Source organism: Nomascus leucogenys, chromosome 18 (genome assembly GCF_006542625.1).
Source record: "Nomascus leucogenys isolate Asia chromosome 18, Asia_NLE_v1, whole genome shotgun sequence".
In the NCBI taxonomy this organism is placed as follows: Eukaryota; Metazoa; Chordata; class Mammalia; order Primates; family Hylobatidae; genus Nomascus; species Nomascus leucogenys.
In genome coordinates, this window is record NC_044398.1 from 39,269,369 (window position 1) to 39,341,457 (window position 72,089).

At 43.9% G+C, this 72,089-nt stretch overlaps 2 protein-coding genes and 2 pseudogenes across 2 annotated transcripts; 2 read left to right on the forward strand and 2 right to left on the reverse strand.

The window, feature by feature from the left end:
- Positions 1-11,353: 11,353 nt before the first annotated feature.
- LOC100579557 lies at positions 11,354-12,389 on the reverse strand (annotated as a pseudogene).
- Positions 12,390-37,965: 25,576 nt separating this feature from the next.
- On the forward strand, positions 37,966-38,532 carry LOC115831150 (heterogeneous nuclear ribonucleoprotein A1-like). Its single transcript, XM_030797758.1, has one exon. It carries the CDS (start codon positions 37,966-37,968, stop codon positions 38,530-38,532), a length of 567 nt encoding a protein of 188 aa, XP_030653618.1.
- Positions 38,533-49,805: 11,273 nt separating this feature from the next.
- LOC115831151 lies at positions 49,806-56,097 on the reverse strand. The gene is made up of 3 exons (XM_030797760.1): positions 55,753-56,097; positions 55,506-55,721; positions 49,806-49,922 (listed from the first exon to the last, which is right to left on the reverse strand). Exons 1-3 carry the CDS (start codon positions 56,095-56,097, stop codon positions 49,806-49,808), a joined length of 678 nt encoding a protein of 225 aa, XP_030653620.1.
- Positions 56,098-63,846: 7,749 nt separating this feature from the next.
- Positions 63,847-64,659, forward strand: LOC100584447 (annotated as a pseudogene).
- Positions 64,660-72,089: the final 7,430 nt, after the last annotated feature.

The following is a 72,089-nucleotide window of genomic DNA, read 5'->3' on the forward strand; positions in this document are numbered from 1 at the left end:
ATATGTATGTGGGGGTGTGAGTGTGTGTAGGGGAGCATATATGCGTGTGTGTGTGGTGTATGTGCAGTGTGTGTGTGTGGCATGAGCGGGGGTCTTGTGGGAGTGTGTGGGAAGGTTGCCTGGTGTGTGGAAGGCTGCTGATGTGTGGGAAGGGTGTCTGGTATGCAGGTATGTGGTGTCCAGTGTGTGTTTGTGTCATACGGGGAGTTGGGAGTGTGTTGCTGATGTGTGTGGTGTGTGTATGGGATGCGTGGTGTGTCTTTGGTATTTTTGGTGTATGTGTGTTTGCTATTTATGTGTGTGTGTGGTATGTGGGTGTGTGTGCTTCAGGTGTGTGGTGTGTGGTGTGATGTGTGTGGTATGGGGTGGGTTGAGTGTGTTTGTGGTGCAGTGTGCATGGGTGGGTGGGTGTGGAGGTGTGGCCCACGTGGTTGTGAATGTGAGTGTCTATTGGTGTGGGGGTAATATGGGGGGGTGGTGGTGTGAGTACCTGTGTACAATTAGTGTGTTTTTACCTCACAACAGTAAGTTTAACTCTAAAGCAAGAAAAGACATGTGTGAGAAGCTCTCAGTAAAACACTAGTAAATGGCATGGAGCAGCAGCTAACCCAGACCATGGGCCAGAAGCAGCCAGGGCTCCTCCCAGGAAGGCCAGGCAGGTGCAGGAGCTGAAATATCTGTGTAATTTACCACATCAACAAAACAGGAAACAGGAACCAAGCGGTTATCTCAGGGGATAAAGAACAAGAAGTGGGGGCGTCAACATCCCACATCGCCCTGTGAGCAGAAGGAAACCTCCACAGCCCGACAAAGGCGTCCACACAAACACCCTCGGCTCACCTCAGTCCCACAGGATCAATCCCAGTGCCTGTCCATGCTGTCTGGGACGTAACGAGGATGCCTTCTTGTCAGCCGGGGTCCCAGCATGGGTGGTGACAGCCCTGTGTGGGGCTCTGTGATGCCTCTGTCTGTCCTGAGCTCCTCCTGAGCAAGCTGGGGGTCTGCATGGCCAGCAGTTGCACGACTGCAGCTGCTGGAGATGAAGGGAGCCCTGGGTGTTCTCCCTTCATCACAAGGGGACATCACGAGGCCCTTAGCAAGACCACGAGGCCTGCAGCAGCTGGGCTCTGGCCTCCCTGTTCCTCACTGCAGGGTGCCCTGGCAGTAGGCTGTGGGGACAGACACACCGTCCATGTCTGAGCTCTGCTTTCTGTGGGCACACAACAAGGAGCAAATTGTCCAATTCCAGCAAGCTCCATCGATGCCTTCCATGAACAGAAAGAATGCTGTCAGGCCTGTCGTGAGTCCCAGGGCACTGGGCTGTGCAGGGAATGGCACAGGGCTGGGAGCTGGTAGGTCCCCAAAACAGGAGCTGTGCTGACACTTCCATGATTGGTCCTGGGCTCTGTCCCCGACCGGGCCTCTCCCCCATGCAGAGCTGAGGGTAGGGGTGGAGTAGAGAGAGCTCCACTCTGTGCAGCGCTGTGCTGCAAGGAGAGAGAGAGTCTGTCTGGAGAAAGAGAAAGAGATTCGGCTCTAGTGCTCTGGGGCTTTGGGACCAGGGTGCTCCCCTTCAAGGAAGGCAGCTTATCAGAGGCAGCACCAGCACTGAGGCTGAGGCTCAGGATGGCTGGGCTTGGGCGTGCAACATGGAGAGGTGAGGAGCACAGCCCTCAAGGCAGAGGAGCGAGGGAGGATGCCAGGGCACAGCCAGCTCTTCTAGTAGCTGGGATGTGACTGCCTGAATCACAGGGTGTGGAGACCCCAGGAGCCTGGCAGGGGACGGTCTGGTGTGCAGGCTGGGTGGAGGGACTGGATCCTGCCAGCAGTGCAGAGCATCTCTGGAGGGTGTGAGCTGGGAGGGAAGATGTTCCTGGGAGGACTAGATTTGGAGATGGGAGGAGCCAGGGAGAGCAGGCTAACACACTTGGGTTGTACTAAGAAGGAAGCCTGAATCCCTGAACAGGTAGCAGGAGCCCAATCAGACATGGAGGATGGTGGACAGGCAGCTGCAGACGCAGGTGGCTCAGGACAGGGTTTGAGGGGGCACAAGGGGAAAGTAAGCATCATCCTGGATGGGGACTAGCAGGGCAGGGGCAGGAGAGGGCAGGTCCCAGGATGGAGTCTAGAAGGGAGAAGGGCCCCTCTCACTAAGAGAGAGACTGTTTCTGTAAGGGAATCCAGCATTTGAGGCATTTGCTACTCACATGCCCAAGGGGAGGCTTTATGCATGAATGACAGGTTCAAGCAAGCTCAAAGTCTGCACACTCTGGGGAACACCTGTGAGGAATGGAGGGCTTCTTTGGGACCATCAGGCTGAGACTGGCCTGGCAGGGGACCCCTGGGATTCCAGGCAGCCTGGGAAGGGTGGCCTTGAGTAGAGAAGGAGCTGAACAGTCCCCACGCCAGGGAAACCACAAGCATTGATGGGCTGCTGCTCCTGCCGTGGTATGTGGGCATCATCAGTGCCACATCACAGATGGGGAGGTTGAAGCAAAGTGGCATATGCCCACTGGCATTCTGGGAGCCTGCTGTAGCCCTCCAGCCACAGATGCTGAAGGGGATGCAGTTACAGTCCTCATGCTTGCAGAGCAGGGACAGGCACATCTAGAAGGACAGGGCAATTCCCACAGCGGGCTCAGCCTTCTGCCAGGACATGACCAGAAAGACCAAGCAGGGTGGTCATCTTAGCTGGGAGCAAGGATAATGGGCTTCCTGGAGGAGGCCACTCTGGAGCTGGGTCTGAAAAGGTGAACGGCAGTTCACTGGGCAGACAACATTAGGAAAAACATTCCAGAAACAGAGGACAGCCTATACAAATTGAGAAATGGGAGAGCTGAGGGGCTCTGAGAAAGATTGTTATCTAATTCACTGCCTGCTAAGCCCCAAGAGAACAGCCTTGGGGAAACCTAACAATTCTCCTTGAAAAGGCCAGGCTTTCAATTTGCTTCATGCCTACAAGATGGCTTCTGGAGCTCCAACCATCACACTCATACTCCAGGCAGGAAGAAGAAGGAAAAAGGGAAAGCAGCCTTCTTTAAAGCAATGCCCAACAATTCCTATTTATACTCCATTGCCAGAATGCATTCACATGGCCATGTTGCTCAGCAAGGGAGACTGGGAAAAGGTCATTTTACAACTGAGCACATTGCCCCTCTCTCTTTTTTTTTTTAATTTTAAGTTCCGGGATGCATGTGCAGGATGTGCGGGTTTGTTACATAGGTAAATATGTGCCATGGTGGTTTGTTGCACCACATTCCCTCTCTTAACAAAAGCAGGCCTCGTTAGTAAGGAAGACAGGAAGAATGGACTTGGGGTGACCAATCCGTGTTTGGTATTGCTGGGCCCATTTGAGAGATGGGAAAGCTAGTCCCAAGAGGTTGAGTGACTTGCCTGAGGTCAGAGGCTAGCTTGAACCCCAGTCCCTTCGACCTTACTTAGAGTGACCCTGAGGGCCTTTTTGAAAGGCCCTGATCAAGTCCTCAGACAAGCTTGCCCCGATCATGAGCGTAAGAAGCCAGCAGAGAGAAAGGCATCGCAGACGAACACGAAGACAATCTCTGTGTGGCTTGCAGCTGTGTGGGTGGTGGGTTGGCTACACTGGTGTGTGCCCAAAATGAAAACAAAGCAGCTGCTTCTGCAAGACAGAGTTTGCTCTTCCTACGGGTCTGGATCATCCTCTCCCCAAACCAAGGGAACTGTGGAGCTGCTGCCTTCTCAGCTCATCACCCACCCAAGGGTCCCTGGAGCCAGCCTTGAGGGCTGTGGTGAGCGCTCATCCCTTCCACATGCTCACTAGAGCCTTCTGGGCCATGCTGGGGCACAGAGGTAATTGGGGCCTCCCCCTAGCTACCAGGGAGAAGCAAACAATTTCGACCAGAGGGCTGAGGGAGTCCAGAGTCAGAGACTCAGGGCTGCCTGGAGAGGCAGAGGGGACTTTAACGCTAGAACTGAGTCTGGAAGGAGGAGTCCAGGCTGGAGGCAGCACCGAGGGGAGAGAGGAGGAGCACAGCAAGGCCCACCCTGTGTGTCCCGATGGGTCCTGGCCCCATCCCTTGAGCCAGGCAACCACAGCCTTCTGAGCCCAATTCCAATGCCAACACGACGACCTTCTCTCTCTTCTCTTCCCTACAGGGGAGGTACCTCAGCTTAGCCCTTGCACAGTCCCAATTCGCACAGGGTCCCTGCTGCCCAAGGATCTGCTTTCCACACAGCCAGGAGTGCCTTTCCCTACCACAGGCTCCCTGCAGCCCAAGGATGTGCCTGAGACACAGCCGGGAGTGCCTCGCCCTCAAACAGGCTCGCTGCAGCCCAAGGATCTGCCTGAGACACAGCCCGGAGTACTTTTCCCAAGTACAGACTCTGTGCAACCCAAAGAGCTGCCTTCAACCCAGCCAGGAGTGCCTCCCCCTCACCTGCTCCTCCAGGAGCCGCCTCCCCCCTGCTAGGTGCTTGAGGCCTCCCTCCAGGATGCTGCCGCTGCTGTCCCCACTGCTCAGGCACACTGCAGAACCCCCTTTGTCACTAACCCTCTCAGAGCCCAACTTCTAAGGCACCAAACACCCAAGATTAACAGGCTTTTGTTGCTGAACTGGACATATACATTGAATCTTTTCTTATGGTCAAAGGAGTTGAATTCTTGCTGATCAACCAAAGTTGACTGTGTTTGTCACCAAGGAGCTTGTTCTTTGAGTGAGCTGGATTTATAATGCACCTGCCATGACACAGCGCCCTGGTGCCGTTGGGATGCCAGGCATGGATGCATTCCAGTCCCAACAGCCCCGACTTCATCTGTCATCAAGGGCTGGGACACACGAGGCCTTAGGCCAAATTCTCCATTCAAAAAGCCCAAAAAGTCTTTGAAATATGAATTCAATGCTGTGACTCCCTCTCTAGCTTTTTGTTTGTTTGTTTGTTTTTCTTTGTTATTGTTGTTTGAGACAGAGTCTCTCTCTGTCGCCCAGGCTGAGTGCAATGGTGTGATCTCAACTCACTGCAACCTCTGCCTCCTGGGTTCAAGCGATTCTCCTGCCTCAGCCTCCCGAGTAGTTGGGATTACAGGAACCTGCCACCATGCCTGGGTAATTTTTGTATTTTTAGTAGAAATGAGGTTTCACCATGTTGGTCAGGCTGGTCTCAAACTCCTGACCTCAGGTGATCCACCCACCTCGGCTTCCGGAAGTGTAGGGATTACAGGCGTGAGCCACAGCACCCAACCCCTCCCTAGCTTTTTGAAAGGAAAAATACTTGCATATCTCACTTCCTGTACTCCTCATCTTCTTGTCCCTGGTTTCCATTTTTTGGCTACTCAAATTCTGAATGTGTCCCAGAAGGCAGTGAGGCCCTTCTGGAAATGCTAATTATCTTCCCAGATACCCCACACCGTCCCCAAGACCAGGCAAATTTCAGGGAATCCTCCTCATTTCACGAGAAAAGATAAACTTCCCTCCTTAATCATTTGTCCCCATAGAAGAAACCACAGCCCCAACAGAGATGAGTGTCAACAGGCAGTGTCCCAGCGCCCACCGTGTGCACATGGTGGCTGCATGACTGCCCAAGGTGCCACCCACACAGGCCATAGGCACCCCACATGGGGCTCATGAGCACGTCAGGAGGGGGGAGCTATGGCCGAGGTTGTCCAGTCATCCCTAATCCATCTTTGAGAGTAAATAAACAGCTCTCCACCTCCCCCATCTACTGGAATGCAATATTGATGCTTTTCCATAGAAATTCTGAAAGACAAGTACAAGTTAAAAATATACCAGGTTTGGATTTTAAACAGTATTGACTAATTTGACAGTGATAACCACACTGTCCCCCCTCCCATGTTTGTTTGTTTTAAGGCTGCAACGCAATGGCTTGCCTCTGTGTGTAGGGCTTTGGGGGCTTTCTCTAGGTTGCATGACTTTGACCTTCAATGCCGTCATCCCGAGGAGTTACTCTTTCTTGTCCCCCTTCTCTGTCTTGCACCCTCCTGTCCTGCTGCAGCCTGGACTCCGCATCTGGGTCCTGCCAGCTGCCATGATGGGAAGCGGGCCTCTCCCACCCTTCCCCAGCCTCTCCCCTCTGTGTCTGCACATCTGTCTCTCAAGCTGGTTATGAGAGGCTTTTCCAGGCACACAATGCCCTGCATAAGGCGTCCAGAGAAATGAGCCAGGTCAATGTTGAGGAAATGGAAGAGGGCGCTGGAGCCCCTGGGGGTGGATGAGACCCAGTCATTTGGTTTTTCTCCATTTGGAAGCTCATTCCCTGAGCAACTGTGGGTACTTGAGAGCATGCTGCCCCTCCACACTTCACTTCTCAACGTTCTTCCATAGAGAGTTTTTGTTTCACAAAACAAAACACCTCTGGTCCTGTAAATACAGAGATTTTCACAAAGAATTGAGCATTCCCACCTCATTGCTAGACAGGTGGAGGTATTTATGCAAGGGCACCTGGTGCCTGGTGAGCAGGTGCATGGCCTGTGTGCAGCGCAATGAGACAGGGTTCAGAGAGGTAGGATGCATGCCCTTGCAGGTGTGGGAAGGGACAGCCAGACAGACAGTGCACCCTCTGGCTCTAGGCCGCCTGACCCAGCTGCCTAATGCCTACAGCCACATACAAATGTGCCCAGAGCAGCCAAGGCAACTTTACAAGGTGCCTGGGACTGTGTATCTGTCAAGACTAAGGGAGAAAATGTTCACTGTACTCATGACACCAGGAAAAGTGTGGGAAAGCTTTCATTAGGCAGAAAGGGAGTTGAAATAACATGAAAGTGTAGAAAGACTTTATTTCTTCTGTGTTACCCACATGGAAACATGAAGATGTTGCTTCCCATCCCTGCAACTCTGAGACCCCATACGAAGAAATGTATGTGCAATTTCATGAAGAGCTTTATGTGATCCTGGTGAAATCAACATACTTGTTTGTTAATGGGGATTGAGAGCCTTCGGAGTTTAGCCAATATGAACTCAAGCTAGGGCCTGTCATCCTTCCTCATTCCTCAAGGGAGGAAGTCATATATTAAGAAGGTGAGCTCAGAAGACATCAGAGGGGAGGACCCCTCCGCCCTGACCACCCACAGGGACCCTCCCAGGCTTTCTGTGTTGAACAGTGATAGCAGGGGCAGGCAGAGGGAACTTTGCCAGCCATGCTTCCATGGGCCACTCCTGCCCTGCCTCCTCCTCTCCAGCTGAGTTGATCCCCCAGGTTTGGCATCAGTCAGGGGCTCCTCACCCTAGTGAAGGGAGAAAAGGGACACAGCCCTTGATCATGCAGGTGGGCTGAGTTGCAGGTAGGCTGCCTTTTTAAATTTTAGATTCAGGGGGTACATGTGCATGATCGTTACGTGGGTATATTGTATACTGGTGGAGACTGGGCTTCTAGTGTACCCATCACCCAGATACCAAACATTGTTTCCAATAGGTAGTTTTTCAACCCTCATCCCCCTCCCACCCTCTCCCATTTTGGAGTCCCTAGCATCTCTTATTTCCATCCATATGTCCATGCGTACCCATTGTTTAGTTCCCACTCATAAGTGAGAACATGTAGTGTTTGATTTTCTGTTTCTGAGTTAGTTCACTTAGGATAATGGCCTCCACCTCCATCACATTGCTGCAAAGAACATGATTTCATTTTTTACGGATGCATAGTATTTCATAGTGTATATATACTACATTTTATTTATCTGGTCAACCATTGGTTCCATGACTTTGTTATTGTGAATATTGCTGAGATAAACATACTAGTACAGGTGTCTTCTTTATATAAGGGTTTCTTTTCCTTTGGATAGACACCCAGTAGTTGGAATACTGAGTCATATGGTAGTTCTATTTTTAGTTCTTTGAGAAATCTGCATTCTGATTTTCATAGATGTTGAACCAACTTACATTCCAACCATCAGTATATGAACATTTCCTTTTGTCTACATCCACAACAACATCTATTGTTTTTTGGCTTTTTAAAAATAGCCATTCTGACTGGTGTAAAATATTTCAGGGTGGTGCTAATTTGCATTTATCTGATAATTAGCAATGTTGAGAATTTTTTCATGTGTTTGCTGCTTATATTTCTTCTTTTGAGAAATGTCTTCATATCCTTTGCTCAATTTTTAATACGGTTGCTTGTTTTTTTCTGTTTAGTTGTTTGATTTCCTTATGTATTCTAGATATTAGTTCTTTGTTGGAAGCATAATTTGCAAATATTTTCTCCCGTTCTGTAAATTGTCTGTTTACTCTGTTGATCATTTCTTTTACTGTGCAGAAGCTTTCCAGTTTAATTAAGTTCCATTTGCCTATTTTTGTTTTTGTTGCATTTGCTTTTGGGGTCTTTGTCATAAATTATTTGCCTAGGCTGATATCCACATTTTTCCTAGGTTTTTTTCTAGGATTTTTATAGTTTCAGGTCTTGTTTGGGTCTTTAATCCATCTTGAATTAATTTTTGTTTATAATGAGATGGGATCCAGTTCCATTCTTCTGCATGTGCCTAGCCAATTTTTCCAGCACCACTTATTTTTTGGGGCTCTCTATTCTGTTTCATTGATCTACATGTCCATTTTTTGTACTAGTACCATGCTTATACTGCAGCATTGTAGTATAGTTTGAAGTCAGGCAATATGATGCCTCTGGATTTTTTTTTTCTTACAATTACTTTGGCTAGTTAGGCTTTATTTTGTTTCATATAAACTTTAGAATTTTTTTCTAGTTCTGGAAACAATAATGTTGAAAATTTGACAGGAATTTTGTCGTATCTGTAGATTGCTTTAGGGAATATGGTCATTTTAACAATATCGATTATTCCAATCCATGAGCATGAGATGTTTTTCCGTTTGCATCATCTGTGGTTTCTTTCATCAGTGTTTCATAGTTACCCTTATAGAGATCTTTCACCTCCTTGGTTAAATGTATTCCTAGCTAGATTTTTTTTTTTTTTTTTTTTTTTTTTTTTTTTTTTTTTTAGCGTGGCTATTGTAAAGGAGATTGAGTTCTTGATTTGGTTCTCAGCTTCCATGTTATTGGTGTATACAAATGCTACTGATCTTTGTACATTGATTTTTTTTTTTTTTTTTTTTTTTTTGAGACGGAGTCTCGCTCTGTCGCCCAGGATGGAGTGCAGTGGCACAATCTCGGCTCACTGCAAGCTCTGCCTCCCGGTTCACACCATTCTCCTGCCTCAGCCTCTCTGAGTAGCTGGGACTACAGGTGCCCGCCACCATGCCCGGCTAATTTTTTTGTATTTTTAGTACAGATGGGGTTTCACTGTGGTCTCGATCTCCTGACCTCATGATCCGCCTGCCTTGGCCTCCCAAAGTGCTGGGATTACAAGCGTGAGTCACCGCGCCCGGCCTGATTTTTATCTCATGAAACTTTACCAAAGTTGTTTATCAAGTCTAGGAGTCTATTGGAAGAGTCTTTAGGGTTTTCTAGGTATACAATCATGTCATCAGCAAACAGAGATAATTTGACTACCTCTTTTCCAGTTTGTATACCTTCTATTTCTTTCTCTTGCCTGATTGCTCCAGCTAGGACTTTCAGTACTATGTCAAACAGGAGTAGCAAGAGTGGGCACTCTTTTTTTTTTTTTTTTTTTTTTTTTTTTGAGACGGAGTCTCGCTCTCTCACCCAGGCTGGAGTGCTGGAGTGCAGTGGCGCGATCTCGGCTCACTGCAAGCTCCGCCTCCCGGGTTCACGCCATTCTGCCTCAGCCTCTCCGAGTAGCTGGGACTACAGGCGCCAGCCACCACGCCCGGCTAATTTTTTGTATTTTTAGTAGAGACGGGGTTTCACCGTGGTCTCGATCTCCTGACCTCGTGATCCACCCGCCTCGGCCTCCCAAAGTGCTGGGATTACAAGCGTGAGCCACCGCGCCCGGCCAAGAGTGGGCACTCTTGTCTGGTTTCAGATCTTAAGGAGAATGCTTTTAACTTTTCCCCATTCAGTATGATGTTGGCTATGGGTTTGTCTTATATGGCTCTTATTATTTTGAGGTATGTTCTTTCAATGTCTAGTTTATTGAGGGTTTTCATCTATTGATCATATGATTTTTGTTTTAGTTCTGTTTATGTGGTGAATCATGTTTATTAATTTGCTGTCTTTAACCATCTTTGCATCCCTGGAATAAAGCCCACTTGACTGTGATGAATTATCTTTTTGATGCACTGCTGGATTTGTTTTACTAGTATTTTTTTGATGATTTTTGCATGTACGTTCATAAAGGATATTGGCCTGTGGTTTTATTTTTTGTTGTGTCCTTGCCTGATTTTGGTATCAGGATGGTACTGGATCTTCATCGATATTTTGGAATAGTTTCAGTAAGATTGATACTAGCTCTTCTTTGTACATTTAGTAGATGTACAAAGCTGTGAATTTATCTGGTCCTGGGAAATTTTTGTGTGTGTTTTTTTTGGAAAGTTTGTTATTACTAATTCGACTTTCTTACCCATTATTGGTCCGTTCAGGATTTCTATTTCTTCCTGGCTCAATCTTGGGAGATTTTGTGTTTCCAGGAATCTATCAATTTCCTCTGGGTCTTCTGGTTTGTGTGCATAGAGGTGTTCATAGTAGTCTCTAATGATCTTTAGTATTTCTGTAGCAGCCCAGAGTTCAGGTGCTGGCTGTGATAGGGAGGGGTGGGCTGGTCCCCTGGAGCCTGAGAACAGATCACAGGACTGAGGGGGCTGGGCTTTCCAAAGGGCTCCAGGCTACAGCTGCAACGTCCAGGCATTGCAGGGTGGCTGTGCTGTGCACCTCTCACCCAGAAGGGCAGGACCCTTCACCTGGGGCAATGAGCAATGGCAGTTTTTGGGCTCATGGCCCACTCGCATTTCTCTCCTAAAGCTGGATTTTGCTGTTAGGAGCTCAGGAAGGTTCCTGCTCCCTCCCTGGCCTGGGGCAGCAGAGGCAGGCCAGTGGCGGAACGGGCTAATGGGCAGCCTCTGGGGGTTGGGCTGTCAGAGGAACACTGAGCTGTGGCTGTCATGCTCAGGCAGGGGTGGGCAGTCGCACTGGCAGCCTGTCACCAAAGCAGGCAAGTCCCGTTTGGCAGAGAGGAGCAGCAGAGGGAAGCCATGCACAGCATCGTCTACCCACTCCTCCTCACCACAGCTGCAGTATGTGTCTTTGGGGTACACGAAAGTGCCCAGTTCCCTTCCATGGCAGGCAGCAGTGGCTGCACCAGGCAGATCAGGGATGAAAAGCCTGTGGGATCCATGTAGACTTGAGCAGTGCCTCTGCACCGTCTCCAGCAGGCTCCCTGTGTTCACCTGAAGGCCTGGGGGCGAAGAGGGGTCTCCCTGTGACTAGGATTGCAAAGGTCCATGGCGGAGTTGTGAAATTTCAGAGTTCTCTCACTTGCTCACTTCTTCCCTGTGTTAGGTTGGCCCATGGCACAACCCAGGCTGACCAGCCGACCCTCAGCCAGCAGGATGGTGTGGCGCCTATTCTTCAGCCAGTACCTGGCCACCTGGGACTTGATGGTCACCTTCTCCAAGTGTTCTCACTGAGCCACTTGACATTGACCTCCACATCAAAGTGTCCAGTGTTACACATGATGGCATCATCCTTCACCTGTTCAAAGTGCCAGCCAAGGACGATGTTGACACAGCCTGTGGTGGTGATAAAGATATTACCCTCCTGACAGGCTTTGTCCGTGGTGGTCGGCTTATAGCCCTCCACGGCAGCCTACAGTGCATTGATGGGGTCAATCTTAGTGATGATGACGTGGGCCCCGAAACCCCACAGAGCCTGAGCACAGCCCTTGCCCATGTTGCCACAGCCTGCTACCACCGCTACCTTGCCAGCAATCATCACCTCTGTGGCCTGCTTGATGCATCTGTGAGGGACTCCCAGCAGCCACAGAGCTTGTCGAACTCGTTCTTGGTGATGGAGTCATTGACATTGATGGCAGACACCTTCAGGATCCCATTGACCTTCATCCTTTGTGGGTTGTGGACCCCAGTCATGGTCTCCTCGGAAGTGCCTCAGATGGTCAGCAAGAGCTGTGAGTACTTGGTGTGGAAGAGGTTGGTGAGGTCACCCCCATCCTCCAGAATAATGTTGAGGGTCCATCCTTGAATTACAGTGACTGCTCGATGCACCACGGGTACTCCTCGTCCTTTCGCCCTTCCATGTGTATACTGGAATGCCGGCCTTGGCAATGGCAGCCAACACATGGTCCTGAGTGAGGAAGATGTTGCTGCTGGGGCACCCAGGGTGATGAGGGTCTCAATGTGAATGGCTGTCTCCATGGTCGTGTGCAGGCAGCTGGCAATGCGGGTGCCCTCTAGTAGCTTGAAGGTCAAGTACAGCTCCTGCATGTACATCAGGCCCAGCATCTCATTCTCCACAATGTTCAGGGCCTTGCGTCCCCAGGCGGCCAGGCCAATGTCAATAACTTTGCAGGGCAGTTTGTCAGACAGGCTGGTGGCGCTTGTGATGGAGACAGGCAAAGGGGACTGGGCCTTGGTCTGGGGACAGGCACTGGGTGGGTGGCTCTGGGCAGGGTCTCTCTCTCTCTGTGTGTGTGTGTGTGTGTTTTCTATTTTCGATTTCAAGCAGATGGCCAGGCCCTTGGTGTTGCACAGGTGCTAGCAGTGTGTATTAGCCAGGGTTATCCAGAGAAATAGAACCAACAGGCTATATACAGGGATATGTAAGAGCAGATTTATTATAGGAATTGCGTCATGTGGTTATGGAGACCGAGAAGTCCCACGGCTTGCTATCTGCAAACTAGAGAAACAAGAATGTCAGTGGTGTGACTCAGTCTAAGTCTGAAGGCCCAAGAATTAGAGGAGTGGGAGTGAGGCAATGGTGTAAGTCCAAATGCTATGAAATGAAAGTTAGTGTCCCCTAAAGGTTCATATGTTGAAATCTTAAACCCCAAGGGATGATAATGAGGAAGTGGGAGTATGGGGAGGTGATTAGGTCACCAGGGTGGAGCCTCATGGATTGAATAAGTGTCTTTATAAAAGAGGCCCCAGAGGGCTGCCTCGCCCCTTCCACCATGGGAGGACACAGGAGACATTGTTGGCCAAAAGATGCTAACAATGAACCAGAAAGCTAACTCTCACCAGAAACCTAATCTGCCTTGATATGGACTTCCCAACCTCCAGAACTGTTTAAAATAAATTCCTGTTGTTTAAAAATTACACAGTTCACAGTAGTTTCTTTAGAGCAGCCCAAATGGACTAAGACACAGTGGGAACAGTGGCCTGAAGTGAAACTCTCTTCCATCATGTGTTAAGATGGAAACTCCTGCGAGGTGACGCTCAGTGTCTCTGAATGAGGGAGTGCACAGGGAGGTAGAGAAGGCAGAGGTCGGGGGTTAGAGATGTAGCTTGCACATCACTGGACCCCCAAGTGGTGTCTAGATGGTGCCAGGCCCAGGGACCCAGCCTCACCATGGCCCCTGGGACTGAAGGGCCCATGCAGGCTGGACACTGGGTGATCAGGGAAGCCAAGAGGACTGCTGACCAGGGAGCTTCTGGACACAGGACTTTGACCCAACCCTGGAGAAAGAGGAGCCCTTCGGGGTATGTGAAAAATCTCCCTAACTATCAAGAATTCCATTTTGAAATTATGAACCTTTTAGATGAACCACAAACCTTGCAAAAATTTCACAGACCACTTGAGAATGTGGCCCCAGCTTGGGGTGTTCACTTCTTCCATCAGCTGGAGAATTTCCATGGGAAGTATAGGAAAGCCTGCCTTAGATTCCATATGGGAGATCCCAGCCTGAGTCTGGCTACAGGCTGTGCAGAGGCAGGACCCAAAAGGAGACCAGCAGGACGGGGCTGTAGCGACTGTAGGTTGCCGGCTCATGATCACAAGGGCAGCCAGGCCTCAGCGGGACCAGACATTGGAAAGCCCACAGGACCTCTGCTTGGGGTCTCCTTCAGGTTTCCCTGCTCCTTGGGCTATGTGGCCTCAGTTCTGCCCCTTCCCTCCCTCTGCACCTGCTCCCTTCTCCCCACCTCTGCCTCTCTGTGTATTTGGCTGCTAGTAGCCCTGCAGTCTGCGGTTGCTCATTCTCTGTTCACATGACCCCATGGCCACGTTGCTGGGGAGAGATTCTGATCCCATAGTCTGGGTCAAGCTGTCCATGCCTGATCTGACCACCAAAGTCATACCATACAATCAGGGCTGCTGCTGGACCCAGCACAGGGTATGGGGAAGTCTGAGGGTGTGGCAGTGGGTGGAGCAGGTGCCTCCAAAATTGTCTGCAGCATGTGGAGGAGCCTGCCCATCTGTGTCTCCATGAGTGGCCCCTGTCACCTGCTTCCTTCACTCGTGCTCCTGATGCTTCCACGAAGCTGAGCCACATGAGCCAGTGAGCATTCCTCTGCTGCCCTCACTGCCTCAGCACCACCCTTTCCATCAGGCCCCACTTCTGCCTGCTGCCTGCAGCCTACCCAGTGAGCTCGTGCCAATTCGGAGACCAGGGCTGGGCCTGGGCAGAGGGGATGAGGGAGTCCCATGCCTTATGTGCAGGAAACGTGGGTCTGGGCTGTTAACAGCAAAGCCATTATATTTGTCCACTAGGCTGTTAACAGCAAAGCCATTGTATTTGTCCACTAGGTGGCCAGAACAAAGTTCCACACACTGAGTGACAAAAAAAACACCACATTTTTTTCCCTCAGAATTCTGCAGGCTGCAAGTCCAAAGTCAAGGTGTGGTGAGGGTCGTTTTCTCTGAGTCTCATGGAGCAAGGTTTTGCTGATGGCCGCCTTCCTCCTGTGTCTTCCCATGCTTTTCCCTTTGTGCATGTCTGTTTCCTAAATTGTTCCTGTAATGACAACAGTCCTACTGGATTAGGGCCCACCCTAATGACCTTGTTTAATTTAACCTTTACAAATCCTCTCCAACCACAGTACAGCTGCATTCTGAGGAACCAGGGGTTGGGACTTTAATATATAAATTTGGGGAGGATACAGTTCAGTGCATGCCAAGCTTTGTCAGCAGCACTGCCCTCTCTAAGTGGTAATTTCTAAAAGACTATGGGGCTCTGGGGAAAGACTCCAGCATGTTTTGAAGCCAAAAGGCCCCAGTTCTGGCTGGACTGCATCGTTATGGGTAGTTTGGGGGCCACAGCTGTCCAGAGTGAATGAGATTCCACACATCCCTCCTGTCCAGCACCCTCGCGGGCTTCTCTGTGGCTGCTCCTACAGGATGAGCTCCAGGCATTTGATGCCAGGGTGGGTCAGGACCCTATGGCTCAGGCCAGCCTGCAATACCGGAGGGGACCTTGGAATCTCGTCATTTCCTCTGACGAGTGAGGAGCCAGGGTAGACCAGGTGCCCTCATTGTTCTGGGGCAGTGACCCACTGCTCATGATCCCTGTGGAGGTTCTGGGCTCCAGGGACATCCAGGCCAGAATGCCCAGCAGTTCAGCTCGTGAGTCCAAAGGTAACCTGGGGGTCTCAAACACGGATACAATTATTGCAAGCAGAAATCCTGGTCCTTCCTTCCCTATATCCCTGCTTCTGTGGGTGGGCGGGGGCATCCCAGGAGGAAAACTCTTGCTCAGAGAGCAGATGGTCCTGGAGGTGTTTGTTTGACAGCTGGGACTCCATGAAGGGGAGGGTGGCCTGAGCTCAGGCTGTCTCAGAAATGGGAAGGAACAAAGTCTGCAGAAGCTCTACCCTGGGGCCCAGGGGACAGCAGGCACAGGGGCTGAGAGGCATCTCCCATTTACCCTCCCCCCAGGGTCTTCCTGTCTTGGTGGCCTCAGACATCAGTGGCGCAGGGGCCTCCCTGAGGACTGGGATGAAGATGAGAAGGGGGTGGTGTGCCAGTCCATTGTTCTAGGAGACACATGTGTTACATTTGTTTACTAGGCCGATGTTACAAACTGATTTTATTTTATTTTATTTTATTTTTATTTTTATTTTTTATTTATTTATTTTTATTATTATACTTTAGGTTTTAGGGTACGTGTGCACAATGTGCGGGTTTGTTACATATGTATCCATGTGCCATGTTGGTTTGCTGCACCCATTAACTCGTCATTTAGCATTAGGTATATCTCCTAATGCTGTTCCTCCCCACTACAAACTGATTTTAAAACAATGTTTGCAGAGTCATGGAACAAATACCACGGAGCAGCACCTAGCACAGAGGAAGGCCGCCTGCCCTGGACATCTGTGGGAAACCAGGGCCCCAAGTCTGCGGTGAGCTGGTGCAGAAACTCTGAGCTGAGGAGCTAACGTTATACCCATCTGCAACTGAGAGAACCTGCCAGGCTCCAGCAAAAACCAAACAGGAACCTCTCCCCGGAAGACACTGTCCTCATCCAGGGAAACCAGGATTCTCATGGAAAATCATTTCCTACCGAAGAGGAGCTCAGAGGAAAAACTCCCAGGTATCCCAAAGAGAGGCAGCAGACGCAAGAAACAAGGAGATTCAAGGCCCAGAAAGTAAAGAGAATACAGTGATCTAAAAGGAACATTGAAATAAGGGTGTATAAAATGTTCAAAAAAGATAAAGGAATAAAACTATATGATAAGAACAGGTAATTATGACAAATGCAGAGTTTTAAAAGGACCAAAGTTCTAAAATGCATTAATGAAAAATGAAACACAACCAGAAAGTTTAAGACAAAAGGTGGAATAACTCCAAAGACAGACCTGAGCAGCATCTGCTCTGCAGCACCGCTGACCAAGACGGAAACCAGAAACAGGACATTGTGTGCTTGGAGCAGATAAGGAGTGTTTAGCAGGGCAGGTCACTCCAGCATCCTCAGCTCACTCCAGCATCCTCAGCTTACTCCAGCATCCTCAGCTCACCCACCATCCTCAGCCCACTCCACCATCCTCAGCTCACTCCACCATCCTCAGCTCACTCCACCATCCTCAGCTCACTCCACCAGCCTCAGCTCATTCCACCATGCTCAGCTCACTCCACCATGCCCAGCTCGCTCCACAATTCTCAGCTCACTCCACCATCCTCAGCTCACTCCACCATCCTCAGCTCACTCTAGCATCCTCAGCTCACTCCACCATCTGCAGCAGGCAGAGGCTGAAGGAAAGACGGCAGAGGTGACACGTGCATGTTCACACACACACACACACATACAAACACACGCAAACACAAACACACACACACATCGGCAAACACACACACACATAATACGCACACACATGCACATTGACACACAGGCAAACATACACTCCCTAGCACATGCACATAAACACACACACACACACACGCAAACACACACACGCACATATATGGTTTAAATTGGCTGACTTGCCTGGCCACAGAGCGAATACCAGTGGAGGAATCTGATAGCTGTCTGTTGTGGGGCACATTCAGGGGGCTGAGGCTTCAGGAGGGCTGGGGGACATTTCTGCCAGGCAGGCTGAGCAGGGTGGAGGCCTTCCCCCGTGGACAAGGCAGGACACGTTCCTGGGCCTGTACAAGGGGAGTCAGAACAAGTTCATGTCAGAGACCAGGGAAGCCTTCACTGTACTTGCTGTAGAGCACTGGGTTGCTCAAAGCCTCTGACTGATACTCATGCTGGACAGCTTCTGTAGGTTAATTTCCCTTTTGCACCACAATGACTAATTCTAATCTCCCAGCCTCCACCCTCACCACCTCCCCTACACCCGACCTAGAATCTCACCTCCAGCTAACAGACACCTTCCCCACAACAGTGGGAGGATACGCACTCTTCTCCCACGCGCCCTGGTTCCCTGAGCTTTCCTCTGAGTACCCTGACAGAGAGGGCCTTCACCTTTGTTTCCCTTCCTAAGGGAAGTCAGAAGTCGAGTCTCCAGTCAGGCCCTGGCTCCCACGCCCCTCCCTCTTCTTTCCTGCCTGATCTCCTTTCCCTCTTTCTCCTGTGTCTTCACACTCTCCTCTCCAGGACTCCCAAAGCGCTCCCTCCTTGTCCCCTGGCCCTCACCCCTTCCAGTACAGCCACCACCCCTGCCCCTCGCCCCACTCTTGTTGCCCACAGGAGCTGTTTGCCTCCCTGCTACCCTCCAGGGTCACCCGCTGACCCCCAGCAACCTCCACATCCTGCAGTGGCCTGAAGTGGCCCCTGTCTGTGAATCTCATCAGCCACTGGTTGGACATAGCCTGTGCTCTGCTGTCTCCTGCAAACCCCTGGCCCTGCCTTTCCCAGTGGGGCGCTCCCCTGGTTCTCTGAGTGTCTGCTCTCTGCCTTGGATGGCCTTGGCTTCTCTCTGGGCAGCTCTCAGGCATATCTGTGGCTTCACTATTACCCCTGGGATGGTGCCTGAGGCCATGGCTCCACCCCCATCCTCCTCTTGAGTTCCAGAAGTTTCTCTCCAATTGCCTACTCAACAGCTCCCTGAGATGTCTGAGGTCCAGTGGTCCAGATGCAGAGATGAGGATGCTTGCCATTATCCCCTCAGGAAATGCTCTTAGGAGGCCAGGGAGGATCAAGGGAAGGAGGACAGGGAGCCAGCGGGGCCCGGGAAACCACACAGTGAGGCCCCGGCATCTGCTCAGCCAAGGTAGGGGCAGTGAGCACCACGGGGGCACTCTCCAGTCATTAAGCTGGGCAGTGGGGTATGTAGTCTCCAGGCACTGCCTGGGCTCCTGGATCTCCAGGGCGTTCCTCAGAGAAAGGTCACAGAGCCCACCCTTTATGAGCAGAGCTCAGACACTGGGAAGGAAGGGTGGGACCCTGGCAGAGTCCTGCCAGCAACCAGCACAGAGAAAAGACTCAGCATGCCAGCACTGGCCCGCTGTCCCTTTCTGAGGAGAGCATCTCTCCATCCATACCGTTGCTGAGCAGAAGCCAAAAGCCCCAGATCCCTCCTGGCCCCTCCTACTCCACCCTGTCATCCCTCTGCCTTTTCCACCTCTCCTGTGCTAGGCTGGCCTCTCTGCATCCTTTCTGCTCCCCACAGGCCACGACAGTCCCATCCCCTCCTCATTCTTCCCCTAGTCTCCCACGTCCATTCCAGCTGTGCACAGCTGTGGGCTTCTAGGATCTGCATTGCATCATGCCTTTCTCCGCACACCTGTCGACACCTCCTCAACGTGCTTGGGCTGACCTCAGACCCTTTGGGCTCACTCACCAGAACGCAGCCTGGCTAGGTACCCAGCACCCCACCCACATGCCTCTTCCGCCACCCTCCTTGTCCCCTGTGGAAACACGCTCACGAATGCACTATGCTTCTCCTGCCATGAGCCTGTAGGTGCATCTCCTGTCCTTCTGGCTGACATTTATTCATTGAGGAATCAGCTGGTGCCCACTACTTAGGAGGAACAGGCTGGACACCATGCTCAGTCCCCAGGTACACACACCCCATGCACATATGCCCTGGCCCTGCGTGCACATGCTTCATCCTTCTGCACATACTCCATCCTCATGTACACACACAGCATCCCTGTGCACACACTCCATCCTCATGCACACATGCTCCCTCCTGTGCACACATGCCTTGCTCCTTGCACCCACGCTCCATTCCAGTGCACACTTACTCTGTCCTGTGCACTCACCCTGTCAGTGCAGAAGGACCCTCAAGTTCTCCCTTACCTCACTTTCACTTCCCGCCATGCCCACCCCCATGCCCCCACCCCCAACCTCCACCTGGCTAACTCTTATGATGCTTGTGATTCTCCAGGGCCCAGCGGAAGGTTCCATCTTCACAGCAGCCTCCTCCAACACCCAGGTCCCAGACTAGACTACACCACACCCTTTGTGCTCCAAACAGCATCCTCCTGTACTATTCTCTCTGTGTTCACAGGACTGTGTTGATAGTCTGTGCTCCCCACAAAGCCAGGGTCTCCATGGTCAGCATCTGACACTCAGCTCAGGGTCCAGAACAGGGAGTGCCTGTCACTTTGTGAGGCAGGAGTGCGACATGTGGCTGGGGATCTTGGGAACCCACAGAAATGAATCCTGGCTAGGTGCCAAACACCCAGGCACATGCCTCTTCTGCCACCCTCCTTGTGCCCTCTGTCCCCCCAGGGCCCTCAAGAGTGGGAGGAAGGGAAGGTTACGATGATTTCTCCATGGGGACCCAGCACTCAGTGCTCAGTCTCCCAGGCTCTCTCCGGCTCCAAAGTTGGTGCAGCTCAGTGGGGCTCAGGGGACTGCATGGCTTCAATACCCTCTTCTGGTCTGTCTCGGTGACACCATGGGGTCAAGCTTGACTGGGTAATCTGGAGGGGAGGATCCTTCTGGATGGGACAGAGGCTCACAGCCAGGTCTGCCAGCTGCCCCGGTGCCCACATGGAGTGAGGAAATACCACTCAGGAGGGGAAACAGGCTCAAGGCAAGACGTGGGCACAGGTTGGTGGGTGAGGGGTGCCAGGATGGGCATGGGGACAACAGAACATGCCAGAGGCCCTTGGGGACAGGGGACGTGATGGATGATAAAATGGTAGGCTGATCCTACCGCTGCTCCCCACAGGAGAAGGCGGGGGTGACTTGGGCCTCAGGGCTCTGGGCTGGAAGGATTTAAAGTGCACCCAGCTGATCCCAAACGCATCCAGGGTTCAGAATCACTGATGTGGAGGGGCAGGAAGGGCTGGCCCAGGAGAGAATCCTGGGGAACAGTTCCAGGAGGCAGAGGAGAGACCAGAAGGAATGGTGAGGGGCACTGGGGATCCCAGAAGCCTGGAGAGGAAGGAGATTTGGAAAGATTGTGGGTCATGGGCTGCAAGAGCTGGTGCGACAGGCCTGAGGAGGGGATGTGAGCACAGGCAGGGAAATGGCCACAGAGGGGCCACCCTCTCCCACAGCCTCACTGTGCCCTGTGGGCCTCAGCGGCTGTGTCTACTGCTCTTGGCAGCACTCCCTGAATCGTGTCTTGGTCTCGGGGCTGGCATTTCTCTCTGGGCTCTGCCCGGGGCTCCCCACACTATGGCTCCTTCGAGGGAGCCCATCTCAGTTCACCTTCATAACTGGACTTTGGCCAGACCCTTCTGGAAGGGACCCATCCCCTCCCCCCAAGACTCATTGTCCCCAGACACCCACACGTGGCTTGGTGTGGGCATGCCTCTATGTGCACGTGTGGGGAGCGGCTGAGCTTCTGAGAATGCCATCAGTGAGGGCACCTTTGTCCTGGCCCACAGGACAGGGCTCCCAGAAGGGTAGCAAGCCTGGGTGCCCAAAGGCCTGGAATGGGCCCTTCATCAGTTCCGGGGCACGGAGACAGCTTCCATCTTCCTCTCTGGAGGGCATCTCACAGCACCATATGCAGGACGGCTCCCAGCTCTGGGGGCAGCTCTGAGCAGTGGCTATGTGCCCCGGGCATGGCTGCCTCCCCTGGCCCAGCTGGCCCAGCTAGTCCCTACCAACCCCAGCCCACACCTCCAGGAACAGCCTGGGGATGCTATGTGCTTAGAGCGAAGGGCACTGGACCGGAGGTCAGGACAATAAGTGCTTCTCATCACAGGACATTCTTGTCTGTTACCTCCAAGGTTGCACTGGATGAGAAAACAAATCACTCCCCACCCAAGGTGTTATTCCCTCAGGGCTCCAGGAGCCATGGGGGTTCTGGGAGTCACATGGCAGCCTTCCTGAGATGAAGGGGCTGGTCCTGGAGGTAGGATGTGTTTGATGGATGGTGGGAAGGAGACAACTGGTTAGGAGGTGACATGGGGAGGGTGGTGCTGGGGAAACATTCCTGGCAGGGAACCCAGGGTGGGCAAATCCTGGAGTGGCAAAAGTTAACCTCTGCCCAGGAAGATTCCTCCTTCTCTTGGCAGCCAACGTCTCCTGGGGGCCCACGGGAGAGCAGGAACCTGCAAGCCCAAGAGACCTGGGGGATCGCAACTGTGCTTCCCACAAGAGGTGTGTTTTGGGCAAATTTTCTCAACCCCGGAGGCTCCGTTTCTTATTCTCATACACCGAACCCATCCCTACTTCTTGGGAGTGATTAAGAGGTGTCTAGTGAAGGGAGGATGCTGTCACTCTGCCTCCTTTGCTGAGCTCCCCATTGTGTCAATTGTGTACAAGCTGCACAATAAAGGGAAGAGGCACAATCTTTGTGATGTGATCAAGGTCTAGTAAAAACAGTGAAGAAACCTGTGTCCTCTAAAAATACAAAATTAGCTGGGTGTGGTGGCTCATGCCTGTAATCTTAGCTACTCAGGAGGCTGAGGCAGGAGAGTCACTTGAACCTGGGAGGCGGATGTTGCAGTGAGCCGGGATCGTGACATTGCACTCCAGCCTGGGCAACAAGAGCAAAACTCTGTCTCAAAAAAAAAGGATGATGAAAATTTCTGGGCATGGTGGCTCACACCTGTAATCCCAACATTTTGGGAACCCAGATGGGAGGATTGCTTGAGTCCAGGAGTTCAAAACCAGCCTGGGCAACATAGTGAGACCTGTCTCTCCAAATATATATATATATATATACTTAAATATTTATTTATTTATTTATTTATTTATTTATTTATTTATTTTTGAGACAGGGTCTTGCTCTGTTACCCAGGCTAGAGTGCAGTGGTGTGATCTTGACTCACTGCACCCTCCACCTCCTGGGCTCAAGCGATTCTCCTGCCTCAGCCTCTCGAGTAACTGGGATTACAGGCACCTGCCACCACACCCAGCTAATTTTTGTATTTTTAGTAGAGACGGTGTTTCACCATGTTGGCTAGGATGGTCTCAGACTCCTGACCCCAAGTGATCTGCCCGCCTTGGCCTCCCAAAGTGCTGAGATTACGGGCATGAGCCACCATGCCAGGCCAAAAAAAAATTTTTTTTAAACTTAGCTGGGCTACTCAGAAGGCCGAGATGGGAGGATCCCTTGAACCCAGGAGTTCGAGGCTGCATTGACCTGTGATTAGGCCACTGCACTCCAGCCTGGGCAACAGAGCAAGATGCTGTCTCACAAAAAAATATTTTAAAAAAGAATGATGAAAATGTGATATGTCATTTGGGTCATTTGGGAACATGTCCTAATAATGTAATAACATATATATGTAGAATAAGTTCATTTTTATAAAGCAAGCATATAATTGCATAAGAGTACAAAAAAATGGCCAGGCATGGTGGCTCATGCTTGTAATCCCAGCATTTTGGGAGCCGAGGTGGGTGGATCACCAGAGGTCAGGAGTTCGAGACCAACTTGGTCAACTTAGTGAAACCTCGTCTCTACTAAAAATATAAAAAAATTAGCTGGGTGGGCATGGTGGCAGGTGCCTGTAATTCCGGCCACTTGGGAGGCTGAGGTGGGAGGACTGCTTGAACCCGGGAGGCAGAGGATGCAGTGAGTCGAGATCGTAGCACTGGACTTTAGCCTGGGTGACAGAGTGAGACTCTGTCTCAAAAAAAAAAAAAAAAAAAAGAGTAGAATAAACCTGGTATCGTATCATATATGTAGCACGCATATTACCAGTGATCATCTTTGTGATTCTATGGGAATATGGGAAATCCTCATTTTCTACATTACATATTTACATGACGCTTGAATTGAAGAGAAAACCAATACGAATATATTTTTAATTGTGGTTGTGGAGGGCAGTACTAGCTTATTCAAGATTATTCCTAGTAAAGGGCTACTCAAAATTTACTGGTTTGAAAACTTTGTTATCACATGATAATTGAGAGCATTTGGGAACTCTTACAGCAAGTTGACATTGCCCAGACTTCCAGAAGTGTCATCAGTAGATGGTTCTTGTTGAACAGGGTATAGATCACCTTGGGTTACTGAACTTGCATGGCTAGTTGCATGTAAACTAGTCACATGCAGTAAAATCACATACCACGCCAGGTGCAGTGGCTCAGACCTGTAATCCGAGCACTTTAGGAGGCTGAGGCGGGCAGATCATCTGAGGTCAGGAGTTGGAGACCAGCCTGGCCAACACAATGAAACCCTGTCTCTACTAAAAATCTGAAAAAAAAAAAAAAAAAAAAAAAAAAAAAAAAAAAAAAAAAATTAGCAGGTGTTGTGGTATGTGCCTGTAGTCCCAGCTACTCGGGAGTCTGAGGCAGGAGAATTGCTTGAACCTGGGAGGAGGAGGCTGCAGTGAGGTGAGATTGTGCCACTGCACTCCAACCTGGTTGACAGAGTGAGACTCTGTCTCAAAAAAATATCCTTGCGAAGTAGTGTAACAGTATCTCATCGTGATTTTGATTTTTATTTCCTGAATGACTAATGATGTTAACTCTCTTTTTATCTACTTGCTGGCTATTTGTACATTTTCTTTGAAAATATCTATACCAGTTCTTTGTCCATTTTTAAAATAGGTTCTTTAGTTTAATTAATTCTTAACAATTTATCTTTATATTGCATTTGCTTTTAGGTTCTTGGTCATGAAATCCTTGCTTAAGCCAATGTCTAGAAGGGTTTTTCCAATGTTATCTTCTAGAATTTTTATGATTTCAGGTCTTAACTTTAAATCTTTAATCCATCTTGAGTTGATTTTTGTATAAGGTGAGAGATGAGCATCCAGTTTCATTCTCCTACATGTGGCTAGCCAATTATCCCAGCATCATTTGTTGAAACAGGTGTCCTTTCCCTACTTTGTTTTTGTTTACTTTGTTGAAGATCAGTTGGCTGTAAGTATTTGGATTTATTTCTGGGTTCTTTATTCTATTCCATTGGTTTATGCTCCTATTTTTATACCAGAGCTTTTGCACTGCAAAAGGAACAGTCAGCAGAGTAAATAGACAACCTAAAGAGCGGGAAAAAATATTCACACTCTATACATCTGAGAAAGGACTGATATCCAGAATCTACAATGAACCCAAACAAATCAACAAGAAAAAAACAAACAATCCCATCAAAAAGTGGACTAAGGACATGAATAGACAATTCTCAAAAGAAGATACACAAATGGCCACCAAACATATGAAACAATGCTCAACATCACAATGATCAAGGATGGGTGCACCAGAATCTCACAAATCACCACTACAGAACTTACTCATGTAAGCAAACACCACCTGTTCCCCAATAAACTATGGAAATTAAAAAAATAGGTTCTTTGTCTTCTGTTATTGAGTTTTAAAGATTCTTTATATATTTTGGATATTAAATCCTTATGAGATATATGATTTGCAAATATTTTTTCCATTCTGTAAGCTATCTCTCACTTTCTTCATAATAATATCCTTTGATGAACCGATGTTTCCAACTTTGATAAAGTTCAACTTATCTAGTTTTTTGTTGCTGTGGTATTTTTGGTGTCATATTTAAAAATCCATTGCCAAATCCCAGTTCATATTTATCCCTAAGAGTATCATGGTTTTGGCTCTCATATTTGAGTCATCAATTCATTCTGAATAAATTTTTGTATATAGTATGAGTAAATTTTTTACATATGGTGTGAGTTAATTTTTGTATATGGGATGAAGCTTAACCTTAATTTGCCTTTAGAAATTCAGTTGTCCTAACATCATTTGCCAAAGATTTTTCTTTGCCCATTGAATAGACTTGGCAGGCTTGTTGAAAATAAATTTTATAAATTTATGTCTGGATTCAATTCTATTCCATTTATCTATATACCTATCCTAGGCCAATTCCATGCTGTTTTAATTACTGTAGGTTTTTGATAAGTTTTGAAATGGTAGAGTTTGAGTCCTCCAACTTTGTCTTTGTTTTTTAGGATTTCCATGTACAATTCTAGGAATTTGAGAATTGGTATTTCTGTTTCAGTAAAATGACTGTTGGAATTTTACTAAATATTGTATTGAATCTTTAGACAGCTTTGATAGTTCTGCTATTTTAGCACTATTAATTTGTCTTCAAATCCATCAACATAGGGTTGCTTTCAATTTGTTTGGAACTTCTTTAATTTCTTTCGGTGATGCTTTGCTCTTTTCAGTGTACAAGTGTTCACATTTTTCATTAAATTTATTCTTAGGTGTTTTGTTCTTTTAGATACTATCATAAATGGAATTTGTTTCCTAATTTTGTTTTTGGATTATTTATTTCTAGCATATAGAGACAGGAATGGATCTTGTGTGTTGACCTTGTAATATGCAGTTTTGCTGAATTTTTTATTAGCTCTACTAGCTTTCTGATGGATTTTCTTCAGATTTTTTTTTATATGTAGAATTATGTAATCTGAAAAGAGAAATAATTTATTCCTTTCCAGTTTGGATGCCTCTTATTTGTCTTTCTTGCTAATTGCTCTGCTAGAAGTTGCAATGTTCACTAGTGATTAAAGCAGACATCCTTGTCTTCTTCCTGATTTTAAAGAAAAGTGTTCAGTCTTTCACCATTGAATATGTTGTTAGCTGGGGGTATTTTTAAAATGTCCTTTATTAGGTTGAGGAAATTCCCTTCTTTATGCTCAGTGACTTTTATCATGAAGGTGTGTTGAATTTTGTCAAATGCCATTTCTGTGTCAATGAATTGATCTCTTTTTTTTTCTTCTTCTTCTTTGCTGTATTACATCGGTAATTTCAATGTGCTGCTTTACATTGATTGGTTTTCTAATGTTGAACTACACTTGCATTTATAAGATAAATCCTTCTTGGTCATAGGGCACAATCCTGTTTAGGAATTTGGTTTCCTAGTATTTGGTAAAGATTTTTGCATTTATATGTGTAAAGAATATTCTCCTGTAATTTTCTTTACTTGTGATCTCTTCATCTGAACTTACACTAGGGGAAATGCTTGCCTCATAGAATGAATTAATAAGTAATATCTCCATTTCTGTTTTTGGGAAAGTTTGCCAAGCAATTTCTTCCAGTTCGTCGCTAAATGTATCCTAGAAGTTACTATTAAAACCATCTGGTATTCGCGGTAGCTCATGCCTGTAATCCCAGCACTTTGGGAGGCCGAGGCAGGCGGATCACGAGGTCAGGAGATCGAGACCATCCTGGCTAACATGGTGAAACCCCGTCTCTACTAAAAATACAAAAAATTAGCCGGGCGAGATGGCGGGCGCCTATAGTCCCAGCTACTTGGGAGGCTAAGGCAGAAGAATGGCGAGAACCCAGGAGGCAGAGCTTGCAGTGAGTGGAGATCGCGCCACTGCACTCCAGCCTGGGTGACAGATCAAGACTCCGTCTCAAAAAAAAAAAAAAAAAAAAAAAAAGCCATCTGGTAGGTATGATAATTTTCTTGATTGGGTGGTTTTTTACTACAACGTCTATTTCTTTACCTGTTATTGGTCTGTTGACATATATTTTTTATTTCTTCTTGAGTGAGCTTAGGTAATTTGTGTGCTTCTAGAAAATTCAACAATTTCATCTAGGTTATCCAGTTTATGGCCTAATTTGGTCATATTATTCTCACAATCATTTTTATTTCTATAAGGTCAGTAGTAATAGCTCCAGTTTTATTTCTGATTTCAGTTATTTATTATCTCTTTTCTTCTTTATCAGTATAGATTTGTCAATTTTGTCGATTTTTTCATAGAATCAGCTTTTGGTTTTATTATTTCTTTCTCTATAATTCCTGCCCTGTATTTTGTTTATTTCCATTTTAATTATCATTATTTCCTCTCTTCTACTTGTGTTTAATTTGCTCTTCTTTTCTGGTTCATAAAAGTCTGAAGTTATGTTATTGATTTGAGATCTTTTGTACATTTTTTAATGTAGGCTGTTGCAACTATAAATTTTCATCTGAGCACTGATTTTGCTTCATCTTAGAAGTTTAGTATGTTGTGTTGTTATTACATATCTTCAGATATTAGTAATTTCTCTTCTTTGATCCATTGCTTGAAAAGTCACTCATGGTTTAATTGCCATATATTTGTATATTTTCCAGTTTTTCTCCTGTTGTTGATTTAAAGTTCCATTCCACTGTGTTCTGAGAAGATGCTTTGTATAACTTTAATGTTTTTAAAATTTATTGAAGAATTCTTTGTTGCCTAACACATGGGCTATCACAGAGAACATGTATTCTGCTGTTGTTGGGTGGAATGTCCTGTGTATGTCTATTAGGTATAGTTGATTTATATAAAGACTATACTTTAATTCCTCTATTTCCTTGTTGCAGATTTTCTATCAATAATTTGAAGTGGCCCATTGATGTCTCCAACTATTATTGCAGAACTACGTATTCTTTCCCTAAATTTTGCCAATGTTTGCTTCGTATATTTTAGGGGGCTCTGTTGTTTAGTGTGTGCATATTTATAATTGTTATATCTTCTTGATAAATTGATCCTTTTATTAGTGTTTAATGCCCTTGTTCCAATTGTAACAGTGGTTAAATTAAAGTCAATTCATGTCATATTAGTAGAGCCACACCACCTCTCTTCTGGTTACCATTTGTATGGAATATATTTTTCTGTTTTTCACTTTCAATTTATTTGTGGCTTGCATCTAAATTGAGTCTCTTATAGAAAATATGTAGTTGTATGATTTTTAAAATCCATTACACTAACTTTTTCCTCTCAATTGGAAAGCTTACTTCATTTACTTTTATAGAAATTATTGATGAGAATTACTACTGCCATTTTGCTTTTTGTTTTCTATAATTTTTTGTTCATTTCTTCCCTTAATACTTTTTTGTGATTAGTTGATTTTTATAGTGAAATGTTTTAAAAATCTTTGTCATTTTCTTATGTGTGTATTTTTAAAAAATTGTCTCTAACTGCCATAAGGATTCTGTTTAATATCTTAAATTTATGATCATCTATGTTTTAATTAATGCCAACATAATTTCAATAGCATGAAACACTCCATATCTGTGCAGTCCCCTTACCCATTTCATGTTGTTTCACAAATTACATTTATATACATTCTGTGCTGAATAACATAAATTTATAATTATTTTTATAAATTTTTTTCAACATGTATAGAAAATAAAAATGGAGTTATAAACTAAAAATAAAATAATGCTAAGTTTTATAATTGCCCATGGACTTACTTGTTCCAGGAAACCTTTATTTCTTCATTCATCTTTAAGTTATTGTCTAGTGTCTTTTCATTTCAACCTGAAAGAATCTCTTTAGCATTTTTCACAGGACAGGTCTGCAAGTTATAAACTCCCTCATCTTTTGTTTCTCTGTAAATGTCTTAATTTTTTACTCATTTATGATAGAATGTTTTGCTAGATAAAGAATTCTCAGTAAGCAGTTGTTATTGTTTTTGGTCTTTCTTTCAGGACTAAAACATGTTATTCCACTATTTTCTCACCTGCATCATTTATAATGAGAAATCAGCTATTAATCTTATTGAAAATCCCTTGTACATAATAAATTGATTTTCTCTAGCTACTTGCAAAATTGTCTGTTTGTCTTTAGCTTTCAATAATTTGACAACTGTATGTCTCAGTGTGGACCTCTTTATCTTACTTGATGTTTATTCATGTTTCTTGAATTTGTATATTTATGTCTTTCATCAAATATGGAAAGTTTTCAGCCATTATTTCTTCAAATATTTGTCCTGCCTTTTCTCTCTGTCGTCTTTTTCTGGGATTCTCCTTCATATGTTGGTCCCCTTGATGGCATCTCACAAGCCCCTTAGGTGCCATTTACTTTTCTATATATTTTTTTCTACTTCTCAGACTTGATAGATAGAATAGATAATTTCTATCACCCTATTATGAATTTCCTGATTTTGCCTTTTGGCTGGTAAAATTTGTGTTGAATTTCTCTATTTAATTTTTTTATTTCAGTTTTTATACTTTAAAGCTCCAGAATTTTTGGCTCCTTTTATAGTTTTTCTTTATCGATATTTTTATTTTGTTCACTTATTATTTTTCTGATTTTTCTTATTTGGTTGTTCAGGTTTTCCTTCAATTATCTGAGCATGTTTAAGATAATTTTTTAAAATAATCTTTTTGCCAGTAATTACAATATCTAGACATTTTTAGGGATGATAGTTGTTAATTTGTTTTGTTCTATTAAAGAAGACTTATTTCCTGTTTCTTTGTATGCCTTGTGATTTTTTTGTTAAAAAAATGGACACTTGAATATTATAATGTGATTCTGGAAATCAAATGTTCGTGCTTCTCAGGGTTTGCTCTTTTGTAATTATTGAAGGCTGTAGTAAACTGTTGGTATAATGACATTTCTCTACTGTTTTTCAGCAAATATATTTGTTGCATATATTGTGAATAAAGTTTTTGTTCTTTAGCTTTTGTTCAGCTAGTGTTTGACAGCGTTTTTTTGAACAGCAGGAACTAAAAAGAACAACAACCAACCAAAAACCTCTCTCTGTCTTTACTGTTTGGCTCTGTCTGAGTACCTCTTTAAACACTTAGCCAGACTTGCAGTAAGGTTAGGGATATGTAGACTAAATAAAGAATATGTGGTACATATATACCTTGGAATATTATGTAGCCATAAAAAGGAACAAGATTATGTCATTTGCAGGGACATGGATGGGGTTGGAAGCCATTATTCTCAGCAAACTAATGCAGAAACAGAAAACCAAACACTGCATGGTCTCACTTATAAGTGGGAGTTGAACTGTGAGAACACATGAACACATGGGGGAAAACAACACACACTGAGGCCTGTTAAGGGTGGTAGGGGGTGGCAGGAGTGAAAACATCAGGAAGAATAGCTAATGGATGCTGGGCTTAATAACTAGATGATGAGTTGATCTGTGCAGCAAACTACCATAGCACACATTTACCTATGTAACAAACCTGCACATCTGCACATGTACCCTGGAACTTAAAATAAGGGTTGAAAAAAATAAAAGTTTAGGGATCAGTATCAGACAAAACAAAGCTCCAAAACACTATAAAACTTAAGGACTTCTTAGGTATTTTTTGAACATGCACTGTATAATTGGCATATGTGAGGCTTTTCAAATCTCTCCTAACTCATGGGTGTTTTTTATTACCTTAATTTTCCAGGAAAATCTCTGTTCTTATTGTGTTTCCAGGCCTTGGATGTTTGTTTATATATCTTAAATGTCTTTTGCCTCAAGCTTAGTTTTCTTAGGAGTCCAACAATATATTTAAGCAACTCCCACCACTTTTACTGCTTGGATATGCTGTGCAATAGACAAAACAGATGAAAGTACCTTACATCATTCCTCCAGGTAGCCTCCATACAGGTTAAAACAGGCCAAAATAGTTTGCAAATGAAGTTGTCTCTTCTACCTCTGGAAACAGGGACTATTCTCTCACACTGGGAACGTGGGCTGCTGTCTGCAAGACAGCTCTTCAACTGGGGAGTGGTTATAGAAAGGGAAAGTAAAACTGCCACAATGATTTTTTATTATTTTTGCATTGACTTTTTATTGCTTTAGTGTTCACTATATTGCTATAAACCTGTCTGTTTTCCAGTGTTCTGACAATGTTGATTTTGATGGCTTCTGCTCATTTTTCAATATTTCTGTGGAGGGACAGAAGCTTGGAGTTGCCAAATGAAACATCTTGCTTATGTCACTCCCTCCTATCTGTTTTAGTAAACTTTTTTGTGTGTGTGTGACAATACAACCATTTAAATTTATTTACATATACTCGTGGCTGCTGTTTTGCTACAATGAGTTGAGTTCAACCAAGATTATATACCCTACAAAACACTAAAGCACTTATTATCTGGCCAATTGAAAAAAAAACATTTTCTGACCTCTGCTCTAGACTGGTAAAGTCCAGATTTCCAAATTTCAAATAGACAACTTCCTTTATAGCCACTTTGTTTTTATATTCTACCTTCACATTCAATGAGTATACATTTATTACTTAGTACTTTGTATATACCAAAAATTCTTGATCTCTTTCCTGAAATTTTACATCTATTTTAGAGTTAAAAAATAACTAGAACTCAGAGCATCTCAGAAATGTTCAGTGTCAGCAAGCTAGTGAATGTTGGAACAGATTCACAGGCTTTACTGATTCCAGAGCCAAAATGCTAATAAGTTTAAACATATATTTTGGATAAAATTGATGTGCCTCCATAACAAAGGCACTGGTCTTACAATTAACCTGTAAATCAGTTGTGGATGTAAAGGCATTATTGCCAATTCAATTTGGTTGAGATGACCTTTAGTATTCAATCCTATTATTCTGAGTGTCAATTAGAGCCAAGAGTGAGCCTACAATGTTATTGATGTTATCGATTCTCCTCCAGCTGAGAACAAAGTTTTAGAATGACCAGCTCATTTTTCTGGTCTTTATTAACCTAGGCAGCCTACACCTGCATTTATATTTAATCATCATAACGAGCTTCTTTTTAAAATAGTATCACAGAGGGGGATCAGAGTGTTTGTTCATTAAGTCTCTAATGAAACACTGTATGTAGCATGAATGTATTATTCTGGATTATATTACATCATATCAAAGTACAGAATTTAACAGAACGTGTCCCAAACTCCATATTAGTTTGGCCAGATACAGAAACAATTTCCTTCATCCCTACTAAGAGCAGACTGAGTTGTGGAATTCCCAAATACAGCTTTCATTGAAATGGATGGGACTTCTAAGATCAGTAGTAGCATTTATATGATGTTATTCTTCAATCGTAAGCCATTAATTTGATTAGTTATCTATTTGCATTTTTACTTGTTATACTGATTTCATTGCAAACTGGAGAAAAAAATAAAGGAAAAACAAGCAAGAAGATTTAACTTTACAAGTGTTTCATTTCCACTAATTTCTACTATTTAAAAAAAGAAATGTAAATTGAAGCAGCATAACTTATGCAAAAAGCATTGGATTCATATTTGGAGGCCTGGATTCTACTCATAACTCTGATAATAATTAGCTTCTTCTTTTTTTTTTTTTTTTTTTCAGACGGAGTCTCACTCTGTTGCCAGGCTGCAGTACAGTGGCACAATCTCTCCTCACTGCAACTCCACCTTCCGGGTTCAAGTGATTCTCCTGCCTCAGCCTCTTGAGTAGCTGGGATTACAGGTGCGTGCCACCATGCCCGGCTAATTTTTTTTTTTTTTTGTATTTTAGTAGAGATGGGGTTTCACCATGTTGGCCAGGATGGTCTCGATCTCCTGACCTCATGATTTGCCCCCTTTGGTCTACCAAAGTGCTGCGATTACAGGTGTGAGCCACCACGCCCTGCCTGATAATTAGCTTCTTAAGCTTGGGCAAGTAATGACCATTGTGTTTCACTTTAAAATTAATGATAAAATTAATCACTTTATCAGTGATACAATTAATCATTTTATCAGTGATAAAGTTAATGTGTAAGAAGGTATTGTCTCTGCTTCAGAAAAATATGTGCTGTATGTTATTGTTTTCATTGGGAAAGAATTGGCAAATTGCATATTTTATATTAAGCTCCTCAAATTTTATGTTCCTCATTGTGGGTTCACTCTGTACTTAACCTTGTATTGTAAGACTTGCTATTGTAGATGCCGTGGATGCCAGGGCCCTTGTCCCACTGCGGTGTTACTAAAAATCTAGTTGCAAAAGGCAGATTAGGAAGAAAAAAAGACTTAGAAATTCATTTAATGAATACACACAGCAACCTTCCAAATGCAGACCCTAAGATACAGGGGAAATTAACAAAGTATGGACAGCTGTGCAGAAACACTATTGGAAGAAAGGTGTATGATCTAATAATGCTGACAGACTGGGTGGGGAAACCCAGCAAGGCCTGTCAGTCCAGATTTTTCTTGACATTTCTAAGCATGTGTTTTTTTCTTCTTCTGGTTATGGGGCAGTAGCATCTTTGGAATGGGGGTCTTAAGATGTTCAGTCAAACAAGGTGAGTCAGATAACTTCTTTATGGCCAGTTTTCACACAGATAAGGTGGAGGAAAAATCAGAGTAATATATTTAGGTTTTATGGCTGGCTTTGAAGAAAAGGGGTTCTAGGGGTTCTGTTTACTATGACCCACTGTTGTGGAAGAGAGATTCTAGTTTCCATGGCTAGCCTTATGGGAGAATAGAACTGAGAGACAAGAGGATGGGAGAAGGTCAGAGAAAAATGTTTGTTTCTGAGGCTGCTGCTGAGGCTTTCATTTGGGGGTTTTGTTTTCTGATCCCCAGAACTATCCTACACTGTAATTGCCTATTTGCTTGTCTGAGTTCCCTAGTTAGACACTGTGCTCCTTGAAGGCAGTGAGTAGTTTTTAAATACTATTTTACTCAACTGCAATTGCTTAATATCTGGCACACAGCAGGACCTCTACAAATATCTATGCGTGAAAGAATATAAGTTTCATCACTCATTCCATTCTGAAATGCACACACACACACATACTCATACTGATGAATCAATCAATGGATAAACAGACAGGTAGATAACAGCTAATAAAAAATAATGGCTGCAGGTTGTATAACACGATTAAACTGCTTGTTGTTGTTTATTTTCTTTGAAATTAACTGGCATGCTGGATCTCATTGACACTAGCATCAAAATACCTGATATTATTAGCCGTGACATATGTTAACTAGTGGTTTCTATGACTGCTTCCCATCACTACTCCCCACCTCAGTGATCCTTAGTGATCCATTTGCTCATCAAATCAAAACTAATTTCCCCAAAGCAAGGCTATTATGAATTTGAAAAAGTTGATTATTTCCGAGCAGATAACTTTAAATGTCATGGAGCCTATTTAAAGACAGCTTTATATCACAAACCTTATGTTCAAGCCTTAATGTACAACCAAATGGACCAAATGAGGCAAACAGAATCAGGCTTCCAAATATAATCACAATTCTAGATTAGCTCTCAAAATAAGATTGCAGTTCATATATTCTACAAAGTGTGTTTTGACATTAAATGTAATACACTGAGGATCATTTTTCTGATTTACACTTGCTTTGGTTTCTACCTTTGGGTAGGTGGCTCTGACTATAAAAAAGTCGCTGTGAGCCTGCCAGGCTACATCTCCCTCCCAGCGGTGAAATCAAGCCCTATCCTCCACATTGCCTTTTCCTTCAGGTTCTTATTTACATATGAATGTTTCACATTTTTTTTTCTCTTCCTTCTAAAACTAAGCAGAGATATTTCCTCTACCTAGTGTTATTCATTGTGAGGAGAGGAATTTTTTCTTGCAGGTGGGAGAGTATAGATAAGGGTAATAAAGTTCCCATAGTTTTTTGTTTTTGTTTTTGTTTTTCTGGGCATGAACTAGTAGTATTTATTTTCTTTTAAATCACAAAGTACGATTGCTGTAGCACTTCTTCTCAGTTCTATTTTCTTTTTTAAAAAACAACTGTAAATTCAATTGTACAGGCAGTTTCAAGTAATCAAAACGTAATGTATTAATCTTGACATCTGTGGTTTGTGGATTCAAATCCCTACATTCTCTAGCTTGTAATGTTTATGAGGTAGTGGATGTGAAGAGTTCATAAGTCAAATTCACATTTAATTTGTACTGGTTTCATCATTCATCACAAAATATGCTACTGAACAACAATGAGTTTGCTGTCGATATGTAAATACACAAATATACATGCACACAACATATAACAAAGCAGTTTTTATGATGTACCTCTTGCATTACAATACTCTTATGTAGCTATACAACTCCTACAAGAGATAAAGTAAGTACAAAAGCTATTTTCTTCGCTTGCATGTATGTAGATGTATCCTAGAGAAATGCTATTGTCCCTCAGAAATGGTATTTGTAAATGAATTTTTTTTAATTAGACAAACTCAAAGTACTATGCTATGGAGTAAGTTTGTCTTATTTTGTTTTTAATCAGTGAATATAGATGACTAGTTCATTCGCTTAGTCTTTCAGAAGAGTTTTAATATCAAAATTATCATATGGTCTGATTTTTTTTTAAAGCCCAGTTCCTACAAAACAATAAAATCAGACCTGGTGAGGTTCTGACAACTACGAGGGAAACTTAGTACCAAATACATATGCTGTTTCTCCATTTGCACAAGAGAGCTAATTTGTAGAAAACAGAAGACTACAAGTTGGTAAACCAAATGTGTTTTATAATCACATCTGTGAGAGAAGAATCCTCTTATGACTTCTGGAAATACCAAAATTTGAAATGACTAAATAACTGACATGCCAAGGAATTCAGATTGTCTTGTTCTTTTACACTTTAGGGGAGAAAATAGTAAAAACTAGCATAATTGTGTGGCAAAATATCCATGAAATAATATTTTGAAAGTTAAAATATGGATTTAAATTAAGACAAATGGATGTGTTTTTTAGATGTGTATGCCTAAAAGATGGATACTGTGGATATCTGATGGCTTTCCTGATTAAGCCACAACTGGTGGACCTCACAAATGTCAAATACGTTATTCCAAAATGTCAGTTGTTTAGACTCATTTCTCAGCTTGTTATTCATGAGGTTCCTTTCACATTTGGAGGCATCCTGTTGGGGAAACTGAAGAACAGATGTTAAGTGTGAAGAGTCTCCCTCCTTAGTTCATATTCATATCACATTGTTTGAGCTGCCACACGTAAACAATATAGACACTAAGCCAACTGGTCCTCTGCCTACTGCTGACGTGGCAGAAAATATCTAGGAGGTAGCCAGAGGGGCATATGTATACCTGTTAAGTGGCCTCGTTCTCCAATAGTCATGGAAGTATTGCTAAATTTGTTTCGCTTCTGGGAATTCAAGCTTCTATTTCAGATTCCTAATCCATGGCAATTAATTATCTTCTTTGAATACCCAAAGCAATTTATGTTGCTTAACATATAATAAAGTTAAGTCCATTATTATTCCTGTTTTATAATTGAGGAGACTAGAGTCTGGATTATTTAGGCAACCCAAATCACACAGTCAGTCAACGACAGAGCCCACGACTAAAATTCTGTCTGTCCCCAGATTTGTGCTCTTCCGATAATGACATTTCTGCACAGTTATTAATCTGAATAAATAGAGTCCATAGTGAATTATTAGCTGATTTCAGGAGATTCCATGCAAATAAAAGTCTGTCATTTCATGCTCTGCCAGTCTACATTAATACAAATCACAGCAACAAGGTAGTTTATTTAAAAATATTCAAAGTAATAGAAGATTGAATGGAAGGATGAATGGATGGATTGATTTAAGAGATAGATAATAAATAAATTGATGAGAGAGAGAAACACACAGAGAGAAAGATAAAATAAAATTAATCACACTAATAAAAGTATGATTTGGTATATAACAGAAAAAGTTCTTCGTGTGTTTGTGTGTGTAGGTATCCTGTCATAAAACACAATTATCTAAAACATAAAGTCTCAATCTTTTTCTTAAGAAATATTTTTAATTTAGGCTAGTTACCACTGTGAATTAAATTTTATTTTTATTTTTTATTTTATTTTATTTTATTTTTATTTTAAGATGGAGCATCGCTCTATTGCCTAGGCTGGAGTGTGGTGGCACGATCTTGGCTCACTGAAACCTCTGCCTCCTGGGTTCAAGCGACTCTCCTACCTCAGCTTCCCGAGTAGTAATTTTTGTATTTTTAGTAGAGACCAGGTTTCACTATGTTGCCCAGGCTGGTCTTGAACTCCTAACCTCAGGTGATCTGCCTGCCTTGGCCTCCCAAAGTGCTTGGATTATAGGTGTGAGGCACCATGCCCTGCCCAACTGTGAATTAAATTTATATCTAGAAAAGGTGAGAAATATTATTAACGAAGACATTCTTTCTATGATACTTAAGTTATACATGTGTAGAAGGTGCAGGCTTGTTACATAGGTATACGTGTGCCATAGTGGTTTGCTGCCCATCAACCTGTCATCTACATTAGGTATTTCTCTTAATGCTATCCCTCCCCTTGCCCCCCACCCCCCGACAGGCCCCAGTGTGTGATATTTCCCTCCATGTGCCCATATGTTGTCATTGTTCAACTCCCACTTCTGAGTGAGAATATGTGGTGTTTGGTTTTCTGTTCCTGTGTTAGTTTGCTGAGAATGATGGTTTCCAGCTTCATCCATGTCCCTGCAAAGAACATGAACTCATCATTTTTTATGGCTGCATAATATTCCATGGTGTATATGTGCCACATTTTCTGGAGGCCCCCTACAAGAGCCGATTTTACATTTCCTTCCTAGAGGTAATCCCAGAACAAAAGAGAGCAGCTTTATTTTTTTTCAAGAGAATTAAATTGTTTATTGATTACACGATTACACATGATAATGGATGATACACAAGCTTCATTCCCATCTATAATTTTATCTGGTACCATTATTCAATTAGATATATTGCATAGGATGTGCCAACAATTACTTTTATAACCAATAATTCCATGATTTTGCTTGAGTAATCCCTCTTAATGGTGATTGAAATCATGACTGACCGAGGCAGTGGCAAGAAAAGGGGCTTTGCCTTTGTAACATTTGACGACCATGACTCCGTCGATAAGATTGTCATTCGGAAATACCATACTGTGAATGATCACAACTGTGAAGTTAGGAAAGCCCTGTCAAAGCAAGAGATGGCTAGTGCTTCATCCAGCCAAAGAGGTCGAAGTGGTTCTGGAAACTTTGGTGGTGGTCGTGGAGGTGGTTTCGGTGGGAATGACAACTTTGGTGGTGGGGAAAACTTCAGTGGTCGTGGTGGCTTTGGTGGCAGCTGTGGCGGTGGTGGATATGGTGGCAGTGGGTATGGCTATAATGGATTTGGTAATGATGGAAGCAGTTTTGGAGGTAGTGGAAGCTACAATGATTTTGGCAATTACAACAATGAGTTTTCAAATTTTGGACCCATGAAGGGAGGAAATTTTGGAGGCAGAAGCTCTGGCCCCTATGGCGGTGGAGGCCAATACTTTGCAAAAGCACGAAACCAAGGTGGCTATGGTGGTTCCAGCAGCAGCAGTAGCTATGGCAGTGGCAGATTTTAATTAGGAAACAAAGCTTAGCAGGAGAAGAGAGCCAGAGAAGTGATAGGGAAGCTACAGGTTACAACAGATTTGTGAACTCAGCCAAGCATAGTGGTGGCAGTGCCTAGCTGCTACAAAGAAGGCATGTTTTAGACAAATACTCATGTGTATGGGCAAAAAACTCGAGGACTGTATTTGTGACTAATTGTATAACAGGTTATTTTAGTTTCTGTTCTGTGGAAAGTGTAAAGCATTCCAACAAAGGGTTTTAATGTAGATTTTTTTTTTTGCACCCATGCTGTTGATTGCTAAATGCAATAGTCTTATTGTGACGCTGAATAAATGTCTTTTTTTTTAATGTGCTGTGTAAAGTTAGTCTACTCTGAAGCCATCTTGTTAAATTTCCCCAACAGTGTGAAGTTAGAATTCCTTTAGGGTGATGCCAGGTTCTATTTGGAATTTATATACAACCTGCTTGGGTGGAGAAGCCATTGTCTTCGGAAACCTTTGGTGTAGTTGAACTGATAGTTACTGTTGTGGCCTGAAGAGAGCAGTTTTAGTAGTGAAAGTCCTGGAGGATTCTTAGTGGTCAGGATTGGGGAGCATGCCTGTATCCCACAATGGCCAGGGCCCAGGATATATGCCTGGCCCTGTGACTGGCTGGTCATGGGCACAGGCCCCCGAGAGGGAGGGGAGAGTCCTTTCAGAAGAAGGGGAGGATATGGGAACAGACCCAACCTGGCCGCCCCAGACTGTTACCCTCCCTGAGGTGGATGGAATGCAGAATCAAAGTACAATTATATGGTTTAAAGTTTTAAAAGTAAATAACAGAAAACTAAAAATAATTATGCCAAAATGATAAAACTTTGGAAGGATGAAGGGAGGAAGCAGAGGTGCATAATGAGGTCATTTCTTATGCTCCATCACAGGAGGTAGAGCTTTGATATGAAATGCTGATCTGATCAATATCTAATATTATAACTCCATTTGGGATAAAATTTTAGGGTCATGGGGAAAAAAACATAATTTGGAATCATCTTCATTCATATGCAAGTTACGCTTTTTAAGGAAACTCCTTGATTCTCATCTGCTGTGCTGAATCTTTAGGAGTTTAACCTGCTATGTCACATGTTTCAATAAAAGAGAGATGTTCCCAGCCTGTTAAACAACAAACTCGCCTGCTTAAGTCAAAAAGCAATTACGAATGAATGAATGAACTCTTGTTGTCACCCTCTCTCCAGAAGAGAGTAAGGCACATTCATTCTCACAAGAAGACCTGGCCTTGCCCCATTTCTCTGTTTCCCAGGCATATGGCTCATCTGCGTCCAGTGTATGTTTGGCAGGGACACTGGACATGTCCCACTCGGCTCCTGCCTCTTGCCCCTGCCAGTCTGGCCTACAGCCCTGGGCCTGAGGGGAGGACTGGGAGCCATCAGAGAGAGCAGCTGGCCAGGATCTGATTTGCGTTTGCATCTCTGGGGTCTGGGTTGGAGCCCAGACTCTTTCCCTAGATCCCAACTCTGCTTGCCCAGAAGTCTTGGCCTGGGTTCCTGGTACCCAAGTTTCCTACCAACTCAGAGGTCACAGCCACCCAAAGCCCCAAGGCTAGGAAGCTCACTAAGGCCACCTGCTCCCTTCCACATCCATCTCTTACGTTCACATCCCATCTTTATCAGCCCTGGTCTTTCAGACGGCGGGGAGCACCATCCCTCCTGGTGGCTGCTCATCCCCAGACATCTCCAGGTAAGTCAACATTCACTGCCAGGCTTCCCTCCATTCCTGCAAGGGGCAGCACTAGGTCCAAGCTATGGGAGCCACTGAGGCAGAACTCAGCCTGCCCTGCCAGCAGAGGCCTCAGGCAGCCAGCTGTGGCCCTAGGATGCTGGTCTGCCATGACCCAGGCCTAGTGCTCAATGCAGAGTTACTCTTCAGGTCCCAGCTCCTTCATGCAGGGCTCCGGGGCCACATAGTCAAAGTCAGATTCCCCACCCTCCCCCAGGGATTCAGGTCATTGACTTACATCAAAGCTGGAAGCCATAAATCAGGAGCCTTCATTGGTCTCATTCCTGAACCCACCCCTGCAACCTTTGGTCATCGCCCCATAGGCTAGCCCTGGCCATCCACCCATCTCCCTGATGCTCCCTCCATCCTGCTCTGGGACTCCTCTCCTTCCTGCTCTTCCGCCACTGCTGACTCTGCCTCCTCGTCACTGTTCCATTGGGAGGCCCATTTCAGAGCAAATGAGCCTTCTGTGTCATCAGCCTCTCTCTCCTCCCCTGGGGGCACACTCCTTTGCCCTAGATGGGGGCTTCTCACTCTCCCACTTCCAACTTGGCTAAGGACCCAGCAGGACAGGGAGCCTCTTCCTCTTCCCCTTTGCCCTCCTCCCACATCCCATCATCTTTCGCTCTCTGGAGGTTGGGGGGAGGGGCAGGGTGGAACCATTTCACTCCCAGGACCTCCCCTCCACGATCACCATCTCCCTCTCCTCCCTGAGGCTGGAGGCCTGGCCATGCTCATAGGGACAACGTCTCCCCAGCTTGGCCTCAGTGCTCTGGGACCTCCCCAACTGCACAGCAGGCTCCCAGGCCAGGAATGCTTTTGTCTCAGCTCCCCTCTAGACTTGGGGAACCCTCCGTGGAAAACCACAGTCGAAAAGTGGATTTAGCATCTGCATTGTTCAGAGTCATGGCAAGAAATGGCATTGAATGGTTCAAATGATGAGACTTTAATGGCAGTAGTCCTTACAGAAGTGTGGCCAGGTGAAGAGGATGAACAAGGGATGTTGAGAAGCAGCACGAAGACAAACAACTCTAGGATGCTGTTACCCATGGGGCTAACGAGACAGAGAGGAATAGTGTTGCCAGAGCCAGTAGGAGTTGGAGATGTGGAGAAGGGGCTTCCAGCAGGAGCTGATGTCTTGGAGAGACACAGCCTTGGGCAGGGGCAGTGGGGACGGGGTGGGGGGATACCCTGACCACTCTCCCTCTCTTCCTATACTTTTGCCTTCCAGCTAGAGTCTCCCACTGGCTAATTCCAACCTCTGCCCAGTCAGTAAGAAAGCTCAAGAGGCAGCTTAAAGAAGTCAGGTTCCCGGGGTAGCAGGACACATGGCTGTGGGGGTGGGGAAGGAGAGTGGGCAAACATCCTGAAACTAAAAGGAGAGTAGCAGTGCAGAATCCAGGGCCGCTGAAAACAGTTCCCAGAGTCCAACTCCTTCATTTTGCAAATGGAGAAGTCAAGGCTGGAAAAGGTTAGTGATTTTCCCGAGTCACACAAAGTTCGTGGCCCGGCTGAGCCCAGACCCCAGATCCCCATCCCCCTTGCTGCCTGTCACACAACAAAGGCCTTGACACCAACATTCCCTTCTGTGGAGTCTCTTGTAGCATTTATGCACTAAAAATCATTTTTAAAACATTTTAATAGGGTATATTGCTTTGAATCCCTTCCCCAACAGGAAATATGCTGGCTGGCTGGCAGAAGGCTCAGCAGCTGACCTTGAACTCCCTTGACCCCCCAACATCCAAGCTGAGATTTTCCATCCAACAGTATTGCCAGAGCCCAAGCTGAATGGAGGAGGCTGGAATTAAACAGTAATTGCCCCTTCCAGTGATCGTTCTGTAGCCAGCAGCTAGATGAATATTCGGAAAAGATCGGAGGAGAAATCCAATTGAATTCAAACATAATAAATTGAAGCCAACTCACTGGATTTATGGTCATGTCTTCTGGCATCTTTTAATCTTACATCACACTCATTTGGAGGCAATCAAATTAGGGCGCTCATTAGCGGCCGAGGGAGGGGAGGCTGGAGCCACACTCGCTGCGGTAATGAGATCTCTGCAGTGGGATGATTCAGAAGTCGGTTGCCGGGGAGGCTGCAAGGGCACAGTGGTCACTGCCTCCTTTCAGGAAAGTTGTTGGGAGGAGCAGGATGTTGATTGTAGGAGGGAGCAAGGGTGGAGTCCAGCCCGGCTACTCACCGGGTAACTGTGGCCTTCACCGCCCACAGTGTCAGACTCCTCCTCGGTGGGATAGCGGCAGTGCCTGCCTCCGAAGGCTAAATGAGTAGGAAATGAGATAAGAGGTAGAAACCATGTCTTCCTCCAGCCCTGAGAGTTTGATAACCTCTGCCCTCTCATCCCATTATGGCCCCATAGACAAAGCTCCTTGGCCCCGGATTCTCACCCATGGACCTCTGGCTTGTACTTGTGAGAAACAAACTTACCCATCCAAACCCAAAGAATGGACTCAGAGACCCGGAGAACAGCGAAAGTGAAACTTTTAATGATGATCTTGCAAGATCGGGTGTCTGATGGACAAGCACACCCAGCAGTTTCGACAAGCAGTTTATCCCTAGAGTACGGGTCCCTCCCCCAGTTGCTCACAGACTGAGTACTACAGGGTCACAATCTTCCCGGATGTTGCCTATTGATTGTTAGTCAGGGGCTTTAGGTGTTTTTTTTTAGGATTGTCTTGCTGCATTTTGTTGCAGCTCACAATACATTGCAATCCTAGTCAGCTCAGGGGCTCTTCAAGTATTTGACTTATGACCTAAGTAGCTAGGCAGGCTGACAAGAAGAGACAAATCAAGCTATCTTGCAGACTAATAAACTTTTATCTTAAACTTCTTTGGTTTGGGTGAGGGCAACTAAGTGGGTGGGGAAGAGGGAGGAAGAGGGAGGCTGAGAAGCAGACATCAGCTATTCAAGCAGGGGCCTAGTATGTCCTGTTGCTTCTATAGTTTGCTGATCTAAGCTGATTCAAGGCACATGGTCTTAGAAATGGATCACTGTATACATTATTTCCTTCAGATGCCCACCATGGACACAACACTCAGCTCATCCTGGCTGCCTGGTGAGATATGGCCTTGCCGCTAGAGCCGTTCCAGGCATCCCTACCCCAGACCAGGGGACTGGTCCAAGAGACCTGAGCTGAAACCTGAGAAGGACATCCAGGCAGCAGCCAAATAGGTGCCTGGCACAAACAGGTGTTCAGGAAACATGGGCTTTCTCATCCACCCCAGTCCCTGCACAGGGAGGAGGAGGAGGGCAGGCAGCTTTCTTGTCTGACACAATCAAGCATTCACTTATCGAACACCTCATATGCCTGTGGTGCCAGGCAGGATGCAGAATGTTATCCCATTCCATCCTCATTGACCATAAGGGAAGTATGAACACATTTCACTTTGTAGATGAGGAAACTGAGTCCCAGTGAGAATAGGCATTTGCTCATGGCCACACAGCAGGTAAGAGAAGGAGTCAGCAGTCAAACTCAGGTCTGACTGACTCCAGAGCCTGCGCACTCTCTGACAAGCAGCTCCACAGAACCATGGCTGCCCAAGCAGGTGACTCCACAAGAGCCTGGAGCCTCTGGGACCCGGACAGGGAAGTAGATTGTAGCCTTGTGAGAGTTACATCATGTGATGAGGGCTTTCTGATCCCACAGTCTACAGAGGGAACCGCAGATGGAGCTGAGCAAAGCCAGCTCATCCAGGCAGGGGCTCCAGTGAGTGCGCCCTGCTGCTCGCCAGGTGGTCAGCCTTCCAGCTTCCCCAGGGAGTACCTACATGTCCCCCCAATGCTTACTGCCCACTCCCAGGAGGGGCTGCGTGTCAGAGCAGGCCAGAGCACCAGATGCCCTGTAAGGGTGTGTCTCTGTGTGTTTGTGTATGTGTGTGCACACACATGCACGTGGAAATGTGTGTGGGTGTGTATACACTTGTGTGCAGGCACAGAACTGTGTGTGCTTATAAGTGTGTGTCTCTGTGAGTGTGTGAGAGTGTATGTGTGTGTGTAAGTGTGTGAGGTAGGCCAAGCAATTCCAATCACTTATTTTCTGAAATGTCCTCATATCCACCCAGGTGAAAGGAGCTAATAAATATGTCATTATAATCACATTTTCGACTGTTAAAATACAGTCCTGATTATATTTGCAATGACGACAGTTTACTTTATCCAACACAGTAGGTGATTCAATTAAACCTCTCCCCATCTAACCTTGGGCAGCCAGAGAGGCCAGGCTTTCCAGCCACAGGGAGACGAGGAGGCAAAGGTGACACTCTCATGGGCGCATACTCTCTCATCACATTCTTGATGCTTCCTCTGTCTTGGTTTTTTGAGGCCCCCAGAGCTTGGCCAGGTGTCTGCTCATTATCATATTAGGCCTGAGTTCAAATCATGAGCCCCATGAGCTGAAATGCACTCCAGGCCCCCTGCCCACTCCACAGAGCAGTGCACCTGAAGCACAGCCCTGACTGAGTGAAGAAAGTCTTGACAGTAACCACCTGATGTTAGCAGAGATGCCACAGACTTAGAGCCCTGCAGGATGCCAGCTGCATTCCCAGTGCACCCACACTTCCAATCACTGGCTACCAAGATAGACGCTCCCACTCAGGGCTTCAAGTTGAATAAATAATTCATTAGAATGACTCACCAACCTCTGTACTTACAATTCCAGTTTTATTGATTGGTACAAATCAGGACAAGCTAAATGAAAAGATGCACAGGGAGAGGTCTGGGGAGATTCTCAAATGCGAAGCCTCCCAGAACACGGTTATACGATTACCAACCAGGGTGGCTCCACTGAGCTACAATGTCCAGAGTTTTTATTGGGGTTTTGTTACCTAGGCATGATTGATGAAATCATTGCTTACACCTTTGTACTCAATTCCAATACCCACTCTCTCCCCAGAGGTCAGGCTGATATCATGTGGCTCAAAGTCCTGACCCTTTATTCACATGGCTCGTCTTTCCATGGTTGGCCAGCCTGCATCCTGAAACTATGGAGTCCCACCTTGAAGCACCTGGTCAGCATAAACTCTGGTGTGGCCCCAGGGACCCATGATGAATAGCAAAAACACTCCTGCCACCCTGAAAATGCCAAGGGTGTAGAAGCTCCCTTCCAGGAACCTGGGACAAAGCCCAAATGCTTCATTTTACAACACCATGGGCCCCCTGAAGTGTCTGGTGGCTCTTCATTGCCTTTTGGGTAAATCCAGGCTTCAGCCTTGCCTAGAAAGCCCCTTCCTCCTTGTCTGCCCTCATCTCCCAGCTTTCTGGCCAGGTGCCTTTTGTTCCAGCCACACTGGACTTCTTCAGTTTCCAGACATACCAGGCCCTTTCCCATACCTCTGGGGTGATATCCTCCTCATCCTTTCCCCTTTCTTGATGCTTCCACTGTCTTGGCATATGTGACGTCTGCTCACCTCTCCATCTCCCTAATGAGGCTATGAGCACCCAAAGGCACCCTCAAGGCCCACACATTTTAGCTGTCTTGGATGACCTGAAGCCACACAGTGCAAGGTCTGCAGAGACTGTGCCATTCAGAATCCCTGAGGCCCTTGTGGGAGCCATATTAATGGTCCTTCCCTGGCCTAGAGAGACGCTGCACCATTCTCGCGTCCTAAGCATGGCATGGCCACTGTATTTGCATTCACCTTTATTTCTGATCATGAAGTTGAGCAAGCAGCTGACTTAAGGGCCGATGATCCTGCCAAGGTCTTCCTACAGGTGTTCCCAGCAGGCCTGCTGGCCAGGGGTGTGGTGCCACAGGTGTTTATCATGGGCCCACTGCAGGATGGCTGGTCCCCAAGCAGCCCCATCCAGAGAAGCTTCCACCACGATCCTGAGGCAATGCCTAAGGCCTCTAGAGAGTGAGGTGACTATCACTGTTGCAGGGGCATGACCAACACAGGGTGCAAGTCAGTTTCTTGGGTGCTTACAATGTTCAATTATTTAATCTGAGTGCTGGTGACATGGTTCCCTTGGCAAAGATTAATCGAACCATATAATTATAATTTGTATATTTTTGTATATGTCTGTTCACTTCAATAAAAATTTACATAAAATGTCCTGTTAAAAAAAAGCTACTCTTGCCCCAGCTTCTTAGCATATGCATAAAGCAATGCTCAACAAGCATCTTACTGATCACGAGAGTTCCCCCAAGGTGTTTATAATTGGTTCTCAGAGAAATGCTGGCTCCCTCCTTCTGTCCCCTTAGCTGAAGCGGGCTGTGCGTGATACAGCCAGAGGAGGGAGGCCATCAGTGTTCTGCCAGAGTTATTTGAATTTAAGCCCCTGCACTCTAGAATTCTTGAGGCTACCCAAAGCTTCATGGAGCTCCATGATGAGATTCAAGGTGCAGATTCCTATTTTGGCATCTAAGTCAAGTGAGGACACATTTATGCAAGGACCTTAGGCATCCATATCAGTCACAATAAACAGTTTTTGAAATAGTTTTAATTATTTTTAAATAATGCATAATAACCTCAAAACCTAGTGGCTTAAAACAATAATTTGTCACTATCTTTCACAGTTGAGGGAGTTGGCTTGGCTAAGCCAGGCAGGTGTTGTGTGGGGTCTCTCCCTGGATTAGTCAGATGGCGTCTGAGTCATCCAAAGGCCTGACAGGGCTGGACATCCCAAGTGGCTTCCTCACATAGCTGGCAGCTGGGAACCGAGTGAGGGCTGTGGTCTGCAGGCCTAGGCACGGCTCCTCCTTGTGGGTTGGGCCTTCTCACAGCATGGCATCTGGATCAGAAAGGCAGGAAGTGGAAGCTGACAGCCTCTTAGCCCTGAGCTTAGAAGCAGGCACAGCACCATGTCCCTCACTCTATCGGTCAGAGAAGTCATAGAGCTCACCTAGATTCCAGGTGATGGGATAGAGACCCCACCTCTCAAGGCGAGCTCTCTAAGTGGGAAATCCATGACCATGACTTTGAAATGAGGTTGGATCCGGGAGTCCAAGCAAGGTCATCAACTTTCCCTCCCTGTCTCTGGCCTCTGCAGGGCTCTAATGGGCTTCAGCTTCAGACACAGGCTCCCCAGGAGACAGCTATGGTGCTCAGCAGGTCCAAGCTCAGACTCCTTAGAGCACTCAGTTTCCTAACAATGGACCCTGGTTGGCCCTGCTGTCCACGTGCTGATCCCAACCTAATAAGCACGTCCAATGTGTGACACACTCTGGCCAATGTGGGTCCTCTGACTGCCCTTGTGGTGGGCAGTGGGGGGCTCTCTTTATTATTACCCCCACCACAATCACATAGAAAGTTGGTAAGGAGGATCCCTTTTCTCAAAGCAGGGAACCACAGAGCTCATACTGTACCCCAAATCCCCTGCAATGTGACCTACAGGTCATGCAACCAGCATTAAGTTACAAAGAGAAAGGTGGGTACATCTGGAACTCCCTAGGTTTCTTTTTCCAGTCCCTACCTTGGGATGTTCAGCTGTTCACCCCCACATTCTCCCCCTACCCTCTGGGCCTCCCAGGCCACCTATCTCCCCAGCCTTTCCTGCTTCCTTCTTCAGAAGGCCAACTGCTTCCACTGGCCACTTCAGATGGGCTCACCCACCTGCCCTCCCCCAGCCCTCACCCTTCTCTTGAGTTCTGAGAGGATAACATCGTTGGTATGATTTGACTGTGTCCCCACCCAAAACCTCATCTTGAATTACCATCCCCATAATCCCTAAGTGTTAAAGTTAGGACCAGATAGATGGAGGTAATTGGATAATGGGGGCGGTTTCCCCCATGCTGTTCTCATGATAGTGAGTGAGTCTCGTGAGATCTGATGGCTTTGTAAGCGCCCGGCATTTCTCCTGCTAACACTCATTCTCTCTCCTGTTGCCCTGTGAAGAACTGTGAGTCGATTAAACCTCTTTTCTTCAGAAATTACCCAGTCTTGGGTGTTTCTTCATAGCAGCGTGAAAAAGGACTAATACAACTGGCTTCTAGGGATAGCCGGGGAGTACCCCTGGCATAGACTGGGGGCCACATGGATTCAACATCAGACCACAGGCCTGTTGGAGGAGGAGGTGAAGCCTTTGGTGGAAGGCACATGAGGGATCTGAGTCCTTTTCCTTCCTGCCTGTCTGTGGCCCAGGGAGCCAGTGGTGGAGATGACACATTTTTTTTTTTTTTTTTTTTGAGACAGAGCCTCACTCTGTCTCCCAGGCTGGAGTGCAGTGGCTTGATCTCGGCTGACTGCAACCTCCACCTCCCAGGTTCAAATGATTCTCCTGCCTCAGCCTCCCACATAGCTGGGATTACAGGCGTGCACCACCTCATCCGGCTAATTTTTGTATTTTTAGTGGAGACGGGGTTTTGCCATGTTGCCCAGGCTGGTCTCAAACTCCTGATTTCAAGTGCTCTGTCGGCCTCGGCTTCCCAAAGCGTTGAGATTACAGGCATGAACCACCACGCCGAGCTGGAGATGCCACTTCTAAGGTGTCGTTAGGTTTGGGAGGCCATGCAGGCCAATGGAGGGACAGTCGTGGTGTTCTGCCTTTTGTTATGGAATAATTGTTATTAAAATCTTGGAGTGGGTTGAATTGTGGCCCCCACAAAAGGTTGGTCTGGGTCCAAACTCCTGGATCCTGTGACTATAACCTTATTTGGATAAAATGGCTTTGTAGATGTAATTAAATTAAGGATCTTCGGGTAAGTTCATCCTGACTTTGCCATTTTTAATTAAGTTGTTTGTCTTCTTATTATTTAATTGCAGGAGTAATTTTTATATTTTTGATACCAGTACTTTGTTAGATATAAGTTTGAGTACTCAGTCCTTGTAAGAGACAGAAAAGGAGAGACACACACAGAGGAGAAGGCCGTGGGAGGCTGGAGGCAGAGATCAGAGCCACGAGCCAAGCTTGGAGCTGCTGGAAGCAGGAAAGCAAAGAAGAACCTTGCCTGGAGCCTAAGTAGGGAGCACAGCCCCGTGACACCGTGGTTTCGGACTTCTGACTTCCAGAACCATGAGAGAATAAATTTCTGTTCTTTTAAACCATGAAATTTGTGGGAATTTGTTACAGCAGCCCTAAGAAAATAATACAAATCTCCTTTCACTGTCAAAAGTGCCTGGGTTGGAATCTACTGTAAGGACTCCCAGAGAGCTCTGGGGAAAGGAAACAAGAAGCCAGCCCCCTAGGCCTGGGCCTGACTGAGGCCGGGGACCAGAGGCTCAGGTGGGGCCCTGGAGGCCAGCAGGAGGTCCCAGCCCAGTCACCAGCATAGGAGATTGACAGGAATGAAAGAAAATGTGTTGAAGGGTGTGCCTTAGGTCACAGGTCTCCAGCAGCCAGCAGCATCTGGATGCTAGCTGGGGTCCTGGGTCCTGGCCATCTCTAGTCCTCAGAGACACAACTGACGTGAGTGTCAGTCCATCCTCAGGCTCACAGCCCTGAAATCTCTCTCCTCTGAGACAGAAAAGGAAGTTCATGTCAGAATCGGAGCACAGAGAGATCATGAATAAGCTGATGTCAGTGGCCCACTCACTGCCATCCTTGCTCCTCTGAGCACCATTATACCAAATCAAAGCATGGAAAATCAATGAATCTGCAGCCCAGGATGCTGGGTACTACATCCACAGCCCAAAGAGCCTCTCCGGGGATGGTTGCTGAGATACTAAGGGAAGGATACTTTGGAAATATGGAAAAGTAAAAATATTTCCTACACCCTTTCTTTTGGAGAGACTGTACCTGTATCTGGGATGCACAGGTGAGTTCAAACACCAGGGCATTTGTGGGTGGTGCCCAGGCTATACTCAAAGCAGAGCCATCTCCTTCCCTGAGTGCCCTGCTCCTGTATGACCTACTGCAGGAGGCAGTGTCAGGTCCTGGGCTGTGCGAGCAAGGGAAGGCAAGATGCAGTAAGCCAGGGAAGGACACAGGACAGGGCTCAGTGAAGCCCTACCCTACAGTGATACAAAACTGCTGCACAAGCTGGTCCCCAGACAGCAACAGAGGAAGACTTAGGAGGCAGAGAGACTGGGAACACCAGTGGGGATGGGAGGGAAGTCTCCAGCCTGAAAAAAGAAAGTGGCCAATGGAAGAAACCAGGAAATAAAACATGGTTGCGAGTAGGGCATTCCCTACTTCTTCGTATGAGTCCGGGTTCTAGGAGGTGAATATGCATACAGTCACATGCTGTGTGACACTTCAGTCAACTACAGACGGTGGTCCCATTAAATTATAATGGAGTGGAAAGAATCATCGCCTGGCAACAACCTAGTGCAATGTATTATTTAGGTGTTTGTGGTGATGCTGCTGTAAACAAACCTACTGCACTGCCAGTTGTATAAAATCTAGCACATAGAATTATGTACAGTGCATAGTACTTGAAAATGATAACAAATGACTGTTAGCAGTTTATGTGTTTACTATACTATACGTTCATGATTATTTTACAATGCATTCCTTCTACTTATTAAAAAAAAATTTAATGTATCACATCCTCAGGCAGATTCTTCAGGAGGGATTCCAGAACAAGGCACTCTCATCACAGGAGATGACAGCTCCATGTGCGTGACTGCCCCAGAAGACCGTCTGGTAGGACAAGATGTGGAGGTGGAACACAGTGATATTGATAATCCTGACCCTGGGTAGGTGTGGGCTAATGTGTGTGTGTCTTCATTTTCATTTTTTTCTAATTTAAAATTTTAAAAAAGAAAAAAGCTTATAGGATAAGGATATAAAGAAAGAAAATATTTTTGTACAGCTATACAACGTGTGTCTTAAGCTAAGTATTAATATAAAAAAGTCAAAAAGTTAAAAAAATAAAGTTGATAACATAAAGAAGCTAAGGTTCATTTATTATTGAAGGAAGAAAAAAATTTAAAATACATTTAGTGTAGCCTAAGTGTATAGTGTTTATAAAATCTGTACTAGTGTACAATGATGTCCTGGAACTTCACATTCACTCATCACTCACTCACTAGCTCATCCAGAGCAACTTCCAGACCTGCAAGCTTCATTCATGGTAGATGCCCCACAGAGGTGCACTACTTTTTATCTTCTATGCTGTATTTTCCCTCTACACTTCCTATGTTTGGATATACAAATATTACTGTGTTACAGTTGCCTGCAGTATTCAGTACAGTCACATGCTGCACAGATTGGTAGCCTAGGAGCAACAGGCTATGCCATAGAGCCCAGGTATGTAGTGGGCTGTACCATTTAGGTTTGTGTAAGTACACTCTATGATGTTCACACAATGACAAAATCCCCTAATGATGTGTTTCTGAGAACGCATCACTGTCATCGAGCAGCATTGTGTATTAATCCATTTTCAAGCTGCTGATAAAGACATACCCAAGACTGGGCAATTTACAAAAAAAAAAAAAGATTTAATGGACTTACAGTTCCAAGTGGCTGGGGAGGCCTCACAATCACAGCGGGAGGCAAGGAGGAGCAAGTCACGTCTTGCATGGATGGCAGCAGGCAAAGAGAGAGCTTGTGCAGGGGAACTCCCCCTTATAATACCATCACATCTTATGAGGTTTATTCACTATCACAAGAACAGCACAGGAAAGATCTGCCCCCATGATTCCATTACCCTCCACTGGGTCCCTCCCACAATACATGGGAATTCAAGATGAGATTTGGGTGGGGACACAGCCAAACTATACCACCATGACTGTAGTCTCTTGTGTGGGCTCCTTTCACTCATCATAATGTTTCTGAGCTCCATTCTCCTTGTCATGTGTATCTACAATCTCTCCTGCTTTAATGTTGGGTAGTATTCCATTCTGCAGCTGTATCACAATTTGCTTATCCATTCTACTGTTTGGGGTTTTTCCCCAGTTTGAGGCTACTAAAATTGTTATAAATATTTGTTTATAAGTCCTTGTGAACATGGGTGTTTTTATTCCTCTTGAGTAAATAAATACCTAGGAGAGGAATTTCTGTTTTTTTATTTTTATTTTTATGGGTACATAGTAGGTGTATATACTTATGGAGTACATGAGGTGTTTTGATACAGGCATGCAATGCGTAATACTCACACCAGGGTAAACAAGGTATCCATCACCTCAAGCATTTATCATTTCTTTGTGATACAAACATTCCAATTATACACGTTTACTTATTTTTAAATATACTAAAAATTATCATTGACTGGCCAACCTGTTGTGCTATCAAATACTACATCTTATTCATTGTATTTAACTCTACTTTTGTACCCATTAACCACGCCCATTTCCCACTCCCCACACCCACAACCTTTTCCCAGCTCTGGTGACCATCATTCCACTCTCTATCTCCATGAGTTCAATATTTTTAATTTTTAGCTCCCACAAATGAGTAAGAACATGTAAAATTTGTGTTTCTGTGCCTTTTAAATTCATTTAACATTATGTCCTCTAATTCCGTCCATGTTTTTGTAAATGACAGGATCTTATTCTTTCTTATGGCTGAATTGTACTCCATTGTATATATGTACCACAGTTTCTTTACCCATTTGTCTATTGGTGAACAATTAGAGTGATTTCAAATCTTGGCTATTGTGAATAGTGTTGCAATAAACATGGAAGTGCAGCTATCTCTTCGATATACTAATTTCCTTTCTTTTGGGTATTTACCTACCAGTAGAATTGCTGGATCATAGGGTAGTTCTATTTTCAGTTGTTTGGGGAACCTCCATACTGTTCATCCTAGTGGCTGTATTAATTTACATTCCCACCAACAGTGTATAAGGGTTCACTTTTCTCCACATCCTCACCAACATTTGTTATTGCCTTTCTTTTGGATAAAAGCTATTTTAACCGGGTTGACATGAGATCCCATTGTAGTTTTGATTTGCATATCTCTGATAGTCAATGATGTTGAGCACCTTTTCATATGCCTATGTGTCATTTGTATGACCTCTTTTGAGAAGTGTCTATTCAGATATTTTACCCATTTTTAATTATATTATTAGATTTCTTCCTATTTAGTTGTTTGAGCTTTGCATAGATTCTGGTTACTGATCAGATGGGCAGTTTGCGAATATTTTCTCCCATTCTGTCGGCTGTCTTTTCACTTTGTCATTTCCTTTGCTGTGCAGCTTTTTAACTTGATGTGGAAATTTCTGGTTTGTATAGTAAGTATATATTTAAATTCATAAGAAACTTCCAAACTGTTTTTCAAAGTGACAGTATTAATCCTGAATTTCCACTAACATTGTACAAGAGTTCTAGTTGCTCCCGATTCTTACAAAAATTCAGAATTGTCGATCTTTAAGTTCAGGCATCCTTGTGGTGTGAGGGGTCGTCACATGTCCCTGCTGTGTAATGCTGCAGTGCATCTTTTCATGTGTTTATTGGTTGTTTCGGGAAGTGTCTGCTCAAAATTTTCTGCCTATTTTGATCAAGTTGTTTTGTCTTCTTCTTACTGATCTTCCAGGGTTCTTTTTAACTTTTGCATACCATTACTTTGCCAAATACCTGTGTATATTTTCTCCTGGTCTGCAACTTGCCCTTTCATTTTCTTCATGGTGTCTTTTGTAGACCAAAAACTTTTAATTTCAATAAGGCCCATTTATCAATTTTTTTCCTTGAAAATTTCATGTGCCCTGAGAAATCTTTGCCTGCCCAAATTGTGAAGATTTTCTCTTACGTTTTTCTCTAGAAGCTTTACAAATTTAGCTTTTATTTTTGTCTGTGATCCATTTCAAGTTGAAGTTCACTTTTTTCACATATAGATCTTCACTTGTTTTAGCACCGTTTATTCAAAGACTGTCTTTTTCCCCATCAAATTACTTTGGTAACTTTGTTAGAAATCAACATATTATGTATGTCCAGAAACAGGACATCTGATTCTGTTCCACTGACGAATTGTCTAAACTGAAACCTATACCACATGTCTTCATTACTGGCTTTCCTGTAATCTTGAAATAAAGTAGATAAGTCCTCAACATTCATTCTTTTTAAAAATTGCTTTGACTATTCTAGATTATTTGTACTTCCATGTAGATTTTAGAATCGCTTTGTCAATTTCAACCAAAAATCAGGAGAGCTGACTTCTTAACAATATTGGCAATTCACTTTGTCTGCGCAAATGTTTCATAGTTTTTTACGTAGAGATTTTGCTCATCTTGTGAGTATTTTCAAATGGTACTATAGACAGTATTATTTATATAATTTAATCTTCCAAATTGCCACAATTTAGGAAAACAACTGATCTTTTGTTTATTGACCATTGTATCTTATGACCTTGCTAAATTCGCTTATTTTAGTAACTTTTTGTAAATTCCTTAGGATTTTCAAGTACGTTATTATTTCTTCTATGAATGGATTCAGTTTTACCTCCTCCTTTCAAATCTTATGTCGGTATTTCTTCTTACCTTATTGCACTACCTAGGACTTCTGGTACAATGTTGAATGACCATGGCAAAAGTGGACATTCCTGCCTCACTCCCAACCTGAGGAGGAAAACATGTCTTTCACTATCAAATTTGATAATACCTGTAGGTTTTTCATGACTGCATTTTTTCAGGTTGATGAATTTCCCTTCTACTCCAGTGTTTTAAGAGGATTTTATTTTTTTAAAAAAAGTACATCGTGAATGAGTATTGCATATTGTCAAATGCTTTTATAACATCTATCTAGATCATCACATGGGTTTTCTGCTTTAAACTGCTAGAATTGCATTCATTGATTGGTCAATTGCACTGATTAACTTTGTATTTCTAGGATAAGCACTCTTGGCCACGGTGTATTACCCTCTACATATATTCCTAGATTCAACATAGTAAAATATTTTAAGGATGTTTGCATATATTGCATATATATTCCTTTTTTTTTTTTTTTGGAGACAGAGTCTTGCTCCGTCATCCAGCCTGGAGTGCAGTGGTATGATCTCAGCAACGTCCACCTCCCAGGTTCAAGTGATTCTCCTGCCTCAGCTTCCTGAATAGCGGGGATTACATGCGTACACCACCACACCCAGCTAATTTTTTGTATTTTTGGTAGAGATGGGGTTTCACCATGTTGCCCACGCTGGTCTTGAACTCCTGGCCTCAAGTGATCCACCCACCTCAGCCTCTCAAAGTGCTGGGATTACAGGTGTGAGCCATGGTGCCCAGCTGCATGTATATTCCTTGTGGACATTGGCCTGTAAGTTTTTTTCCTGTAGTATCTTTTCTCTGAGTTTGATATCAGGGTTATGCTGATCCCATAAATTAAGTTAGAAAGTCTTTCTTCCTCCTTTACTTTCTGCAAGTTTGTGTAAAAGTGATACTACTACTTCCTGGTGACTCCCGCCCCGCTCCTCCTCCGAAGAGAGATCTGGGCCGCTGACAGGGGCCCTCCGCAGCCACCGGGGATGGGACTGGGGGGGTTGGTTCCCACCCCGGTGCAGCCGCCGCCGGGCAGACCGCCTGGCTTGGCTGCAGCCACGGCGACATCTAGCCCCGGTTCTGCTAGGCTGGGAGCGCCAGCCAGCTTGGGAGTAGCCAGGCAGCTGTTGCCAGCAGGTAGAGGGCGCCTGCAGCTTGGGCGCCCAGGTGGTGGAGAATGGCCTGGGCCGCCTCTGGATCATGAGTGCGCCTGGCCTGAGAGCCAGCCAGGCCCTGCCCCCGCCGGGCTCCTCCTCTGCTGGAGCTGAGGACCTCTAGCCAGTGACCCTCTGCAGCCACCGGGGATGGGGCTGAGGGCCGGTTCCCGCCCCTGTGCAGCCGCCGCAGGGCAGACCGCCTGGCTTGGCGGCAGCCACAGGGACATCTGGCCCCGGTTCTGGGATGTGGGGAGTGCGGGCGGGCTCGGGGGTTGCCTGGAGGCCGCTGCCTGCACACAGAAGGCGGCTGCAGCTTGGGTGCCCAGGCGGGCTGGAGGTGCATGGTCTGGTGGTCCTCGGGATCGCCAGAGCTCCCAGCCTGAGGCCCCCAGGGGAGATCGGGGCCGCTGGCATGGGCACTTTGCAGTCACCCCGGATGGGGTTGAGCAGGGGTTCTCAGTTCTCATCCCTGTGCAGCCGCCGCCGGGCAGAATGCCTGACGTGGCCGCAGCCACTGGGACACCTCGCGGGCCGGGCAGGCCAGGGGGTGAAAGCGCTGGGAGGCGGGTGCCTTCTTGCCCTGTGGCGCCTCTGGGCCCCACGGCTTGTCGGCCTCCGGCGCGCAGGGTTCCCCAGCATCCTGGGCGCCAGCCCGCTGCACTCACGAAGTCAACTCAGAGAGGATGAACTTCGGTTGCCTTGTCTGGCTGGGCTGCCAGGCGGGGCAGCTGACCTGTTGATCGGGTGGCTTTTTTCATCTTCTTGCTCACAGGACAGCGGGCTGGGAAGCCAGGGGACGCCGGGGCCTGGGGCTGGAAACCACATCTGCCCACAGCCGCAGCCTCGTGCACCTGTCATCCTGGCGGCACCCTGGCGTCGGAGAAGCAGCAGACGCGGAGCTCCTGAAGCTGGCACCAACCAGCAACCGGTCCCGGTACAGGCGTCAGTGGAAGGCGGCCTCCTCGCGCGGCTCCCCCGGCCCCAAGACCAGGGGTGCGGCCAGCACCGCCCTCACGCCCCGCATCTCGTCGACATTGTCCTCCCTGGAGGCGGCTGGACCTGAGCGAGGCTCGCAGCGATCGGCCCCGCGAGGACGGGCATGCAGGGCTCAAGGTCCCGCACTCTGGCCCTGCGGCACCGCGTCTTTCAGCAGCAGCTGGAATTCCTGCAGCAGTGCCTTGGGTGGGATGCTGGGGCCCGGGGGTCCTGGCAGGCCGAACTTCAGCTTCTTGTCTTGGCCCCTGATCCTCTTCCTGTTGTTAAACCTTTGTCACTCTGCCACGAAAAGCATCCAGGCGTCCTTGATGTCGACACTGCGTGCACGCTCAGCCGAGCTCATCGGACGGGCGGTTCTCCCCAGGGCCCGCAGGCAGCTTGTTCCTGGGAGGCGGCTCCTTCTGGACGCAGCTCTTTGTAGGCCCACCAGGCTCAGGGGAGCCAAGGCCTGCCGCGGCCAACAGGCCTGTGGAGAATAAGAGTAAGGTGGGCTCTGCAGGGCAGCTGCCCGGGACCATGAGAGAGGCGTGTCAGTCTGGGCTCCAAGCACAGCCTCTCGGGATTCCCCGGGACCTATGGCTTATAATGCGCTTAAATCCCACGCCTCACCCGAGAGACAGCAAGTCACCGTCATCGCCTAGGGCCCCTGACCCGCTCCCACTCTCGCTGCAGCGGAGGGTGTGTGGGAGAGAGAGGGACGCAGGGAGGGAAAAGCGCGGGGAGGGCGAACATCTTTTCATAAACTTTCCCCCTTCTATATGCCATCTCTGATGGGAGCCTTTTTAGATCTTTTGTCCATTTACTAATTGGGTTGCTTGATTTCTTATTGTTGAGTTGTAAGTGGTTTTTAATGGTCTGGATGCAAGACAGGTGTTTTACAAATATTTTCTCCCTGTCTGTGGCTTGTTTCTCCATTCTCTTAATATTTCCTTTCCCAGAGCAAAAGTTTTTAATTGTAACGAAGTCATACCAATATCTTCTTTCATGGTAGAAATTTGTCTTTTATGTACTTTAGTGTTGTATCTACAAAGTATTTGCCAAACCCAAAGTTACCTAAATATCCCTTTTGTTATTTTACAGAAGTTTTACAACTTTTGGATTTAAATGTAGGTCTAAAATTGAACTCATAAAAGTAGAGAGTAGAATGATGATTACCAGAGGCTGTGTTGCTGGAGAGAAAATGGGAAGCTGTTCACAGGTGCAAAGATTCAGTTAAACAGGAGAAATGCGTTTTGAAATCTATTGCACAGCAGGATGACTATAGTCAATAATAATATACTGTATATTTCAAAATAATAAAAAGTAAATTTCAAATATCTAACCACAAAAAATAAAATTGAGGTGATGGATATGTTAAAAAAAAGTGATACTACTACTTCCTTAAATATTTGATTGAATTCACTAGTGAAGTCATTGGAGCCTGGAATTTTCTTTGTGTGAAGGTTTTTAATTACAAAGTTAATTTCTTTAATGGTTATAGAGCTATTCAGGTTATCTATTTTTTCTTCACTGGGCTTCAGTAATTTTTCTTTTGAAAAATTTTCCCATTTCCTCTGGGTTGTCAAATTTGTTGCCATAAAGCTTCTATAATATCCCCATATTATTTCTTTAATCTCTCCATAGTCTGTAATTTTTATTCCCTCTTTTATTAGTGATGTTGGTAGTTTGTTTTATGACTTTTTATTAGGAGTTTATCAATTTTATTGATCTTTTCAAAGAACTTTTTATCTTATTGACTTTCTTTATTATTCCTTTTTCTATTACATTGTTTTCTGCTATTAACTTGATTTCCTTTCTTCTACTTACATTAGGTTTAATTGGCTCCTCTTTTTCCAGCTTTTTAAAGTAAAGCTTAAATCATTGACCTTGGACTTTTTATATTTTCTAATAAAAATCATTTAAAGTTATAAGTTTGTCTCTAATCATTACATAAATTTTGATATTCTGTGTTATAATTCTTATTTAGGAAAATTATTTTAAAATATCTTTTGTGATTTTCTCTTTGATCCACGTATTATCTAAAAGTATGTTGCTCAATTTCCAAATACTTAGGGATTTTCTAGATATCCTTCTGCTATTAACTTCTATTTTAGTTCCACTGAATTTAGATAACATGTTCTATATTATTGTGGTCCTCTTAAATGTATAAAAACTTGTTTTGGCCGGGCGCGGTGGCTCACGCTTGTAATCCCAGCACTTTGGGAGGCCGAGGCGGGCGGATCACGAGTTCAGGAGATCGAGACCACGGTGAAACCCCGTCTCTACTAAAAATACAAAAAATTAGCTGGGCGTGGTGGCGGGCGCCTGTAGTCCCAGCTACTCGGAGAGGCTGAGGCAGGAGAATGGCGTGAACCCGGGAGGCGGAGCTTGCAGTGAGCCGAGATCGCGCCACTGCACTCCAGCCTGGGCGACAGAGCAAGACTCCGTCTCAAAAAAAACAAAAAACAAACAAACAAAAAACTTGTTTTCTGCCCCAGATATGGTCCATTATAATGAAAGTTTTGTGTTCAGTTGGAAACAATGTGGATTCTATGAATATGGTGAATTGCATTGATTGATTTATCGCACTGTTGATTAAACTGACTTTCCATTCCTAGGATATAGAACACTCCACCTAAAAATCTGTATTTAGGTAGAAGGTTCTATAGGCATCAATTGAATCAAGTTGGTTAGTAGTATTGTTCAAGTGTCCTTCTCCTTTATTCATTTTTTCTACTTGTTCTATAAGTTACTGAGAAACAAGTATGACAATTTGTAAATATAAGTGTAGATTTCTCGGCTTCCCTCTTCAGTTCTGTCCATTTCTTTGTCATATTTTGAAGTTCTATTATTAGGTGAATATATGTTTACAATTTTTCTCTTTCTGATAAATTTATCTTTATGAAATGTTCTCTTTTATTTCTTGTTTTGCACATTTCTTGTTCTGAAGTTTACTTTTTCTGATATTTAACTAGCCCCTCCAACTTTCTTATAATTGATGCTACATGGTATTTTTTTTTCCATCCTCTTGCTTTTAACCTACCTGTGCCTTTAAATTATTGGGGTCTTTAGACAACATAGAGTTGAGTCTTGCCTTATTATACAGTCTAAAAATATTTGTCTTTTTATTGGAATTTTTAGACTAGTTTCATTTCATATAATTATCAGTATAGTTGGGTATAAATCTACCATTTGTCATTTGTTCTCTGTTCATTTCATCTGTTCTTCATCCTTTATTTCTCTCTTCTTGATTTCTTTTAGAGGAATTAAAAATGTTTATGGTTCTATTTTATCTCCACTGTGAGTTCATTAGCTATAACTCTGGCTTCATGTTTAGTGGTTGCATGAGGGTATACAATATGCATCATTAGCTCGTTACAAATATACTATTATAACACTTTATGTACAATGTAAGACCTTATAATCATATACTTCCATTTCCTCCATTCTGTCCATCGTGCTATCATTACATATTTTGCTTTAATATGTTATAAACCACACGGTACGTTGTTATTATTTTTGTTTAAACAATTATCTTTTAAGGAAATGTAAAAATGAGAAAAGCCTTTGTATTTACCCACATACTTACTATTAAGTGTTTTTCATCCTTTGTCCCCTTAGCATCACTTCACATTAGAAACACCTGGTGAGTCTTATTATATTTGTTAGTGTGAGGAAAATAATTGAAAGTATACACAGTTACCCAGCTCCTTGTCTTTTATAAGGGGTTGATTAGGAGTATCCAGTGGTGATATCTTTATTGCTAGATCATGCCATGGACTATTAGTGCTCTCTTTACAATTGGAAATAAACTTATTAGCAACTTTAAATGTAATCAGATTAGAGACCTAATTTTGGAATAGATAGATATTATTATACTTAAATATAATATATACTTATATATAATTTTATACATATGCATAATGTGTGTGTGTGTGTGTGTGTATGTGTGTGTAAGGAATTGGCTCCTATGATTATTGAGGCTGACAAGTCCCAAAATCTGCGGTTAGTAAGCTGGAAACAGCAGAGCCAATGGTGTACTTCCAGTTCAAAGGCTGGCAGGCTCAAGACTCATAAAAAGCTAATACTTCAGTTCAAAAATGGCAGGAAAAAAAAAACCACCTCCCGGCTCAAAGCAGTCAGACAGGATGAAATTCTCTCTTACTTGCAGGAGAGTCAGTCTCTCTGTTCTATTCAGGTCTTCAATAGATTTGATGAAGTCCACCCACATTTCTTAGCCACTGGTATTTAGAAATTGGATTATGTTTTACCTTGCATAGTTTTCTTTGTGCTTATCTTGCTTTCGATCTATTGAGCATCGTGGATGGGTGGTTCTATATGTTTCATCAAATTTGGAGCATTTTTTACAATTATTTCTTCAAATATTTTTTCTCTTCCCTCTTTCCTTTCCTTCTCAGCTTCCAATTACAAGTATGTGATCCATACTTGCATGAGTATTTTCCCACAGGTTACTAAAGATTCATTTAAATTTTCTTTTTAGTCTCTTTTGACTGAATTTCAGTTTCAAAAGTTTCTATTGCAACATTCAACTTCACTGATCTTTTCTTCTTCACATCTAATCTGTTCATTTCATAAAGAAATTTTTTATTTAAGATTTTTATTTTTGGCTGTAGTATTTCCTTTTTAATTTTTCTCCTTCTTTGATGATTACTTTCATGTTTCCTTTAAATTCATGTGTATCTCTGTAATTGGTGTTTTAAATCCTTTGTGTGCTATTTCCAACATCCATCATTCCTGAGTGTGTTTCTATTGACTGGTCTTTCTCCTGGTAGGAGTTGCACTTTTGTGCATCTTTACATGTCTATATTTCTTATATGACACTGAACATTGTTAATTATACCTTACTTAATGCTGGATTTTGTTGTCCTCCCCTAAAGATTGGTAGATATTTTTCTGGCAGCCAACTGAGTTACTTAGAAATTACCCTGACCATTTTGAGGTTTGTTTTGAAGCTTTGACTGAAGGAAAGGGGTTATATTAGACTTTATTTAGGGCATCTTTACTGCTCCTGCCAAGACATGACTGTTCTGGGATCTCAACTGAACGCACTGGATTTTCTACAAGGACGCTCCATTCTGGCTGGTAGGAATGCAGGAGTCCCCCCATGTCCCACATGAGCTCTGAAAGTGCCTGCTCACTGCTTTCCAGTCACTCTTTGCCCAGCCTCCTGGAGTTTCATGATAGACATCCACAACCTAATTTTTATAACAGATCCATGGGGAATCCTGTTGTATTAATCTGTTCTCACAGTGCTATAAAGAATGACCTGAGACTGGGTAATTTATGAGGAAAAGAGGTTTAGTTGACTCAGTTCCACAGGCTGTACAGGAAGCACGATTGGGGAAGCCTCAGAAAACTTAAAATCATGGCAGAAGGGGAAGAGGAAGCAAACACAGCCTTCACATGGTAGAGCAGGAGGGGGAGTGATGATCTCATGAGAACTCACTCACTATCACAAGAACAGCAAGGGGGAAATCTGCCCCCATGATCCAGTCATCTCCCCCCAGGCCCCTCCTCCAACACTAAAGACGACGATTCAACAGGAGATTTGCGTAGGGACATAGAGCCAAGCCATATCAACTGTACAGATTTCTGGATATTTTTCTGTACGTTACTCCCTCCTCTCAAAACTGCTGCATTGGAGATTAAGTTTCCAACGCATAAACTTTGTGGGACACATGCAACCATAGCAATCCCCCTCCAGGGAGATCCTGCAAAGAGGCCTACCACTGATTCCTCATTGCATGGAGATAAGATCTCCCTTATTCTGCAAGGCCATGTGGTTTTTCCTTCTCTTTCTAATCTGAGTGTTCAGGTAAAAGTCCACACCTGTTAACAGGGGCAAGCAGGTGCTAAAAGCTAGTGAAAAAACTAGTGAAGAGGGCCCAACTCACTGAAGAGTAGCATGCCCACCCAAAGGGTCAGCTGTGACCAAGATCCCACAAAGGTAGCCATACACAAATGCAGGCCAGGGCTGCTCGACTTCAGATTCTTCAAAAGAAGCTGCCAGTCACAATTTTTACATGAAATCTCCTGTGTGTTAAAAGTTAGCAACTGTGGGCCAGGCTCGGTGGCTCACACCCGTTATCCCAGCGCTTTGGGAAGCTGAGGAGGGTGGATCACAAGTTCAGGAGTTCAAGACCAACCTGGCCAATATGGTGAAACCCTGTCTCTACTAAAAATACAAAAATTAGCTGGGCTTGGTGGCACATGCCTATAATCTCAGCTACTTGGGAGGCTGAGGCAGGAGATTCGCCTGAACCCAGGAGGCGGAGGTTGCAGTGAGCTGAAGTCACGCCACTGCACTCCAGCCTGGGTGACAAAGGGAGACTCTGTCTCCAAAAAAAAAAAAAAAAAAGTTAGCAACTGTGGAGGACAAACAAAATGCTGACCCTGTCTTCAGACTTCTCCTTGGATGGAAGGGTGGCAGACCCAAAGCCTTTGGCTTAAGAAGTCTCCCCAGGGCCAGGTCCTAACAAAACATGGCTTCTCCCATGATGTCCCCCATGTGTCAATGCTAAACCGACCCTCTGGCTCTGACAATTCAAAGTCAACTCAACAAATGCTTACTAAGCATTTGCTGCCTGACAGGCTCGGGCCTTGATGTTGGGAATAAGACTGGACTGGTCACTCATATCTCTGCCCTCAGAGATGTGACCTCAGAGATTAAACCTCTAGTGTTTACTAGAGGTTAAACACTAGTGAGGAGGCAGATATTAGCCCAACCACCACAAAAAATACATGACTTCAAACTGAGATAAATATTAGGAAGAAACAATTGGAGGAAACTAAAAGAGTTTATTACAGCAGATTTTACCCCTTCTGGCTGTGATATTTGAACTGAATGTTGAAGGATGGATAGCATTCAAATAATTAAAGGGGTTGGATGAGATTGAGAGCAAAGCTTTCCATAAAGTGAGCACAGTATATGCAAAGGCCCTGAGGCAGAGCAGAGTGTAGGCATTCTACAAACTCAAAGGCCAGTGTGGCTGGAGTGCAGGGAGAAAGAGAGAAACTGTACCCAGGTCTTCTGACACCTAAAAAAAATGTGTTAGCCACCTCGTTTTCCCCAGTATAACCAGAAATGCATTGGTAAATGCACTTCCTAGGGGGAGATGGCCCATGTCTGACCCCCCAGCCTCGCGCTCCAGCAGCTCTGCCCAACCGCAGCCTCGCCGTGGCGGGAGGCACCCCTCGGACAGCGCCAAAGAAGCGGCGAAAGAAGAAGGTGCGGGCCAGCCCCGCAGGGCAGCTGCCCAGCCACTTCCACCAGTACCAGCAGCACCGGCCGAGTCTGGAGGGCGGCTGGAGCCCCGCGACCGGCCCTAGAGGAGCGCGGGAGGTCCCTGGCCCGGCCGCCGGCTTGGCCCCGAGTCCTGCAGCCGCGACCCGCACGGAGGGAGCCAGCCCCGACCTTGCGCCGCTACGGCCCGCGGCTCCCGGCCAAACCCCGCTCAAGAAAGAGGTTTTAAAATCAAAGATGGGAAAATCGGAGAAGATTGCCCTTCCCCATGGCCAGCTTGTTCATGGTATACACTTGTATGAGCAACCAAAGATAAACAGACAGAAAAGCGAATATAACTTGCCACTAACCAAGATCACCTCTGCAAAAAGAAATGAAAACAACTTTTGACAAGATTCTGTTTCATCTGACAGAATTCAGAAGCAGGAAAAAAAGCCTTTTAAAAATACCGAGAACATTAAAAATTCGCATTTGAAGAAATCAACATTTCTAACTGAAGTGAGCCAAAAGGAAAATTATGCTGGGGCAAAGTTTAGTGATCCACCTTCTCCTAGTGTTCTTCCAAAGCCTCCTAGTCACTGGATGGGAAGCAGTGTTGAAAATTCCAACCAAAACAGGGAGCTGATGGCAGTACACTTAAAAATGCTCCTGAAAGTTCAAACTTAGATTTCAGATTTCAGTATGTGTGTAAAACATAATTTTTCCCTTATCCCTGGACTCTTGAGAAAATTGGTACAGAAATGGAAATTTGCCTTGTTGCAACATACAGTTGCAAAAGATGAGTTTAAAAAATTACATACAAACAGCTTGTATTATATTTTATATTTTGTAAATACTGTATACCATGTATTATGTGTATATTGTTCATACTTGAGAGGTATTTTATAGTTTTGTTATGAAAGTATGTATTTTGCCCTGCCCACATGCAGGTGTTTTGTACATCTAAAATGGATAAATTTTAAGTGTGTGCTAAGGCACATGGAAGACCGATTTTATTTGCACAAGGTACTGAGATTTTTTTCAAGAAACAGCTGTCAAATCTCAAGGTGAAGATCTAAATGTGAACAGTTTACTAATGCACTACTGAAGTTTAAATCTGCGGCACAATCATGGGGTTTGTTTCTCTAAATTGATTTCTAATCTGAAATTACTGAACAACTCCTATTCCCATTTTTGTTAAACTCAATTTCTGGTTTTGGTATATATCCATTCCAGCTTAATGCCTCTAATTTTAATGACAACAAAATTGGTTGTAATCAAATTTTAAATAATAATTTGGCCCCCCCTTTAAAAAAAAAAAAGAAATTGCCAAACTTCTTTAAAATATAGCTGTAAATTTACTCTCCCACCACGAATATATGAGATTTTCTTTGTTTCATAACCTCTTCAACACTTGCTATATTCAGACCCCAATTTTTTTTCTTAAGAGATGGGTTCTTGCTCTATCACACAGGCTGGAGTGGAGTGGCACAATCACAGCTCACTGCAGCCTTGAACTCCTGGGCTCAAGCTATCCTCCCATGTCGGTCTCCAAGTATTTAGCCATTTTAATTTTACCAGTTCTCTTGGATATGTAATGACATCTCATTGAGGTTTTTATTTTCATTTTTTCTGATGACCAACTATGTTCAGCACATTTTCTTATCCTGATTCCCCAGTTGGCTGTCTTCTTTTATGAACTGACTGTTCAAGTCTTTTGCCCACTTCTAATTGAGTGATGTATCTTCTGCATAACAATTTGCAGGATTTATTTACTTTCCATAGAAATATTTTGTCAGGTCTGTGTATTTCAAATGTGTTATCTCACTGTGACATTTCTATTCATTTTTCATTGAGGTAAAAACATAACTTGTGATCTATCCTCTTAGTAAGGTTTTAAATGTACAATATAGTACTGTTAAGTATAGGCGTGATGTTGCACAGAAAATCTTTAGAACTTACGCAACTTACACAACTGAAACTTTATACCTGTTGAACATCAACCCTTCTTCCTCCTTCCCCTAACCATTCTATTCTCTATTTCTATGAGTTTGACTATTTAGAAAGCTCATATACGTGAAATCATGCAGAATTTATCCTTCTGTGACTGGCTTATCACGCTTAGCATGATATCCTCCAGGTTCATCCATGTTCTTGCAGGTGGCAGAATGTCCTTCCTTCTTAAAGCTGAAAATATTCCATTGTATTTGTACACCACATTTTCTTCATTTATGTGCTGATGGACATTTAAGTTTTCAAATTTTGTTGTTTTGTGAGTAATGCTACAAAGAACATGGGTATGCAGGTAACTCTATCACATCCTGATTTCCATTCTTTTGGACATATGCCCAAGAGTAGGATTGCTGGATCATATATTAGTTCTATTTTTAGTTTTTTTGAGGAACCTCCATACTGTAATTCACAGTGGCTGAACCAATTTACATCTCCAGCAAGAGCGTACAAGGGTTCCAGTTTCTCCACATCACTGCCAACATGTGTTATGTCTTGTTTTGTTTCATAATGGCTCTCCTAATGAGTGGTAAGTGATATCATATTTTGGCTTTTATTCGTATCTCTCTGATCATTAGTGATGTTCAACATCTTTTCATCTACCTTTTGGCTATTTGTATGTCTTTGAAGAAAATTTATTCAATCATTTTGCCCCCCTTTTTAAGTTATTTTTTTCTGTCATTGTAGGAGTTCCTTACATATGTAATGAGGTTTTTTTGAATAAATGAATATAAGTTTAATATAGTAAAAACATTAACACAATTTTTATTTTTATGTTTAATACATTTTGTGCTCTAGAAAAAAAATCATTATTTATCTCACCCAAGATCATTATGATGTTCCTCAAAGTATTCTTCTAGAAGCTTTAGCATTCATATTTAGGTCTATGATCCATCTTACATTGAATTTTGTGCATGATATGAGTGAGATATTAAGATTAATGAAAATGCTAATTATAATAGAATCTCAGATTCTAGCCAAAGCTTTTGTATATTGGGATCTCTTGAGATCTAGGTTATTTAAAGGTAATAGATGATCAGTATTAATTAATTTGTTTTCTTTTCCTATCTGGTGGTTCTCAACCTTTGTTCCATATTAGAATCAAGTGGTTTGCTTGCTTGCTTCTTTTTGTCTTTGCTTTTAGTAGCACTGCCTCAATCACACCTTCAAAAATTCTAATTTGATAATCTGGACATCAGGATTTTTGGGGAGAAAGGGACAGGGTCTCACTCTGTCACCTGGGCTAGTGTACAGTGGCATGATCATAGCTCACTGCAGCCTCAAACTCCTGGGCTTCAGGGATCCTTCTGCCTCAGCCTCTCACGTAGCTTGAATTACAGGCGTGAGCCACCATGCCTGGTGACATTGGGATTTTAATGGGTCTCTGGGTGAGTCTAATATAAAGCCAAGTTTAGGAATCATTGACAAGCTCCAAAAGCCTGGAAAAAATGTATACATGAAGATAGAGGCTAGTGTTACTCTCTCCTTGGATGAAAACACCTGACAAGTTTTATTGATTTATTGGGAAACAACATTGGAAGCAGTTTCTCCTCTGCCTCTTTAATCCCTTGGCCAGTGCAATCTTGAGTTAAGCCCAGTCTCACTATTAAGTCTTGTAGGGTGAATACATCTTTACTTCAACTTTTCATCCACTTTATCTTCATCTCGGAGAATTATTGTGAAAAAAAAAGTTCTCAGTGTATAGCTCATATTAAGTAAAATACATATAATACATTGTAATAATTCAGCAAATATTGCTTGTAGTGTTTTACCTACTTTACACTTGTGGAAAGTTTAAGGAAAAATTTTAAATGGTCCTACATTATTTTCATAGAAGAATCACCGTAAAATAAGAACTCTGCAAGTCCACATTTTACTACGTTGCATTATTTGAAAAGAAAACTAATTTTGAAGTGTCTGATGATTTCAAAACACAGTTCACTATTATTTAATTATTGAAAGGAGATGCATGCAAGGATTTGAAATAGAATTTTTAACATTGATTTATATACTTTCCCTAAATGTATTGACATAAAAGTAAATGGTATTTATATATTTGTAAGATGCTATAATTTTAAACTTAAATGTCTATGTAGCTTTTTCTGAAGGAAGCTGTTCTACTATCGTAGAAGCAATTTCGGGGCATTTCTCTTACTTGATTGCCTCTTTTCTTATCCAGATGCTACCCATTTTCAAGATTGCACAAACTCCACTTCTATACAGGAACTCAGCCCACAAGGCTCTCATGTACATCAGTAACATCTATATCTTTATTGTACCACATATGCCTTGCCCTATCAAATGAAATTATATACCACGAAGTCAGGATCATATCTCAACTCTTCTGTAAACTCCACAATGCATAGCATAGTGTTACTCATGGGAAAAATCAAATACTTGTGATTGAAATGGGTTAACATTCTTCTCATGTTAAGGAACATACTTCTTTAATTGTACCTGTTGTTATGCCGGGTGTAAGACTTATTCTTTTCTCCAGAGTTGATATCAATAATTTAAAAATATATAAGAATTGAAGATAAATGGGGAAACAAACAATTTATGAAGGTCAAAACTATGAAGTAAATTTCAGTTCATGGTTATTTGGTAGAAATACTAGGTTGGAGAGTATGGTTCACATTTGAGACCAAATTAAATATTATTTAATAGATTTCTTTCACACTTAGTTGAAGGAAAACATGCAGTAAAAACTTAGCTTGACCAAAAACCTGACTTGCTCTTGCCAAAACTTGTTGTGGAGAGAGAGAGAATGAATAACCTCTACCCTGTGGGAGGGTCTATCCATTCCAAATGACACAAGTAGAGAATCTGATGAATCCGAGCCTAGGAAAGTCAAAAAGGAAGCAGATTGGCATCCAGTCATTGAAGACAATAAACCTGAACACTAAGAAGACATGATTAAATAAATGTCAGGTTCTGAACAATTAAACTGGTTAGTTCTGTTACATTGAAGTAAAGAGAGAATACCTTGGAGTCTAACATAGTTTTCCAAATAAAAAGATAATGAGGCAGAAGATGACAATTTGTTTACTAAATTTTCTAGTTCATATTGAATAGTTTAATTAGAACTTGAAAGCCAAGGTCTCAGGGAACTATTTTTAAAGTGCTTTTCAAAGAGTTCATATTAAAATAATTACTTGATATGTAAATAACAAATAATTAGATATGAGGCTCACAAATGAAATATTTATGTTCATATAATATGGCTAATGTATGGTAACAATAGTATAAAATCTATAGATCTATGGTGGGAGAATTACTAGAAAAGCAATAGTAGGTCTCCCAATCCATGAGCATGGAATGATTTTCCATTTGCTTAGATTATTAGTTTTCAGCATACAATTCTTACACATATTTTGCTGAATTTATTTCCAAGAGTTTATTTGTATAGTATTGTGAATATAATTATTTTCTTAATTTTTTCAAGAGTTAAAGTGTCCTTCTGTGTCTACCAGGCTGGAGTGCAGTAACTTGCAATCATAGCTCACCGCAACCTTGAACTCCTGGGCTCAAGCAATCCTCCTGCCTCAACGTCCTGAGTACCTAGGACTGAGAGGTGAATGCCACCATGCCTGGCTAATTTAAAAAAAATAAATAAATTCGTAGAGAAGAGGATCTGTCTTTGTTGCCCAGGCTGGTTCTGAACTCCTAGCCTCAAGTAAGCCTCCTGACTTGGCCTCCCAAGGCATTGGGATTACAGGCCTGAGCTATTGAGCCCAGCCACTTCCATTTCCTGATGGCTTTATCAATGTATTCTTCATTGTATTGACTATAACTTCCAGTGCAATATTGGATAGAATTAGTGAGAGTAAACATTATAGACATCTTTGGCACGTCGCCAATTTTGAGGGGCAAATATCCAGTCTTTCACCATTAGATATGCTGTAAAATGTAATGTTTTTGGTTGTTGTTGTTGTTGATGTCCTCTATCAGGTTGAAGAATTTCCATTCTATTTTTTTATTAATTCATGTTAGATTCTGTCAAATCCTTTTCCTGCATCATTGAGATAACCATTTCATTTTAGTTCTTTATTTTATAACACAGTATATTACATTACATTTTGTATTTAAAATACAAAAACAATCTTGCATTTCTGGGATTAATTTCACTTAGTCATGGAGTGCAATCATTTTTATATACGGTTGAATTTAGTTTGATAATATTTTACTGGAGATTTTTGTGTATATCTGTGACGTATATTGATCTGTAATTTAATTTTAATTTTAATTTTTTAAATTTCTTTTTCTTTCTTTTTTTATTTTTGCTTTTGAATATAGGCCTTATAACATGAATTGGGAAGTTTCTCTCTTTTTCTATTTTCTGAGTATGTGTATCATTTCTTCATTGAATATGTGAAATAACTTACCAGTGAAGTCATGTGGTCCTGTATATTTCCTTATGAAAGATTTTTAATTGCTAATTCGACATATTTATTCAGATTTTCTATTCATTTTTGTTTCAGCTGTGATAATTTATATGTTTTTAAGACTTTCTACCTTAAATATAAGTTGTATAATTTGTGGTCACAAAGTGTTTCATAGTATTTCCCTTATAATTCATATATTTGGATGGGATGGGGGAGGATTGGTAGTAGTAACCTTTGTTCCTGATTTTGGTTATCAACACATTATCTCTTTTTCTTTCTTTTTTTTTTTTTCTTTTTTGACAGAGTTTCGCTGCTGTCGCCCAGGCTGGAGTGCAATGGCAGGATCTGGGTTCACTGTAACCTCTGCCTCCTGGGTTCACTGTAACCTCTGCCTCAGCCTCCCGAGTAGCAGGGATTACAAGCACCCGCCACCATGCGTGGCTAATTTTTGTATTTTTAGTAGAGATGGGGTTTCACCATGTTGGCCAGGCTAGTCACGAACTCCTGGCCTCAAGTGATTCACCCACCTCAGCCTCCCCAAGTGTTGGGATTACAGGCGTAAGCCACCGTGCCGGGCCTTTTTTATTATTCATCATCTAAATATTTATCAATTTTGTTTATCTTTTCAAAGATTCAAACTTTGGATCTTTAAATTTCTTTATCGTTTTTCGTTATATTTTCTATTTGATTGATTTCTGCTCTAATCTGTATTATTTCTTCGTTTTTCTTGCTTTGTGCTCAGTTTAGTCTTCCTTTTCTAATTTCTAAGGTTGGGAGAATGAATTATTAATTTAAGAACTCTCTTTTTAAAATAACCTTTAAATTTTGATATAGTTGTAGATTTACTTACAGTTATAAGAAATAATATAGAGAGATCTCTTGTAACCTTATCTCAGTTCTCCCAGTGGTAACATCTTGCAAAAGTATAGTACAATATCATAACCAATGTATGGAGATTGATATAGTCAACACACAGAATATTTCCATTACCATGGAATCCCTCATGTTGTTCTTTCCTAGCCACATCTATTTTCCTCTTTTTCACCTCATCTTTAACCCTTGATAACCACTAATCTTTCCTGCATTCTCATAATTTTGTCATTTCAGTAATGTTCTACAAGGGAAATTCTATATCATATAATCTTTTGTGGTTAGATTTATTTACTCAGCATAATTCTCTGAAGATTTATGGAGGTTGTCGTCTATATCAATAACTTGTTTCTTTTTGTTGCTAAGTAGTGGCTCATTGCATGAATGTAATACATTTTGTTTAAACTTATTCACTCCTTCAAAAATGTCTGGATTGTTTCCAGTTTGGGGTTATTAAAAATAAAGCTGTTCTGAATATTTGTGTAAAGTTTTTGAATTAAATTGGTTTGTAAAAATTACTCTGCTGTAAATGCCCAGGAGTGAAATTGCTGCATCATAATGTCATTGCCTGTTAAACTGTTTGTTTGCTTTTTAAAGAAAGTATCAAATTGTTATAAAGGCTTTGTTATTTTACATTCCCATCAACCATGCAGCAGTTATGTAGTTTCTTTGCAGCCTTGCTAGCACTCAGTGTTGTCATTATTTTTTATTGTAACTATTCCATTGGGTATATATTGAAATCCCATTGGGGTTTTAATTTTTCATTCCCTAATGGCTAATGATGTTGACATCTTTTCATGCTCTGATTTTCGGAACATATATTCTTTTCAGTGAAATGTATATTCATGTCTT

Coding starts and splice junctions, on each gene's coding strand:
- LOC115831150 (XM_030797758.1), top strand. CDS start 37,966: ATGGTGATTGAAATCATGACTGACCGAGGCAGTGGCAAGAAAAGGGGC.
- LOC115831151 (XM_030797760.1), bottom strand. CDS start 56,097: ATGCACCTCCAGCCCGCCTGGGCACCCAAGCTGCAGCCGCCTTCTGTG. Junction 55,722..55,752: donor TCCACCACCTGGGCGCCCAA/GCTGCAGGCGCC, acceptor TGCTGGCAACAG/CTGCCTGGCTACTCCCAAGC. Junction 49,923..55,505: donor GGGGCGGGAGTCACCAGGAA/GTAGTAGTATCA, acceptor ATATTTCCAAAG/TATCCTTCCCTTAGTATCTC.